Raw genomic sequence first — 72,089 nt, 5'->3', positions numbered from 1 at the left:
CTTTCTGGTATAAATGTAAGCCTATGGGCATAGTGGAGAAGAGGCCACTGATAGTTGAAAATCAGGCCTGTGAGAGACACAGAGTCTCGAATGTAATCATTTGTTTATACTTATGTATACAGAGGTTTATTCCTAGCTGTGTAAATGTGTGAAATGAGTATTTTATGAATGAATTACATATGAATTCGTAGGTTTTGTAAGAGGGTTGCAGACAGAGTTCTGTAGAACGCGCAGAGGGAGAGAATGATTTAGAGGAATCATCACGGGTTTTAGAATCCAATTGAAGGAACAAAGTGAAGCTCTGGAGAGAAGTAGTGAAGTGAGAATTCGCAGAGGAGTTAAACTCAGAGAAGTTGAGCAGCAGAGGCGGAAAGTGAAACCCTGAAGAAAAACCCAAACCACACAGAAAACACTGAAGAATTAGCGTAAATTCTAAGTAAAAAGGAAGAGCGAAGAAGGAATTATCGGTGCATATGAACCGTTAGATCTCAAAGATCAACGGTCATGATGTGTTAGAAGAGCATGGGAAGTAACTAGCTAAAAGGCGGATTTATAATCTCGAGTGGTATTTCAAGCAACAACATAGTGGTAAGTGGTATCGAGGGCTTGGCTCCGATTCCACTAATCAGAGGACATGTAGCAGTAGAGGAGTGAGCGGAAACTGCTTTATCGGTCAATTAACCCTTATGTGTGTTGTCAACCTGAAGCAAATGTAAACCATCGGATCTACTAGGAGTAGATCAACAGCAGAGGTTTAATATGCAAGTTGGTTGATCAGGGGTTGGGGTATGGAAGTGACATGCGATAATGTGAAGCGCCGATCGGTGCGGAACTGATGAAATTATGAGTGCGGGTTTATAAAGTTTGAAGTCCGACAGTTCGATCACATATCGGGAAAGCGGAAGGAGTGTGTAATATGACCCACGAGAAGCGATACTCGATTGTGATAAAGGTAACCTCGAGAAGTGTGCAGAGGCCGTATAAAGGCAGAAAAGGTAAGTTTATGAATGTTTTGCAGTATTTCCTTTGTAAAAGGGTTATAAAGGAAAATAGCACTGATGAGAAGGTTTATACGTGAAAACATATTTAACCAAAGTTAAGAGAGGAAAGGTTACATATGTGTGGTTAAAAGGTTAACGAAGGATGTATAAGGGTTAATGAGAGGGTTTTACTCCCGATAGGAATGATTTAAAAGAAAGGCTTCAATAAAGTCATATTTAAAGGTTAAGGGGTGATTAAAGTCCCGAGACATGAATTTTGTATGTTGGTTTGCCTATGTTGATTAATAGGGCCTTAACCATTGGAGGGTGAAGATGCCAATGTTTTACCCTGAACAAATTCATGTATACATATAAGTAACTATGATATTGATATAAATTATGAAATCTATATTTCTAGTTTAGAAAAAAGATTTATCATTTAAGAGTTTAACTAATTATCCCTCAATGAAAATCTTGAACAAAAAATAAATCAAATATTGTCTTAAATTAATTTATGGATGATCAAACCAGATGAGCACGTGCTAAACTTGATATTTTAGTTTGAACAACAACTGTAGACTATGACATCATTAGTAACAAATTAGGAACCATAGAAAGCCAGGGCTCTTTATATGTTTCTCCCAATACAAAATTATAATTCCATGTTATGTCCCTGTGTATAATCCATGCAAAAAGTGAGAAATTTTTGAGAATCTATAAAATCTATCTAGTCTTGACTCATCACACAAAATCCAATGCACGTCATGACTATATTTGACATATTTCATATCATTTTATCACTTCCAATCAATGCATGCAAGCAACACTTTTCAACACTTGACATTACAATGAAGCAGATACATCTCATAACTCAAGGAAGCTACATGTTTTCTAAGATGTTGCAATTGGGCGGGTATCCTAATAAACCAAATTTCACCCACATTACATTCACGTTGGTGGGGGGCATAAAAATGCCCCCACTTTACTAACCAACCAAGCAACGAAATTGTATATTTTGGCTTATGTTTTAATGGTAGACAGGTGGGGATGTTTTCATTTTATTAGCATACTCTTTAGTTAACTATTTTGATAATTTGATATGTTACCAAAGGAGGAGCTGTCAATTTGTTCTTTAAAATGCATATTTAATTGCCATTGGAGGACACAGATAATACTTAGTGAAAATCATCTCACCCATTTTATATCTTAGCCTTTAGAAGATAAAAGTGACTATGAAGTGTCTTCCCATGACATTTGTGCACAAACAGTATACAAAATATATCGAATTGTCACCTTAATGCACCCAGGTGTACCAACAATGATATCCACACCTCTACACAATGCATATTCCTATGGACCATAGGGAGCACCTCCATATACAGAGGATGAATGAAGGCCAACTTATCCACCATAAACCTCAAAGTCAGCATGGACCTGCATTACAAAACATTTCTTACATGGAATTCCTGAAGTCACAAGCATAAAGAAATTACAAATGAACTTTTTGAACAATTTCAATATCAAGTCAGACTGTAGATGATAGACAAAGCTCCAAAATTTTTAAAAGGCTACCTATTTTGCAAGCTCCCTTGTTGGAACTAACACAATCACATTGGGGGCCCTTCCATAGGTTGTATTCCTATCTTTGGCATTTGGACCATTTGTTAATGACTCCACAATAGGAAACACAAATGCCAATGTTTTACCTTGAAGAAATTCATGTATACATATCAGTAAATATGATATTGATTTAAATTATAAAATCTAGACTCCTAGTTTAGAGAAAAGATTTATCATTTAAGATTTTAGCTAATTATCCCTCACTGAAAAACTTGAACAAAAAAAAAAAATCAAATATTGTCTTAAGTTAATTGATTAAAGCTCAAACTAGATGAGCACACGATGAATGTTAGGGTCCCACCCTAACCCCCTTATTTATGTAATGGGATCACGTCATAGTCAAGAGTCAATAAAGCCCATATTAATAATTGTAAGTGGTTAATCCGCAATTAATGACGGAACCACAGTTAGTTGCAAATGGGCTGTAGTATTAGATAGATGGTGTTAATAAAACCCACGGTATTGGCCCGTGGTATTGCATGTATGAGTCATATATAAAGGATAGAGACTCCCTGCGAGGAGAATCGTGTCTTATTTTGTAGTCGAGCTCTGCTCTATTGGAGGTTGCCCCCTCGAAGAGGCAAGTGAACATTACTCTCTGAATAATAAAATCATTGCTATTCTGTGTTCTGGGTATCTTTTCTTCGCATATTCTGTATTTGGGTATCATTTTGCAGGTTAAGAGCATAACAAGTGGTATCAGAGCACTTTCCAGGGCCGGTGGGATCTCCATTTCTTAGCAAAAATTTTTTTTGGCTAGAGACGTGTTCCGACGTCTTTAAACCACGGGATCTGTCATTGAGCGCATAAACCTGCGGATTTGGGGAGGCATGCACACAGGAAATACAAGAGGTGGTCACGTCTGTTGGACTCCCTTGTAACCCCTGTGGGTACGCCTTCGAGTAGTAGCACATTAGACAGAACCACGCACGGATTGTCTTCCACGTACCCTCTGGGTATATCGGAAGCCCTCTAGGCTCCCTTGAAACCTCGCCATAGATAAACCGTCGGCCGTCTTGCGGCTACACTACACCGAGAACAGCACTCGGGGAGATTACTCGCCCATACGATAGGGTAGTCGGGTTGTACGGCTAAGGGTACGGTCGATCCTCGTTAGTTAGAGCCCTGAAACATTGGGCCGAGTACTACTGCGAGACCCTTATGTATATTGCGATCTGTAGCACCTGACACTCCTCAAGACCTTAGTTCCCTTTTCTATTGGGGGATCACACAGCATCTCTTCCAGATCTGCCTGTGCAAAGGGGTGCAGCAGCAGCAGACATCAGTCCCGCAGTCTCGAGTTCACAGATCAGCCATTCCGATCTATGAGATCCATCAAATCCGCAGAAGCAGTCTGTTCTGCCATCAGATCCGCCATTCAGATATCTCAGATCCCCCAGATCGGAGTCGTTGTGAAGGGTTCCTATACCGGGGTATAATTTTCGCAGGACTTTTGGCTGCATTGACATTTTAAGTCTGGGATCTTTGAGGATGCTTATTGGTGATCTAGCCCATCAGAATCAGGACGACGAGCTAAGCACGATGGTACCATTCACTTCTTAGTGAAAAAATTTTTTTAGGCGGTCCCAATTTTAAAAAAACCCGGTTGGTGTATGGTAGAAACTAGAGCTCAAGCGATGGCCAATGACAGGATGGACAAATTTGAAGAATCAATGCACAACCTCCACCTTCAGCTTACCGGGCTATGTAACATGGTCGAGAAAATAGTCCCGAAGGGCAAGGAGAAAGCCCACGAAAGGATTATAATGGCACTGAACACAATGAGGGTGAGTCTAGCCACTCTCCTCACGTCTGGCACACCCACCCACCACCCAGTCAGCGACCTCCCAAGTTGGATATGCATAAATTTGACGGCTCTCACCCGTCGGCATGGATAACACAAATGGAGCAGTATTTCAAACTGAATCGCATCTTCGATGATGAGACTCAACTTATGTTGGGGAGCATGTACTTGGACAATGAAAGGTGGCAATGGTGGGAATGGCATCAACGTTGCACTGGACCTTTTAAGACTTGGACCAAATTCACCAAAGCTCTTCAAGATCGCTTTGACCAGGATTCATCTTTTTTGGGTCGTCTTACTAAGCTCCGACAGACTGGTACAGTGGATGAATATATTACAACTTTTGAAGTCTTAGCCTTCCGCACTTGGGGTCTCTCAGATGTGTTCTACACGGAATGTTTTATCAGCAGTCTTAAAGAAGCTATCAAAGCCCAAGTCCTACTGCACCACCCTCCCACATGGATGGAGGCTTGCAAGGTCGCTCGTAACGTGGAACGTGCATTAGCAACCCAATACAGTCGCCCAAATTTCTCCACTAAAGGTCGCCCCCCACAGGCTCACAACACGACTCAAACACTTAAGGTCCAAAAGGTGTCACCTGCGGAAATGGCCGAAAGAAGAAAGCAAGGCCTATGTTACTACTGTGATGAAAAATACTCCCAAGGTCATAAATGCAAGGAGCCCAAATTTTTTCAAATTGATGCCACTGACTACAGCTCAACAGAGGAAGATCCACCACTGGAGGAACATGAGCCGCTGAAGAAGACAACCAAAAGGACAATTTCTCTGATGAACCAGTTATTTCGTTGCATGCTTTGGCAGGGATTTCTTCCCCTCAAACTCTCAAAATCAGAGGTTTTATTAAATATCGCCCAGTAGTAGTCTTGATTGATAGTGGAAGTACACATAATTTCATCCATCAAAAAGTCGCAGAAGCAGTGCATTGTTTTGTACGAGCAGTTTCTAACTTCCATGTTCAAATTGCGGATGGAGTCACAATGAAATGTGAAGGCCGCTGTGAAAATTTCAAACTTCAAATGGGGGATTATCAGTTGAAAAATCACATGTTTGCCATACACATGGGGGGTTGCGACATTGTCCTCGGCGCTGAATGGCTCCGCACTCTTGGGCCAATCACAATGGATTTCCAGGAGTTATATATGAGTTTTAAGCAGAACAACTACACACATACCCTCCGTGGACTCCAGGTGGGGAGCCCCCTCTATCATCAACTCGCATAGGATGGAAAAATTGTTAAAAAAGGGCAATCATGGAGTTGTAGCTCAATTTAATGCCATCCACGCAGTCGAAACCAAGCCTCTGCCAATTCATCCTGAGATGCAATAGATTTTAAATAACCATCTGCCGGTCTTTGACAAGCCTCATGAGCTTCCACCCTCGCGAGGGGAACATGATCATAGCATCACCTTGGTTCCAGGGGCCCAACCCCCAAATGTGCGCCCATACAGATATCCGTTCACCCAGAAGAATGAAATAGAAAAAAATCATCAAGGAACTTTTGGAAGCAGGTGTCATTCGTCCCAGCATTAGTCCTTATTCATCCCCAGTGGTCATGGTGCTCAAGAAAGATGGGGAGTGGCGGATGTGTCCCGACTTAAGGGCCCTCAATAAGTTGACAATCAAAGATAAATTTCCCATCCCGGTGGTTGATGATTTGCTGGATGAACTCAATGGGGTTGAATTCTTCACTAAGCTGGATCTTCGCTCTGGCTACCACCAAATTCGCATGAAGGAAGTCGACATCCCCAAGACTGCTTTCCGAACTCATGAAGGCCATTATGAATTCTTGGTCATGCCATTTGGTCTTTGTAATGCCCCCTCTACTTTTCAGAGCCTTATGAACCACATTCTCAAACCATATCTCAGGAAATTTGTCCTTGTCTTCTTCGATGACATCCTCATCTATAGTTGCACTTGGGCCGCACATCTTCAGCATGTAGATCTACTCTTGGAACTGCTCTGCAAGCATAAATTATTTGTCAAGATGTCCAAGTGTTCATTTGGCATGGCAGAAGTAGAGTATTTGGGCCACATTGTGGGGCGTGAAGGTGTCAAGGTGGACCCCAAAAAGATCCAGGCAATGCAGGAATGGCCTCAACCTAAGACCTTGAAGAGCTTGAGAGGATTTTTGGGTCTCACAGGCTATTATCGTAAATTTGTCCGCAACTATGGTCGCATAGCGAAGCCCCTAACCCAACTCCTAAAGAAAAATTCATTCTTCTGGAATGAGGAAGCACAACAGGCCTTTAAAGCTCTAAAAAATGCCATGTGTTCCACTCCAGTCTTAGCACTACCTGACTTCACCAAATCTTTTGTCATTGAATGTGATGCTTCGGGTATAGGTATTGGGGCGGTCTTAATGCAGGAAGGGCGACCGTTGGCTTTCACAAGCCAACAACTCAGTGGGAGGAATCTGGGCCAATCTACCTACGAGAAGGAAATGATGGCCATCTTACATGCAGTCGAGACCTGGTGACCTTACTTATTGGGGCGACGTTTCCAAATCCGCACAGATCATCACAGTCTTAAATATTTTTTGGAGCAATGCCTATCCTCCCCACAACAAAATAAATGGCTAGCCAAAATGCTGGGATATGATTATGAGAACATTTACAAGAAAGGGAAAGACAATAGTGTAGCAGATGCATTATCTCGCCAATTTGAGGAGGAAAGTACTTTGCTAGCAATTTCCCTCCCCATTCCAGAATGGATTGAAGAGGCTCGCAGGGAATGGTTTTCACACCCTGGGCTCTCCCAACTCATTTCTCAATTGCAGGTAGATCCAAATTCCACCAAGGGCTACTCGTGGCAGGATGATATTCTTCGCTACAAGGACAGAGTCGTAATATCACCAACATCCACCCTCAAAAGTCGCATTTTGGCAGAATTGCACTCATCTCCCATTGCAGGACATTCGAGCTTTCAGAACATGTATGCTCGCACCAGAAGATCATTTTTTTGGACAGGCATGAAAAAGGACATCCTTACTTTCGTAGCAGAATATGATGTCTGTCAACGCCACAAAGGGGAAATTGTCAACACACCAGGCACATTACAACCATCGCCCATTCCGACATCAATTTGGACGGAGGTTTCTATGGATTTCATTACAGGTCTTCCAAAGTCAGGGAACAAGTTAATCATCATGGTCGTTGTGGATCGACTGTCAAAGTATGCTCATTTCTACACCCTACCCCACCCATTTACACCAACTTTGGTTGCTCAATCTTTCATGGATCAGATCTTCAAATTGCATGGCATTCCCACTTCTATTGTGTCCGACCGCGACCCGATCTTCACCAGTAATTTTTGGCATGAACTCTTCAGAATACAAGGCACTCAACTAAAACTCAGTACTTCCTATGATCCACAAACAGATGGTCAAACCGAAGCCGTCAACAAATGTCTAGAAACCTACCTTAGGTGTTTCACTTCAGAAAAGCAACACCTTTGGGTACAGTGGCTACCTCTGGCTGAATGGTGGTATAACACCAACTATCATGCCACCACCAAAATGACTCCCTATGAAGCAGTATATGGTCAACTCCCGCCTTCACCTACTTCGTATCTCAAGGGATTCTCAAAAGTACAAGCAGTGGATCAACTCCTACAACACCGCACAACCATGCTCGCCCATATTCGAGAGAATCTTCATGAAGCTCAGAACCGCATGAAGCACCAGGTAGACCAGCATCACTCAGAGCGCCAATTTCAAGAAGGGGATTAGGTCTTTTTACGGATCCAACGATATAAGCAAACATCACTCAAAGACAAGGGGTGTCAGAAACTCTCTCCTAAATTCTACGGACCATATCAAGTACTTCAACGCATTGGAGAAGTGGCCTACAAGTTGGCCTTGCCACCTACTGCAAAAATCCATCCAATTTTCCATGTCTCATGCCTCAAGAAAGTGATTGGGAACAATTGCAGAATTCAGACCAGTCTACCTGAATTGGACGAAGAAGGGTCCATCTGGCTTCAACCCGAACAGGTCCTAGACACACGAGACAAGCAACTGCTTGGCCGCATGATTAAGGAAGTCCTCGTCAAATGGAAAGACACCTCTCCGGAAGATGCAACTTGGGAACCAGCCACTATTCTTCAGAAGTTTCCGTAGCTTCAGCCTTGAGGACAAGGCTAGTCTTAAGGGGGAGGGCATGTTAGGGTCCCACCCTAACCCCCTTATTTATGTAATGGGATCACGTCATAGTCAAGAGTCAATAAAGCCCATATTAATAATTGTAAGTGGTTAATCCGCAATTAATGACGGAACCACAGTTAGTTGCAAATGGATCGTAGTATTAGATGGATGGTATTAATAAAACCCACGATATTGGCCCGTGGTATTGCATGTATGAGTCATATATAAAGGATAGAGACTCCCTGCGAGGAGCATCGTGTCTTATTTTGTAGTCGAGCTCTACTCTATTGGAGGTTGCCCCCTCGAAGAGGCAAGTGAACATTACTCTCTGAATAATAAAATCATTGCTATTCTGTTTTCTGGGTATCTTTTCTTCGCATATTCTGTATTTGGGTATCATTTTGCAGGTTAAGAGCATAACAATGAACTTGATATTTTAGTCTGAACAACAACTCTAGACTATGAAATAAGTAGTAATAATTCAGGAACCACAAAAATCCAAGGTTCTTTATATGTTTCTCCCAATACAAAATTATCATTCCATATTCTGTCCTTGTGTGTAATCCATGCAAAAAGTGAGAAATTATAGAGAATCTATAAAATCTATCTAGTCCGTACTCCTCACACAAAATCCAATGCACGTCATGACTATATTTTGACATATTTCATATCATTTTATCACCTCCAGTCAATGCATGCAAACAACACTTTTTAACACTTGAAGAAATTTCAATGAAGCAGACACATCTCAGAACTCGAGGAAGCTACATGTGTTTGGTTCTGTTTTCTTCATTCCATAGAAGGACTTTATGGTTCATTCCAAGTCTTCGTTGATAGGATATGATCCAGATGATATCATGTTGGATTTCTAGAGATTCCATTTTCACAGGGAAATAAAGGAAAATCCTTGGTTATTGACACAAGTAGCCATCTCTGAAATTTCTCCAATAGTTTTTCTATTTCAAATATGGAAGGTATAATATGTAGTCCCAATGATGAAGTAGAATTCAAGATAGTTCTAAGAGGCTTAAATATTGCTTTACAAAGAGAAATATGAGAGTTGATTATCTGGAGAGATTCCAAACTAGTCATTGAAGCATTGTTGGATAATTAGAGCGAACCATATGGATGCATTCATTTTGTTCCTTGTTGCATTCCCTGTGTTCCCTGCCTTCCATGAATAAATGGACACGTTGGAGACATAAGCAATGTATCCCCATTTTTATGTAATAGTCAGGAATTTCATTGGGGAGATAGATAGATAGACAGACATGGGGGAGTGATTACATAATGGCTCACAATCTTCAAGTAGAAGCTCTTTCTTACAATCCTGAATCAATTTTCCTTAAATGGATAAGTGGGTGAATCTAACATATTATGCCTTGCACCCTAGGGAATATGATATCCAGCTTCAACTCTATCCGAGGTTGAGCAGTATATAGGACATGAGATCTCTGATATCTAGAATAAATCAGTTGTGTCTCCTATTCTTCTCTGATCCACTAGCTGCCATGTTTGTGGCTTGTACCGACCTTCCTCCAATATTGCGGGTATGAAAATATTTGAATTTTGATTGCCAGGATCTTGTTCATAACAGAGTTCTAGTTTCAACATCATGCTTACAAGTTCACTTGGTTACACATTCTCAAAAAGTCTGCGACCAAATCCAGGTATTGAACCCTATAAAAGATTATCTTAAAATCACCTCCAACTCTTTTCTAGTTGTAAAGCCCCTTTGTTGTCGATCCAAAGTAGACTGACTTTTGTTTTCCAGTCTTACTAGACCTCCAAGGAATTCCTCACAAAACCACTCATAGTTCACTATGATGAAATGAAGCTCTTGAAAATAGATAATTTCTCCAGCTTTATGGAAAGAGCACACAATGGCTCTTCACCTTTCTTCATCCTTTGTGGGATCATCATAGCGAGACTGTATTCCCAGTGTTGGAACCTTTGTTTCACACATTTGAGAAAACTCTTCTCATCTCATAACTAGCTTCTTGGAATGCTCAGATTTCCAATTGAACAACAACACTCTTAAGTCATCGCATACTCGGCAAATTTTGGGAACCCTTTATAAAAAATTGGTTGTTTGTTTCACGTGATGAGAAACCTTATTCAATGAACCATATGACCTTGCATCCATTGTATATACAGTTGGGGATAATTCAACAAAGCAAGTGAAATGATCCCTAAGCCTGTAAACGCATTGGACCACTGATAAGTACAATTCTGATCTTTCAGAAATTTGATCAATATGAGTTAAAACCGTGACATGAGTGAGAAAGGATTCTGCTCTTCTGGAATTGGAAACAAATAATTCTTAGCCAATATACTATATCTTCTTCAAGTTCTTGAAGCTTTTTGGGTTTTCTTTATCTGTTTTTCTGACTAGGCTGCAAATTATGAGAAAGAAATATGGGCTCCCGGGACCAGGGAACATGAGATCATGAAAAGCATGGAACTCATGCTGACCCGCAATGTACCAAATTGAGATTCTAGTATCATCATCTTCTAGGAACTTGATTTTTATATCGTGAGTTCTTGTGATGGGTTCAACTGGGTTCACAAGAATTTTTATTTGGTCTACTAATGGAATCTTGGCTCAAGCAAAACTCTTCAATATGGAATAGATTTGTTTTACCTGTAGCCAAAATTGCAAATATTGGTCATTTGAATTGGAAAAATCAATCTTGGTTGTCCAATTTATCATGGAATACTTAATAAAATTCATAACAAGGACAAGTCATCTAATTTCAGAAACTGTAAAATTTTCTTACTCTTATGAACTTTGAAAAGCTTAAACCTATTTTTAGGTCATATTTTATTTGATTCCAAATAATGAATAATCTTCCTCATGGTCATTCCATGATCAATCTATCTATATATGTTGTTTTTAAGTATTATATATAATATATTATCATTCTCCTCACTGAATATTTCAACAATATATAGAAGTAGATTGGATCGTTGCCTTTACCTTTGTGTATAATGAGAAATTGATTAAGGGTGAATAGGGAAATTCATAAATCTTGCCTGCAAATTCTTATCCACAGAGGAAAACTCTAGCAGTTTTGGGCATTGTCATGGGAATGTCTTCCAGAAATTCAATTTGTGGCTTGACGTTGGCATTTTGTCCATGCCATTGGTGAACACAATCAGTTTTACCAGAGGCTTGCAGCAGAGTTCCATTCAGATCAATCTCTTCAAGCCAAAGATTCACATGCAATGTATCCATAATTGCTTCAAGTACTGCATCTCCTACAACTCCTTTACATCCCTTCAAAGACATGGACTTCAAAGTTGCATTTATTTGAAGAGCTACAATAATTTTGATGAAATCAACTACGCCCATGCTACGGTGATCATTTATAGCGAATTTTAGCAAACTCTGGTTAATGGAGATCACCTGCACCAATGCACTTACACCAAAACTACCCATTTTAGTTTGAGGTCCCCCAATGGACACAAATTTCATAGAAGTATTTGCTTGAGGCTGGCCTAGTTAAAACCTACTAAGAGGACAAAGCAAATGATCAATTCCTTCTCCTCCCATTGGATTTCTTTCAAGTTGCAAGGATTGCAAGGTATGGATCGAAAATAGAGCAACTGCAATGTAGGAAACACCCTTATCACTCATGCCAGTGTTTATTTCTATTAGAAATAATGCTCAATAATATTTAGTATATTGTTAACTTTACGATATTTTTTATATTCTTAATTTTATTTTTAAAATTTTACACATTCAATTTTTATAACAAATTTTGTTATATTTTAATTATGTTATATCAAATTTTTTAATTATATTTATTTATTTTTATTCGTTTTCTAACCTACTTAACAAAAATCATACATTTCATATAAATTATTCTTATTCTTATTATTATTATAACAAAAATAATAATCACTTTTTTTTAATAAAAGATTCATTTTCTACTAAACATTGATATTTTACTTTTATTAGTTTAGTTATATGAATTAATTGATTGATACATTTTAATAGGCTTAGGAATCTAATGCAAGAAAGAATGACAATTATTTTACTTTTATTAGTTTAGTTATATGAATTAATTGATTGATACATTTTAATAGGCTTAGGAATCTAATGCAAGAAAGAATGACAATTATTTTACTTTTATTAGTTTAGTTATATGAATTAATTGATTGATACATTTTAATAGGCTTACGAATCTAATGCAAGAAAGAATGACAATTGCGTTAATAAGGTTAGCAAGAATTTAAATATTAAAATTAAAGGTCACTTTTTATAATTAAAAAAGAAATCTTTTAATTTAATACAAATAATTACAGATCTTTATTTATAAAATACAAATATTTTAATAAATTTAATCACAAACCTTCATTAAAATATGACCATGAAGACATTTATAAGAAAAAATCTCTAAAATCTAAGATAATCGTTTCAATATAAATACAATTATTAACCTAACTAGAATTATTAAAAACAAAAATGAACTTGGAATATTAAACGCTATGTAAAAGGAGTAGAAAAATTCCACAATATCACTAATTATATTTCTTTATTAGAATTATAGTTTTACAATGATTACAAATTGTATTTTTTTAATTTTGATATTTTATTTATATTTTTTTTAATAATTACAAATTTTATTTTTTTAATTTGATATTTTAATTCTTAATTATTTTATGTATTAGTTTTAAATTTTAATTATTTTAGGTAAAATATAATTGTACCATAAACCGAAAATTTCATATTTATATCAAAATTTTCATGTAATTTATTATTTTTATAATATTCACCAATATTATTTCTTAACTATTTTATGTAAATTATGATATTATATAATATCATTATTGTGCATCTAAATATAGAAATATATATCATTTATTTAACATTTAATTTTAAGTTTAAATTTTAATTACTTTATGCGAATTATAATAGTCTGACACTTTCGTAGTTATATCCACATGGTTATGTATTTTATTCATTTTATAATATTTACGAGTATTATTTCATAGCTATAATATACTATGTGAATTACAATACTATATAATATCGTTATAGTGTTTATCTATATATATATAATGTTTAATGAATATATAAATAAATTGATTTAAATATTTTTTATTTTTTATATTTTTTTTTTATAAGTATGTAATTAAATTATTATCAATATTAATATTATTAAATATTAAGTACAATTTTTTTTTTAGTTTTTGTTTAATTTTATAAATATTTATAATAATTATATAAATTAAGCTGTTATCAATATTAATATTATTGAATATTAGGTTTAAATTTATTTTTATTTTTTTTTTATTTTTAATTTTATAAATATTTATTTTTAGGAATTTTTTTTTTTTAATATCAAATAAATACGATTACGTCAATCCTTGGCTTCATAATAAAGATGGTGGGACGCAACTAAAAATTAGAATGGTAGCTGTCCAAAGTAAACCCTTTATCACATTAGGACGAAAACAGCCGAATTACTAATTCCCTTGAAAAAAATCTAAATAAAATAGAAGACAAAAAAATTTCCGGCGAAAAAAACGTGTCGAACTTATATTTATAGGAATTGTTTACTTCAAAATTTTTGTAAACAATGGGTTATAACTAGCAATTGTCCCAAAAGGTACAAAGAGAGGCGAATTGTTGAATTTTTTTAGAAGAGATATTGGTTCAATCAGCCTGGTCGCCTACACTGCAACAACTCTTCCCGGTAAACCCTGATAGCGATTCTGCTTTTGTGAAAAATTAAAATTTGCACCAGTAAACGTCACACATATACCTATACAGCTGGATTGTTGATTGATATCTTTGGACGTTGAATAATTTAAGGTAAATCTATTCGCTATTATGCGTTTGTGAAAAAATGAAAATTTGCACGAGTAAGCATCACAAATATATACAGTTGGATTGTTGATTCATACCTTTGGACATGCTCGATTAATGAATAATTTAGGGTATAATCTATTACGTAAACAAAGGATCAAAGGGGGAAGGGGTGGGGTTTGTGTACTGGATCAAGCCTCTGAGATTCATGGGAGAAACGAAGGAAGAATCCCCACCCAAAACCTCCTCTGCAATCATCCACTGTACCCTCTCAGTTGGATGAAATTTGTCCCAGTAAACATATTCCTTGGGATCCTTGCAGATTGAGCACCCTGGATCCAACCCACAGCCTACATGGCCATTGTATGGACCATCTCCACAGAAAACCTGTTGACCCACCCTGTACCTCCTAGTCTTCGTCATCCAAAATGAGGTCTAGTTTGCAGCACCCTAGGCCGATGGCCTAGGTTGCCCTGGTTCGAGTCCTCCTGCCGACAGAACCCTCATCGCTCTCTTTTTCACATCCCCCCTCAGGTGAGAAAGGATTCATAACCCTATATAATCTTATTAATGAATATTATTATATATAATATTATATTAATATTAAGGTTTAATCCTATTCATATTACCAAAAATAATTTAAGAGAGTCAGAAACTAAGCAACAATATGGGGATTAAAAAAAAAAATTAATTAATTAATCTATAAATAAATAAAAATAATTTTTTAGGGAGAAAGCGCAGGAATCTAGCATCTGTTGATACTCCAGCCATCATCTCTATTTAAATTAACAAGTCATTTTTTCAATTTCTAAGGCCTCTCTAAATTTACAATAACGAAAATGGTCAATCCTCGCAATGACCTTAGCCTCTTCAATGGAGATGTGATGATTGGTTTTTTCTACATGCTCTACCAAAGCGGAGGAGCGAGACCTTCCATGCCTAATGTCGGCAGCATGTTCACAAATCCTTTGGTTAATGGATCAACCGGTCTCACCAATATAAGGAGCTCGACAAGAACAGGGAATGATATAAACACCCTTCTAATCCTTGGGGTTAATCGGGTCCTTAAAAAAATGAGGAGAACTTCATATAGTGTTAAGAGGTCTAAAAGAAGAATGAATCTTATGCTTCCTCAAGATCCTAGCAATTTTATCCGTGGTCCCTTGAATAAAGGGAAGATGAACACCGGAAGACCAATCCTTGGGGTCAATCTTACTCTTAGGACCCTTTTCAGTATTTTGAAAAGCCTTAAGACCTTGAGACCTACTATAACCATTCTTATTAAAAACTTCCAGGAGGTCAGTTTTCTCATCTTCAAGGTGATTTTTGTCATAAACTTGCAACGCCCGCCGAAGTAGCTAAGGTGTTGAGAACGCCTATCTTTTGAGCGGGAAAATGATGGGAGCTAGCGTGGACTTAAATTGAATTTAATTATTTTAGAGAGATGTTACAATGTTTAACATTTTGACTTAGTCAAATTAAAATTAAAATATAAAATATAAAATTTTCCAACCCATGGTTTTTCCTTATTATATTTTTAATCTATGGTTTTTTCCCATGGTATTTTTCTCTAATGTGAGTTATTTAAAGGTTAATATTTAAACTAATATAAATTCATTTTAACTCTACATCTACCAAATGCCAAAAAAAATCAAATCTCTTTTCACTGTTAAAAAATCAATACCTCAAAAAAAAAATCCCTCTTAACACATAATAAACTTACAACTAAAAATAAATCTAAACTAATTTTTAAATTTGAAATTTAAAATTTATATTTCAATTAAATTATAAAAATAAATTAATAATACATTGCATTTAAAAAATAAAAATAAAAATAAAAATTCTCAAAAATCTTTGCTTTTCTGAGCTTTTTTCTTTCGATCTTTGATTTTTATGATCGTGCTTTCTTGATTTTTTTTGCATAGAATCTTTTTTGAGCTTTTGTGCTTTCTTGATTTTCCATTGTTTTGTTTTTTGGTTCAGATCAACTGTTGAAAGTGTTTCATCTGATCTAACGGATCAGAGTAAAAGTGTTGACGAAAAATTGATGCATAGGAAAGGCCTATCGACCTAATTAAACATATTATTATCAATAAAATATTTAAATATAATTTTTATTTAATTTGTTTTAGTTAATAAAGTATTTAAATATACTTTTTATTTAATTTGTTTTTAGCTAATTAGTTATATATAGTTTGGCAATGATAAAACTACATTATAGCCATGTCTAACAATCATATCTAAGAACAAAAATTGAACTAGTAATTTAAAATATCTAACGATCATATCTAAGTACAAAAATTGAACTAGTAATTTAAAATCTAAGAATACCTTAACATAGTATCCATTATTAAATAATTAAAATGTAAATAAATTATTATTAGAAAAAAGTACCACGTTAAGAGAAAATATATTTTTCATTTAGAAGTTATTTATCTGAGTATATTTGATTACAGTCAAGTTTGTGTTATCTTGACTAAATGTTTTAATTAATTTTTATTACTTTTAAAACAGTAAAATACCTTATGTTTATTTACAAAACATAGCGAAGCACCTTATCAATTACTTACCGATTGATAACTTAAATGATAGCTAAGTTGCCTTTTGGCCGAGGTCGACCTGCGTTTTGTGATTCCTTCGCAAATGGTAGAAGCGGACCATGTCAGGTTACTGCACGTCTTAGTGACAGGGTGTCTCCATAGGCCAAAGTCAAACAACGACGCATGCCTTCTCATTTCGTTCATAGTTTGGGCTTTACTCGACGTGCGTAACGAGCAAAATATCTTCCCGCCGGCTCTTGTCGGAAGTTCCAAACAAAAAATATTATGACCGGCCGTCTTTGTACCTTACATTTTGCTGTGGGGAGGATCTGATGTCTGCGATAGGTTATCCCCTGTATTTTACCGCTTACGTTTGCGCCAACATCTACTGTTTCTTGACTCCTTCCTTCTTATAACAAATCTCTCCTGCTTTTCTGTTAATTGTCTTCATAAACAGTATATAAACAAGCTAACTGTGGGCCGATCTAAAGCATTTTCTTTAGCCAGCTACCGAAGTGTTTTCTCTGCAATTTCGGAAACAGTATCGAGGCTACATCTGTCGAGTATTAACGGCTACCTTGTTATTGTTGCCATAAAATTGAGGCAGCCATCGTGTCTTCTGGTTGTAGTAGCTTTCTTGAGCGTTGCAATCTGCTACTTACAGATGGTTGCGGAAGCAGGTGCGAACATTAGTGAAACCATTCAAGGATTTCTGGTCCCGCAGAACGAGGCGAGAAAACAAGTGGGAGTCCCTCCACTCAAATGGGATGTGAAGCTTGCAACGTATGCTCGTGTTTACGCAAGGGAAAGAAGAGGTGATTGCCTCCTTCAGCATTCCGAGGGTCCATTCGGGGAGAACATCTTCTGGGGGAGTGGCAGAGGTTGGAACGCTACAGATGCAGTCGGCGCATGGGTGGATGAAAAGAAGTGGTATAACTATGCAAATAATAGTTGCAGCTCTGGTCAAGACTGCACGCACTACACTCAGATTGTTTGGAGAACAACAACCAACGTTGGATGCGCCGTCATAAAATGTAACAGCGGTGACACGTTCATCACATGCAATTACTACCCTCCTGGAAACTATGTTGGAGCCAGACCATACTGAAACATTGGCGCCCTGTATTTAACATTTATTCGCCGGTTTGGATTTCCTGGTTCCTCCATATTCTTAGTATGATACTGGATACGGATTTCATTCTTTCATACCACCATTTGCATTTCCTTCTCAGGACCATTTGTATTGATTATCATATTCTTCTTCTTCTTCCAATACATATGTATACTTCATTATTTAAATGTGATCATACACAAGCTTGTCGGATGGTTATATTGATTGAACAAGTTGCTGGAGTCTCATATTTTTCAGAGTGCCATAATTTTCCAGTGCAAAGGTCGTTGTCAATACAATCCGCAGAAAACGACCATAAGCGAGCCACTATTTTTATTACTTTTCCTTAAATTTAATGAAGTTACAACGAATAAAGCGATGCAAGTTATAAGCAACCATCAAGATAAAGCAATGTCAGTTATAAGCGGCTTCGAAATAAAGCAAGCTAAGCGATGCTTGTCGAAGAATGGCGCAAGGAGCATAACAAAATTAAATGACTTAATCCGAACCTGACCTAAAAAAACTGTGGTCGTGGCGGACTTAGATAAAAATTGGCTATGACACCAGGTATTAACCAATCGATGGATGCGAAATAAAATTATAAATTTAAGTTTGATTTAATTTCAATGAGTTTTGGTGGTTATATATATATATATATATATATATATATGTATGGGGGTGGGGTTTTAAGATAATTTGAGTAATCATTTTTCTATCTTATATTAAATGTAACACAAACTCACAATAATTATTCATTCAACATTAATGCTATTATAAACGAAAAATATAACAAAATTTTAATCTAAGGATCCATAAATTGCAATGAAAATACTATGAATGTCATATAAATTATATCAATATAAACAGAATTAAATCTTTATTCTAAGGAGACGCCATGCCATACGTCCATAATATGCATAATTCCTAGGGTTGAAATCTGATCTCACGGGGCCAATTTAAAATGGAATGGAATCTTTTATAACGGGTGTTCCTCAGTAAATTGTTTAGCCTTGTTAAAATAATCCATGGGTTTCCCTTTATTGCTGTTCACGTCTCCAAGATGCTTGAGGGATCCGCCAATCGACATGACACACGTATAAGTATTTTCAACGAAATATTAATTCTTTTAAGTTTTCTATAATCCCACATACGAATTCTCAATAGTTTCTAACATCTTCGTATTCCATTTTCAACGTACCGTAAAAGAGTTCGATAATTATGGTGAAAGACGAATTTATTTAGGAGTAAGGCGTATTTTTTTTATTTATTAAGTAGATAGTTGAAGAAATATTTCTATGGTATATAAAAATAGGTATTTGAGATTTATGTTCACTTTTTTTCTTTCTCTCTCTTTCTTCTTCTTTTTTTTTTTTTTTGTAATATAACTAGCACACTTATATTAGTAAAGGTAGTTGATATACTAGTATAACTATGATTATTAGTTGCAAAAGAAACACCTTAAGCCTAAATTTGAGAATAATTGTGACATATAGAAGATCATTCAATACAAAAATTAGTAAACAAATGTCATTCAAAGTTAGAAGGTAAAGAGATATCACTTACATTATGTGAAATTTAATTTACATATTATGTAACTTTCCAACATTGATTGCCTCAATTTTCAAAGATACTCTTCCAAGTTCCAATAACAAATATTTGATCAAAAAAATGCTCCTTTTCAATATTGAACTTCAAAGATACTTTTCCAAGTTCCAATAGCAAATATTTGATCAAAAAGATGCTCTTTTTCAATATTGAACTGCCTCACTTGATCAAAAGCTTATACTCTTTTACTACTTCTCTTAAGGTGACTGGATTTGTCTTTGCTTGTCCTTTCTTAACATCTTTTGGGCATTTAGACTGACACAAGAGGTATATTCAATTTTTTTCTTTCTAAAATAACGAATTCCAAAAAAAATATCCACTATATTATAACAATTATTCACTTAGCCAATGATCACCAAAGACATTTCCATTACAACAATCCATAGAAGGCATTGTGATAGATGGGGTTTTATGAATCAACTAAGGTAAGATCATCTCTTATCTAAATGTTATTTCCTTTTAAGAGTTACAAATCTAAAACTACAATTGTTAAATCAATAAATTTGGATAAGTTTTGTCAAAATCCTTTCTTATCTCCTTCCTTGAAAGGAGAAGGTATAATAAGGGAAAAAAATAACCTATTTTCTTATATAGACATTCTAAACTCATTTAGCCAAATTTATGATATTTGAAGAACAATATCTTTTTTGATATACATACAAGGACATTCTAAACCCATTTAGTCAAACTTATGATATTTGCATCATAGTAACCTCGCTAAATATTAAGTAATAACATGTTGCAATATATAAAATTGATCCATTCTTTATTGAAAGAAATCAAACGTAAATGAATATATAAATAAGACCTAATCTCACCTATAAAGTTGAATATGTAAATTTGAGACTTACTTTTCTATTAAACTTACTATCAACTTATATAATATGAATATTTCTCCATTAAAAAAAAAAAAAAAACAAAAACAAAAACATTTACTTGTATAAATAAAGTCTATTTTTTTAATCATTAAAATTAATTAATTATATATATATTAAAAATTGAAATTAAAAAAAAAATATTTATTTAAATAATAATTTCATCATATATATTTAATAATTCAAATAACATTTTACAATAAATATATAAAATTTATTTATAATATTTAATAATTCAAATAACATTTTACAATAAATATATAAAATTTATTTATAATATTTAAAACTACAGCGCTACCTCATATCATAAACAACACTACCTCATATAATATTAGGTCATTAAATTCCATCCCATTGATATAAACTCTTTAAATTCATTCAAAAAAATAACATTTCCATTCTATGTATCCATATAAGTTTTTTAAAATTCATTAAAAGATATATGTCCATTCACATCAAAGGAATTTAATTATAAAACAAAACTTTAACATCATACCCACTTTTAGAACATACAAAAAGTAGTTCCATTAACATAGACAGAAATTAAACATAAAACAAAGTATGCCATTTTTGTGTAGAAGCATGAAAAATAGTTCCATTATCATAGAACGAAATTAAACATTAAAAAAAAGCATCCACAACGAGTATGCCAATTTTGTGTAGAACCATAAAGTAATTTATCTCTTCAGGGCAATATAATTTTTTGTTTAGAAGCATAAAAAAATAGTTCTATTAACATAGAACGAAATTAAACATCAAACAAAGCATGGGCAACCAGTATGTCACACAAATGGGCAACCAGTATGTCATTTTTGTGTGGAAGCATAAAAAGTAGTTTACCTGTCCACAGCAATATGTATCGTTAAATTTAACTTGGAATTTTCAAGATTTTCAAATTTGAATTTTTTTTCAACCACTTGGATCAGAAGAGAAATAGAAAAAAACTATAACAAGAACTAAGTCTACAGAGACAGAAAGAAAGGCTATTTTAACTTAGAGTGCAAACGTTACGTTGTTTATTTGTATTCTGTTATTATCATTGCGTATTTATTTTTATTTTGTTATTATATTCTTTAATTAAGCGTTATAAGAGGGAGTGAAATTGAGCCGAGGATGTACTCTTGAAAGAAGAATGTGCTTCCATTATGTTTCTCGAGATGTTGGCCTAGTTTCTAAGGGTTAAGAGTTAGGTCTCAAGCACTAATCACGATTTCCCTGTCGCACATAACCATGTAGACCCGGAATTAATGAATAGTTAGACTAAAAGTATAAATATGAGTAGATTTGCAATTTGTTGCAAAATTATAACTCCATAAGGTCCTTGCTGGAGTAAAAACAATATGTAAATGATGCGGTCCTTAAATTTAAATATTATTCTAGTGTATGCGGCCATGACAGGCCATGGAATTTGCCATACAGAAAAAATGGAAACAAAATCGCACATCAAAGCTGGTTGAAGCCATTTTTCTTCAATGTGAAAAAAAATTAACCCTAACTGTCAACAGAGTCAATTACAGAACAAGAGAGTAATTTTGAGCGAGTAACGACCTGCTGTACCAATGCAGAAGTTGTAGTCTCGACTCGGGAAACGTGGTAGCACAACGGAAAATTGAAGAGTAAAAACCTGGAAGCCGAATGTATAATTTGAAGGTGAATCAAGCTTGAATTTTCTCTTCCCCTTTTTTTGCTCGAATTTTTCCATCATAACGAGGCATCTAAAATTATGAGACGTGAGTTGCTTACAAGATCAACAGAAAGAAATTTCCATGGGCTGTTTGCAAGATCAATAGAAGGACATGTCCAAATAAATGTGTATTCTCCATATTTTCTAGCAGACGATCCCTGAAGCATTTTGGGTACACAAATTGTTATGAAATGGAAATATATATTGCTTCAGTTGGCAATATATATGAATTGAAAAAAATACGAGATTCACGGTTGGATCTCACAAACGTCTCCGCAATATATGATGTAGAATAACATTGTTTGTTGATTGTGATCCAACAAGAATTTGAGCCATAATACAATATCATACTACTGAAAATGCCGAGGATGCGATGTAGTGCAGAGGATACCTTACTATGCATACACATTGTGTAATGAAATAATTTGGAGCAACAATTTAGAAATGTGAGATCACTGTAATAATACCTTCGAGCAAGATCATAACCATACCAAAAATTGAGCGTGATCATTTCCCATACAAAAATACGATCTTATACAATTATAGTGAGAGACCCCATGCGAATGTCTTACCGTTACATAGAGACGAATGCAAGATCATTTTAAACCGTTATTTTCTGTTCTTCATCAACTTATTTTCCGTTTTTCATCAACGTTGAAAATTATTTTAACTATATAACACACAAACCCATGATGCACGACAAGACATGGTGGTAGCTGGGGAATTCTTTTAAAAGGGAAACGCGTTACAATGTAATTATTATTATTAATTATTATTAATATTACTATTAATTAATATTTATCATGATGATTAATGTCTTTTAAGACAAATGTGGTCTATCAGATTTCAAGAAAAAAAAAATAATCTAAATATGATTCTTTAAAATCTTGTTTCTATGATAAAAAAATAAGGAAAAGAAGTGCTCCAAAATTGTTATAGTTGGGCTGACCTAATAAGGCAAGAAGATTGGAAGTGTGACTAATAATATGGCATTGAGAGTGAATGTGAAAAAGAGTGAGATAGTCTAAACAAAATGTTTGTCACAATTCATTCATTATTAATAATAAATTTAGTCAAGATTAATTAACTAATAATTATTATAATTATTTATTAATAATATTTTATTAATATAAATTTTGTTAATATTTAATATTAGTGTACATATTTAATATTAATATTAATATTTAATATTATATTGTTAATATAAAATTTAAATATTAATATTAATATTGTTGAACATGGTTGACTATGGATGGCGACGATTATCATATTTGACAATCTTTGTCATAATGCGATGTTGGACAACGATTGAGATAATGATTGGTTTTCATATTGAAACAGTGTTTGTCACAATGTGACGCTGGACCATGGTTGACCATGGTTGAATAATATTAATCCCAAGGCACTAATATTATAAACCCAAGGTAGATAAACCCTAAGATAAATATTATAAGCACTAAAATAAACATCGTTGACCATGGTTGATTTTCATATTCAGATAATCCTTGACGTTAGACCATGGTTGATTTTCACAATGTGACGTTACACCATTGTTGACCATGCTTGATTTTGAAATCGAGAGAATTTTTGTCACAATGCGACATTGGATCATGGTTGATTCTCATGTTGAGACAATAATATTAAACCCTAGGAATATGAACCCTTAGATTAAAAAACCCAAAGGATTAATATTATAAACCCAAGGGAATAATAAACTCAAGGGATAAAAATTATGAAACCGAGGTATATAAATCGTAAGTTAAATATTATAAATCCTAAAATAAACATGGTTGACCATGGTTGATTTCCATTTTGAGACAATCGTTGTCACAATGCGCTGTTGGATGATGGTTGACCATGGTTGATTTCCATTTTGAGACAATCGTTGTCACAATGCGCTGTTGGATGATGGTTGACCATGCTTGACCATGATTTATTTTCATATCGAGACAATATTTGTCACAGTGTAACGTTAGAACATGGTTTACCATAGTTGATTTTCATATTGAGACAATCATTACCACACTGTGACATTTGATCATGGTTGACCATGGCTGGCTATGATTGAACATGGTTTACTATGATTGATATTACAAATCCAAGGAAATAACAAACCCAAGGGACTGATATTATGAACCCAATGGAATAATAAATACAAGGGATTAATACTAAAACCCCAAGGGATTATAAACCCAAGAGAATAATATTAAACCCAAGAGACTAATACTATAAACCCAAGATATATAAATTCTAAGATAGAGCATATATATTTGAATTGGGCATATTTAGATTTGGGTTAAAAATTTCTTATTAAATATAATAATGTTTTAATAAATAATTTTTTTAAACTGATTAAATTTGGTCGTTAAATAAATTAAATCATGAGTAAATATTAATAGATATAAAATACATCTAATATAAATAACATAAGTGTAATAGTACATCTATACTATTAAAACTTTAAAGTAGTCATAGAAACTAACTACTATAAATCAATTATTTTAAAAAATTCACTCTAAACTTTTAAAAATACAACAAATAAACCATAAAGCCCACTCGAGAGAAAGCATTGAAACCACCCACTCACAATTAATAAACAGCGCTGTAAGTTGCACTTTAATCACTTGAATCAAACCAATAAATTAGCCGAATGTTGTTAATGTCTTTGACGTTTTCCCAAATCTAAAATACTGCTAAAGTTACATATCGAAACGATTTTGATGGATTTGGATCTGGACACTTTTCTATTTCCATACCAAAACCAATTTGTTAAAAAAATTGTTAAATTTTTTTGCGATTCGTAATTTTCAATGCAAGGCGTCCATTTCCTTTATTTTTATTTTTTATTATTAAATATGTGTTATTTTTTATATTAAATATAAAAACTATTTTAATAAATATTAAATTAAAAAAATAATATTGGATAGCATTCTATATTTGCATTTTTTGCCACTTAAACTTTCATCGAAATAAAAAGTTTAAAAATATATTCTCAATTTTATGTGAAAGTTTGTTTATACTATTTTATAAGTTAATGTACTATTTTTTCAAATATACCGAAATAAAAAGTTTGAAAAAATATTCTCAATTTTATGCGGAGGAGTTTGTTTATATTATTTTATAAATTAAAGTATTTTTTTTTCAAATATTATTTTTATAAAATATTGTTAACCAATTAGTATAATAAATGATATTAAATTGTGCATTTGTAATAAAAATGAATTCAATTCGTGGTTGGGAAAATATAATATATGGATTTTAGGTTAGCTAGACAATCTGGTTCAAATGACTCCTGATTTATTTTTTTTAATTAATTATTAAAAAATTATTTGTATCACTAGGAAACGAACTTTATTAACTATTAGTTATTAATTAGGTAACTAACAACTCTAAAAATCTAGGACCTATCATTCGGGTCACTGTGAGGAAAACTTTTGTTTAATAATATTCATATCTAATTTTATTTAGAATATATGATGTGATGACCCCGGGAAAAATGTAAATATTTAAATTTTACTGTGGTAAAAAGACAGAATTAAGATAACAATGGAAGACTGTTTGTTTTTAAAAAGAAAAACCTTAATAGTATTTCTTTCTATTTTATATGTGCATTAAAAAATATTCCAATAAAGAAATACTTATGATAGTGTTGGCAACTCCCGAGAGGGAATTGGAAAAGAAAGTCAGTTATCAAAACTGCATATAACCACCTTCCCTAACTGGAAAAGGGTCTCCAGGGAAAAGGGAAGGGGGTTGGCAAAAATCTGTGCTGTAGAGACAGGCAGAGAGAGAAAGAGGAAAAAAACACGAAAAGACTAAGTCTGGTAAGGATCAGATAGTCGAGCACGAAGTGCAACCTTGCTGAGGATAGTGATCCGGCAAGAGAAAGCTTGGGGGGAGACTCTGGTCCTGAAGGACAAGTCTCATGGATGGGCGGTTAAACAGTTATGCACAGAATCTGCAGGTGATCTACTAAGGGATTAAAGAGCTGGCAGTGACCAGGTAAGTAAACTAAACCCTTAAGCATCTGAAAGTTATCTGTGTGTTATATAAGTTATTGTTTCCTTGAAAGATACAAATGTTACTTCCGATTGCTGCACTAGAAGGTCTGCAAACGATAGTGGCTTGGGTACGATAAACTGTATTTCTTGTACCCTGAACAGGGAAAAGAGATAAGAAACAGTGCGGGACAAAAACCTGGACGGTTGAGATTTACTGTCTCGTTGTCAACGCACACAGGAACAAAGATGAGACTAAAACACCGACTGTGAACAGGATGGTTGAAACTGTTTTCCTGGGTAGTTTAAAAGAGAGTCTTGTCAGCATTACGAAAAGCTATCGATAGTAGCACAGTGGAGTGGAATGATAATAACAATAACCCAAAACTTAATACACGAAAAAAATAGTATCTTCCCGAGATTTGTACCGAACTCAGGAAATAAGGTAAGTCAAGAAAGTAAGGAATAAAACATAACCCTTAGAGCCGGGTAAGCTCCTGCGGTATAGAACAAGCTCCGCAATCATATTGTGAATGATGAGTACCTAAATATGTGGTGAATACCTGAAATACGACCGCACACCCGGAAACCGAAATCTCATGGAGCAGGAATCGAAACTTTATTTAGGCCATCATTTAAGCAAATCTAAAAAAAAGGCCGAGCAGCAGCTAGACTGTTAACACAAAGAATTATTTAAAAAAAACAGTGATATATATAACGAGCTAGGGAACCGAGAAACCATCCAGACTCGTTGGTATGAACAAAAATGATCAATCATTCACTTATACACAGCAGGCATAAGGTCAAAACGACCGAGATCACTACTTTACCGTGAAGCATCCGTAAATACTCATAAAACATGTAATGAGAGCCTTGCTGAACGAGCATATACAAACATACGTAAATCTCTACCAAACACCAGAAGAATAATCAATACATTTCCCGAACAGTGATCTTTATTGCAAATCTGTGCAGTATTCGGGTGACAGAACCCATACAATTCTTTTTAAACAAAGAAAAAACTCGCAAACTGACATGAGAATAAATACAGAGATTTAAAGCCAAAATAGATATGGCCGCAAGGCTGTAACAATCCGGTTTCCGGAAGCAAGTGGGTCTGGAACCCAACGTCTGTAACCAATAGAGTCGCATTCGGAATTAACTCAAGATTCATATGCAATATACAGTTCAAAACTACAACAATTTAAAGATTGAACTACAGCTCTTATAATCTAATAAGCTTTCCAACCCAGAACCGTTGGAAGCGTTAGGGTTTCTCTGGAACCCATATCACGAAACCAAGAAGATTTGGAATAGGTCAATGAAGAACCTCCCGTCGCCATCTACGTCCAACCATGGAAGAGTAAGGTTGGGGCTACGGCCAGGCACAGGGGAGACCCTCTGCCGACAGATAGAAGAACAAAAACGAAGGGAAATCATTAACCCAGATTTAAATACATGCAACAAAAAGAAAGCTGAGAAGGGTCGCACCTGTTGAATCGTCGGCATACCATAGCCTTGAAAGAGGACCTCCTTGCCTGAATCGAACTCAGAAGCGGACAGCTGCGTTCATGCATTAAACGGCAGAGGATAATCGTTAGCCCTGTTTTCCTAAGGGAGAAATCATGAGAACCGAGAACGATAAACTCAAAAGAACAAAAACTCATATGTTAACGACTGCAACACTTACCCCAGAATTCGTCACGGATGTATATAATACACAGAACGGACGCTCGGCGATGAGGATGCGCGCTGGGCAGAGGGGGGGGTGTTCGCTCAGTGCAAGGTCTCCAATCAATCCACTGGCTGTGGCGTGGTGGAGTGGATAACAGCAGGGTCGCCGAGCTATGCCGAAAAACTCGAAGAATCGAGAAGAGAAAAGTCTATATAGCATCGATCTCCGGAAGTGATGTCGAGGGGGCATCACCACCCTCGGATCCACTCTGGATCATCCTCACCGTTGAATGAGGCGGCAAAATCAGGCGGTAATTCTCTAACACCAGACCACACCCCTTCACGTGAACAGGCCGGCGGAATTAAATGCCGCGTCCATATGTCCACTGCGGATGGTGCCAGCGGTGCTGTCAGTCAGAGCTGTCTCGGGTTGCTAAATTCTGCAGCACTTAGGTTTATACGGTGGGTTTCACATATGGATTGGAGCGGTACATTAGGTCGAACAAATATAACATACATAAATATTATCAGCCCATGAATATATTACATGACCCTTATCGGTCCATGCTAACCAAGAACCATAACAGTAATGGTGTTGTAACCTTATCGTAATTTTTTTTTTATATATTTATATTATATGGGTTCGGGTATGTGACAAATTGGTATCAGAGCAGAGGTTTCCATACTGTGACCTCTGGGACAAGTCTTAACATGTTAAATTGTGGAAGAAAACACAACGTTTTTTTTTCTTTCCCTTTTGGGTACTAAGATGTACAAATAACTAATAGTGTCGAATATTTACTGACTTTATTTTAGGCAAAAAAGAAGAAGAACAACAACAACGAGACGCTAGATAAGTGGCAGTAATTATGCAGAGAGCTAGCAGTGCTCCGCACAGAACGATAGCAGGCCAGGAACCTGCAACAAATCCTAGGGATAACCCAGAGCTGTGGGTACAGCTTGGCGAAGAGACACGGAGCACAAATTTAGCCATATTAGAAACAGTCCAGGAACTGAAAAATGAGATGGCTCGGTTGCGAGAGGATAATGCGCGATTGACAATGGAGCAAGAAAGAATTTTAAAGAGTTTGTCTGAAAGGCAGAACCCGCCATTAGCCAATCCCAGTGCAGAACAACAGAGAATGACGGAGGAGCAACATTATCAAGCAGAACCTGAAAAATCGGAAGAAGGAGAGGATCAATCTGATAATGCATCCGAACAGCAGACCTCAAAACGTCAAAGGGTGGAGTTACAGGGAGAATTTCGGAAGATTAAACCCCCACACTTTGATGGGGAACAAGAGGAAGCGGCTGAAGCATGGCTAATTAACATGAACAAATATTTCCAGCTGTATGAATACGACCATAACCTGAAGGCACGATTGGCCATCTTTCAGTTACAAGGGAAAGCAACCCTGTGGTGGGAAGAGGTCAAAATCGTCAAGGGGGTAAGCGAACGAACCATCACGTGGGAAAAGTTTCAGAAATACTTCAAAGAAAGATATCTGACCGAGCGCTTTTATGATGAAAAGGCAAAGGAATTCCACGATTTGCGGTTGGGACAGCAGACTATGGACGAGTTTATTAATCGTTTTACCTCCCTGCTTCGTTATGTGCCCTACCTTAAGGAAGAAAAAGCCAAGGTGCAAAGATTTGTTAGTAGTTTACCCATGTATATACGAGAAAGGATTGAGTTTGACAATCCTAGGACGATGGATGAAGCAATTCGCAAGGCCAAAATCTGTTATCAGCAGAACAAACAGAAAGGGGACGCTTCAAATAGGAAATGGAATGAAAAAAGGGGTAGTAAAACTGTTGGAAACAGTAAAGGAAGTCGCAGCGGTGGATTTAAGGGTGGAAGTAAAGGGCAGAACAGCCGGACTGTACAAAGAGGATCGTTCAGGTCCAAGACAATCGGTGAATCCAGAATGAGTGAACAGTCTGCCAAGCTGGAGGGCGAAGGAATAACCAGACCTCCAATACAGTGCTGGGGTTGTGGAGGACCGCACTACGTCAAAAACTGCCCGCAACGGAAGGGAACCGATCAAATATTCCAGATTCACGAGGCATCAACTATTGGTGATGTGGGACGCAGCGTGCCTAGGATTAACGCAGCACTGGACGACCGTCAGGCGGAGTACCAGCCCACCATGTTGGAATTTGAAGGTAAAATTTCAGACCTTTCTATAGCTGTTCTAATTGATCCAGGAGCTACTTTAAGTTATATTAGCCCAAAGATAGTAGAACAATGTAAGTTACAACCTGAAAAATTCAAGAATTCATGGCTGGTACAGCTAGCTACAGGGGCTAAAAGACGAGTGTTGGCAAAGATTAATAGCTGCCCTCTAACATTAGCAGGACAGCCAGTGGTAGCAGATCTAAATGTGCTTCCACTTGGCTCATACGATGTTCTGATTGGGATGGACTGGCTGGAGAAGCACTGGGCATTAGTAAACTGCAAGACGAAAACCATTTGCTACAAAGATGACCTTGGAAAGGAACAAGTGATGCAAGGGATAAAACGACCAGTGCAGGTCCGGCCAATCACTGCATCACAGCTAGCTAGGTGTATCAGAAGAGGATGCCAGATTTATGCCATTCAGGTAGGATATGCAGATTCCAAGGATAAAACGGTCACGCTGGACAACCTTCCGGTAATAAAAGAATTCGCAGATGTATTTCCAGAAGAGATACCTGGGCTACCCCCAAAAAGGGATATAGACTTCACCATTGAATTGGTTCCAGGGGCAGCACCAATATCCCGAGCACCTTACAGAATGAGTGTACCCAAGTTGACTGAATTAAAAATGCAACTACAGGAATTGCTAGACAAAAATTATATCCGACCCAGCGTATCTCCATGGGGAGCCCCGGTGTTATCTGTCAGGAAGAAAGACGGAACCCTTCGAATGTGTATAGATTATCGACAGCTGAACAAGCTCACGATAAAAAATAAATATCCCCTACCTCAGATTGATGAACTTTTTGATCAAGTCAAGGGTGCCACAGTATTTTCTAAGATCGATTTGCGATCATGTTACCATCATATTAGAATTAAGGAGGAGGACATCGCAAAAACAACTTTCAGAACATGATATGGGCACTACGAGTTTGTAGTGCTACCTTTCGGGCTGACTAATGCACCCGCCACTTTTATGTGTTTAATGAATAGTGTATTCCATAAATTTCTGGATAAATTTGTACTGATATTTATCGATGATATTCTGATTTACTCCCGTACTAAGGAGGAGCACGAGGAACATCTCAGGTTGGTACTGCAAACTCTTCGAGAGCACCAACTGTATGCTAAATTCAGCAAGTGTGATTTCTTCAAAGAGGTGATACAGTATTTAGGTCATGTAATCACAAAGGAGGGGATTGCAGTAGACCCTGAAAAAATAAGGACCATAATGGAATGGCCCGTACCTAAAGATGTGGCAGATATCAGGTCTTTCATGGGATTGGCCGGTTATTATAGAAGATTTGTGGAGGGCTTCTCAAGAGTAGCATATCCTATTACTTCCTTGCAAAAGAAAGGAAGGGCTTTCAAATGGACTTTAGAATGTCAGCAAAGCTTTGAGCAACTTAAGCGTTTTCTCACCTCTGCTCCCATTTTGAGTATAGCAGATCCTAATAAGGATTACGTGGTATGTACCGATGCAAGCCGAGAAGGCGTGGGTGGTGTGTTAATGCAAGAGGGGAAAGTGATCGCCTATGAATCAAGAAAGCTAAAGGAGCACGAGCAGAAATATTCTGCCTACGACTTAGAATTAGCAGCCGTCATACATGCACTAAAAATGTGGCAGCATTATCTTCTGGGAAGAAAATTTCTGTTGTTAACAGATCATCACAGTTTGACAAATTACTTCAGTCAGCCCACCCTGAATACAAGGCAAGCCCGTTGGGCAGATTTCTTAAGTGGATTTGATTTTGATATTAAGCATTTGAAAGGAAGGGAAAACCTCGTGGCTGACACACTGAGTCGGAAGCTGCAATGTTTATATGAAATTTCGTCCAGGAAATGGAAGAATCCCTTGCAAGAAATAATAAAAACAGTCGCAGATCAAGATGCCGAATACCAGCAAATAAAATAGCAGTTACAACTTTCCAGCAAAGAAAATCAGCAGGGGTATGAGATAGATGAGGATGGAATGCTGCTCTATAAAAAGAGGTTGTATGTACCTAATAAAAATAGTCTTAAAAATCTGGTTTTGGACGAGTTTCATATCAGCCACTACGCAGGTCATCCCGGATACCAGAAGATGCTCACTACACTTCGGAAAGAATACTATTGGCCTGGAATGAAAAAGAATGTAGCTGAATAATTAGCGCGGTGTTCGGAATGTCAGCAGATCAAAGCAGAACATCTACATCCGGCGGGGTTATTGCAACCTTTGCCCATTCCAGAATGGAAATGGGAAACCATATCCATGGATTTCACAACTGGGCTGCCTAGGACAAAGAAGCACAATGATTCTATTATGGTCGTAGTAGACAAATTAAGTAAGGCAGTGCACTTTATACCAGTGCAATCTACCTATAGAGCTGTGCAAATTGCACACATTTTTATGCAGAATGTGTTCAAACTGCATGGGCTCCCGAAGACAATAATATCCGATCGAGATGTAAAATTCACGTCAACCTTCTGGAAAGCATTGTTTACCGAACTGGGTACACAGCTGAATTTCAGTACAGCTTATCATCCCCAGACCGATGGACAGACTGAACGAGTGAATCAAGTAGTAGAAGACATGTTAAGAGCATGCGTGATGCAGAAACCGACTCAATGGGAAGAATATTTACATTTGGTTGAATTCGCTTATAACAACGGATATCACACATCATTGCAAATGACTCCCTTTGAGGTCTTGTACGGACGGAAATGCCGTACACCCTCAAGTTGGAGTGGCCCTGAGGACAAATTGAGATTGGGGCCAGAAATGCTCAAAGAAATGGAGGACATGGTAAAAAGGGTGCGGACTAATTTAAAGGCTGCCCAAGACCGACAAAAGAGCTTTGCAGATCGGAAAAGAAGGTTCAAAGAGTACCAGGTCGGCGACCATGTTTACGTAAGAATTCAAGCCAGGAAAAGTACCCTGCAATGGAGCGGTTGCGCCAAACTTGCACCTCGCTATTTTGGACCTTTCCAGGTCTTGGCAAGAGTTGGGTTGGTAGCCTACCAGCTTGCCCTGCCAAGCCACATTAGAATCCATAATGTCTTCCATGTTTCCATGCTTAAAAAATACATTTACGACCCTAAGCATGTGATCAAATGGCAAGATATACGGGTAAGAACTGATTTCAGTTTAACTAATTGAAAATGTATTTTGGAGATAAATGACTGGTACTGTTGATGGTTGCAGGTCGAACCGGAAGGAGAGGTCCTGGTCGAGCCGCTGAGCATTCTCGACCGGAGAGAAGTACAGCTGCGGAAGCGAGTTATTACCTAAGTTAAAGTGTAGTGGCAGCACTATAGGCCTGACGAGGCCACTTGGGAAGATGAGGAGCTTCTTAAGCAAGCTTATCCGGGGCTGTTTGAGAACATCAGACATCGGGACGATGTCCAATCTCAGGCGGGGGAGATGTGATGACCCCGGGAAAAATGTAAATATTGAAATCTTACTGTGGTAAAAAGACAGAATTAAGATAACAATGGAAGACTGTTTGTTTTTAAAAAGAAAAAACTTAATAGTATTTATTTCTATTTTATATGTGCATTAAAAAATATTCCAATAAATAAATACTTATGATAGTGTTGGCAACTCCCGAGAGGGAATTGGAAAAGAAAGTCAGTTATCAAAACTGCATATAACCACCTTCCCTAACTGGAAAAGGGTCTCCAGGGAAAAGGGAAGGGGGTTGGCAAAAATATCTGCTGTAGAGACAGGCAGAGAGAGAAAGAGGAAAAAAAACACGAAAATACTAAGTCTGGTAAGGATCAGATAGTCGAGCACGAAGTGCAACCTTGCTGAGGATAGTGATCCGGCAAGAGAAAGCTTGGGGGGAGACTCTGGTCCTGAAGGACAAGTCTCATGGATGGGCGGTTAAACAGTTATGCACAGAATCTGTAGGTGATCTACTAAGGGATTAAAGAGCTGGCAGTGACCAGGTAAGTAAACTAAACCCTTAAGCATCTGAAAGTTATCTGTGTGTTATATAAGTTATTGTTTCCTTGAAAGATACAAATGTTACTTCCTATTGCTGCACTAGAAGGTCTGCAAACGATAGTGGCTTGGGTACGATAAACTGTATTTCTTGTACCCTGAACAGGGAAAAGAGATAAGAAACAGTGCGGGACAGAAACCTGGACGGTTGAGATTTACTGTCTCGTTGTCAACGCACACAGGAACAAAGATAAGACTAAAACACCGACTGTGAACAGGATGGTTGAAACTGTTTTCCTGGGTAGTTTAAAAGAGAGTCTTGTCAGCATTAAGAAAAGCTATCGATAGTAGCACAGTGGAGTGGAATGATAATAACAATAACCCAAAACTTAATACACGAAAAAAATAGTATCTTCCCGAGATTTGTACCGAACTCAGGAAATAAGGTAAGTCAAGAAAGTAAGGAATAAAACATAACCCTTAGAGCCGGGTAAGCTCCTGCGGTATAGAACAAGCTCCACAATCATATTGTGAATGATGAGTACCTAAATATGTGGTGAATACCTGAAATACGACCGCACACCTGGAAACCGAAATCTCATGGAGCAGGAATCGAAACTTTATTTAGGTCATCATTTAAGCAAATCTAAAAAAAAGGCCGAGTAGCAGCTAGACTGTTAACACAAAGAATTATTTAAAAAAAACAGTGATATATATAACGAGCTAGGGAACCGAGAAACCATCCAGACTCGTTGGTATGAACAAAAATGATCAATTATTCACTTATACACAGCAGGCATAAGGTCAAAACGACCGAGATCACTACTTTACCGTGAAGCATCCGTAAATACTCATAAAACATGTAATGAGAGCCTTGTTGAACGAGCATATACAAACATACGTAAATCTCTACCAAACACCAGAAGAATAATCAATACATTTCCCGAACAGTGATCTTTATTGCAAATCTATGCAGTATTCGGGTGACAGAACCCATACAATTCTTTTTAAACAAAAAAAAAACTCGCAAACTGACATGAGAATAAATACAGAGATTAAAGCCAAAATAGATACGGCCGCAAGGCTGTAACAATCCGGTTTCCAAAAGCAAGTGGGTCTGGAACCCAACATCTGTAACCAATAGAGTCGCATTCGGAATTTAACTCAAGATTCATATGCAATATACAGTTCAAAACTACAACAATTTAAAGATTGAACTACAGCTCTTATAATCTAATAAGCTTTCCAACCCAGAACCATTGGAAGCGTTAGGGTTTCTCTGGAACCCATATCACGAAACCAAGAAGATTTGGAACAGGTCAATGAAGAACCTCCCGTCGCCATCTGCGTCCAACCATGGAAGAGTAAGGTTGGGGCTACGGCCAGGCACAGGGGAGACCCTCTGCCGACAGATAGAAGAACAAAAACGAAGGGAAATCATTAACCCAGATTTAAATACATGCAACAAAAAGAAAGCTAAGAAGGGTCGCACCTGTTGAATCGTCGGCATACCATAGCCTTGAAAGAGGACCTCCTTGCCTGAATCGAACTCAGAAGCGGACAACTGCGTTCATGCATTAAACGGCAGAGGATAATCGTTAGCCCTATTTTCCTAAGGGAGAAATCATGAGAACCGAGAACGATAAACTCAAAAGAACAAAAACTCATATGTTAACGACTGCAACACTTACCCCAGAATTCGTCACGGATGTATATAATACACAGAACGGACGCTCGGCGATGAGGATGCGCGCTGGGCGGAGGGGGGGTGTTCGCTCGGCGCAAGGTCTCCAATCAATCCACTGGCTGTGGCGTGGTGGAGCGGAGAACAGCAGGGTCGCCGAGCTATGCCGAAAAACTCGAAGAATCGAGAAGAGAAAAGTCTATATAGCATCGATCTCCGGAAGTGATGTCGAGGGGGCATCACCACCCTCGGATCCACTCTGGATCATCCTCACCGTTGAATGAGGCGGCAAAATCAGGCGGTAATTCTCTAACACCAGACCACACCCCTTCACCTGAACAAGCCGGCGGAATCAAATGTCGCGTCCATATGTCCACTGCGGATAGTGCCAGCGGTGCTGTCAGTCAGAGCTGTCTCGGGTTGCTAAATTCTGCAGCACTTAGGTTTATACGGTGGGTTTCACATATGGAGTGGAGCGGTACATTAGGTCGAACAAATATAACATACATAAATATTATCAGCCCATGAATATATTACATGACCCTTATCGGTCCATGCTAACCAAAAACCATAACAGTAATGGTGTTGTAACCTTATCGTAAATTTTTTTTTATATATTTATATTATATGGGTTTGGGTATGTGACAGTATATTCCCAAGATTTTTCCCTTATTGACTTTGTGATAGTCCAATTATTTCGTATTTGAATTCGAATTCGAATTGGGCAACTATTAAAATATACACCAGTTCCTCAGTCATGCATAATTCATTACGAGTTTTTAATTCATTAATTAAACAAAACACAGGAAAACAATAGAACAATTTAGCCAATGGTCAGTTTATGCTCATCCACACTTGATGATGAATTTTATTGAGCACTAGAAACTGTGGATCGATGATGAATTTTATTGAGTAGTAGAAAATTATGCGAATCATTTATGTGTTCCTCAAATATCGGAACAACTTACATCCCAAAATCATGAATCAATACGATCTCAACAACGGTATGTGCAATTACATTCGAAGAATGAAAATGGAATAATTATGAATAGAGGTGGGATTCTGAAAGAATGAAATCATTGTATGGGGAAACTGGTAAATCTCATACGGAGAATGAGTGCTAATTGTTGGACGTTTTAGTAGGGTCTGGCACCAATATAGTTGCCAGCAGGATAGTAATTGCATGTGATAAAGGTGTCACCGCTCTTGCATTTGATGGCCGCACATCCAACTTTTGTGGTTGTTCTCCAAACGATCTGAGTGTAGTGGGTGCAGTCTTGCCCCGAGCTGCAACTGTTTTTTGCATAGTTATACCACTTCCTCTCATCCACCCATGCACCAACAGCATCTGTAGCGTTCCAGCGGCTGCCGCTTCCCCAGAATATGTTCTCTCCGAAAGGCCCTTCTGAATGCTGGAGGAGGCAGTCACCCCTTCTTTCCCTTGCATATGTACGCGCATATTTTGTAAGCGTGGCATCCCATTTTAGTGGAGTTACTCCCACTTGCCTTCTCGCCTGGTTCTGGTTCTGTGGAACTAGAAATCCTTGAATCGTTTCAATAATGTCCGTACCTGCTGCAACCATTTGTAAGCTGCTCGTTACACCGATTAAGGCAACGACTACAACCAATAGATACAATCGGCTGCCCATTTTAATAACAATGAAGAAAAAGACTGATTAGTAGCAAAGTAACGGATAGGTCTGGACGGATGCAGCGGGCAATATCTTGACTACAACTGCAGAGGAAATTCTTCGCTGAAGAATATGTTAAAATCTGCCTGCACTTAACTGTTTATAAAATCAGGCAGACTTGTAATAAGAGCGAAGAAGTTGTGAATTTCAGCTGGGGCCGCAAATGTAAGCGTAAAGTAAGATATATGGGATAATCTAATGCCGACATCATATCCTCCCAACAAGAGAAAATAAAAATGGAAAGATATAAAGAAAGAAAGAAATGTGCATGGTTGTAGCATATCCTTTTCAACTTTCAGTCTTGGTAGCTACATAAATCCGCGCTATTTCAGGCGTTTGAAGGTTTAGTCCCCTGTGAGTGCAACGAACTCATCTATCTCACGCTTCCAAGGGAAGTAACGTGCACAGAGGTTTGACTTCGTTGAAGGAGATAGCGGTGACAACAGGTAGAGCGACGGCGGTTTGTAGTTTGACAAAGAATCACAAATTCCATCTGGATATTCATTGCTTATTTTACAGTCCTAGGCAGCGGAATACCCGGGCGGACGTCTGGGGTTCATACAAATCTAGCACGCGTGCGAAGGACGCGGAAAACGGTAGTGGAATGTGTTTTGTGCTTCTTCCGGGTATTTCCAGCCAGAGTAACATCGTACAAATCATCAAAATATTTCATGCATGGATAGACATGAGTGGCATCTCAAACCACCTCCCCGTATGCTACGTTAAACCATTCAAACCCTCTCAGTTCGATTATGGGTTGCCTGCTCAAGTGCTTATAGACCCACCAACCCATTTTTTAAGTTACCATTCCTAGATTCCCGTAAGGCGATTGGGGAACTTGCCCGAAAACATAACTGGGTAATTAGAAGTGATTTCAACATGTTTACATGCCTTCAAGAAAAGAATGGAGGGTTAAGAAGACTTTGATTCTCATAGTAAAGCATTCAATGATTTCGTAAATGAGCTCAAGTACAATTAGTTGGTAGTCAAATTGGAAATCTGTATTACATATGGATTAGCCAGTTTGAATAACGAACAGGTTCCAATCAAATTGCGATTTGATTTAATTCTTTCTTATTAAAAGGGACTTTTTCCGAGATTGATTATTTTAAGGATATTTACTTTACATGTGCCAAAATAATTTGTCCATTAAACTAGCCTCAAATTGCTCTCTTATCGTTCAAATTTGAGAATTTTTCTTCCGATCATTTTATTTATTTATTAAATATGTAGACTTAGTGGACATGTGTATGTTCTAGTTAAGGTCCCATCTTATATGGATTTCAATAAAAATTGAAAGAAATTTGAGAAAATAATTTAAAAGTAATGGAGAATTCTTTGGTAATATTTTCTCTGAATAATAAATTTTAAGAAAATATGAAAGTTTTTTTTTTGGCATTATTCTAAATTGATGCATAATAAGACTGGAAACTCAAGAAGAATACTCAAGGAAGGCATTGGTATAGACGAATGAGAAGAAATATTGTGCAAACAAAAATCTCGAGAGAATATGATGGCTGAAAGAACCGTTTAGGAATTGGAATTTCTTTCACAAGTCCATTTTAACATGAAGAACCAAAAAGCATACCAACATGGTGAAAACCCAAAAAATATGATGAAGAAGTGCTAGAACAAAAAGAGAATTTTAATCCAATCTTTATTGAACCAATAGTGGATAGATAGGCCATGGTTGATTCCATATTGTCTATAATCCACATGGTCTCCCCTAAGTGGAATCAAAGTCTTATCCACTCTAGCTCTTATGAAAAATTAATAGCTATGATGCACTCAATGGATAGTAACTAGCTCAATTAAATGGAAGAAATTTGGGCCCACTTTATTGAAACCTCTTTATAGGAAAACATGCTAAAGATATAAAATAGCGTTACATTTTTTTTTTGCGATATAGGGGCATGAATTCCAACATAGATTTGATAAGGGCAATTTTACCAAGGTTGGTAATAGCCATGATGCACTACATGCACTATCTCAATTAAATGGAACAATTCTTAACCCAATAGAATGATGGTTCAATAGAATTTATTTTGGGAAATTAGATTAGGTGAACAAATATTGTTCAAGCAAAATGCTTAGCACTAAGAACATTAACTAGAGTATATTCTACACATTCAACCAGTCAATATAAAAAAAAATTGCATGAATTGGGATGGCATAAGGTTAATCATTATTAGAAAATATCTAATATTCAAGATCATACATGAGTCTTTGCATCAACTCATCCTACATAGATCTCCCATTAAGAAACTACCATAATATACTTATATCTCAATGAAAGAGATATCACTGCCTTGGATGGTAAGTATATTCTTTAATGGAGATCCCAAGGGTGTGGAAATCTTAATGTGAAATAATCTTACAAAATAGAACCCAACCACAACAATATAACATAGCTATAACACGCGAAACATTGTGGGATACGTAATTATGGCCAAATATCTCAACTTTTGTTTAGCTCCTTGCTTGATATAAAACTCTCAGATAAGACTATATCATAGCTAGAGCACTTGTAGGCCCCCTAAATTTGTTATATGTGTGGAAGTTGAGAGGAGACAAATGACAACATTTTCATGGAAGATAATAAACTATTAGACAAAGTAGTGACGATATCTAAGAACAATAGAGGTAAATATTAAGCATCATTTAGCAAGCCAATTATTAGCTTCCTTCCTTTTCATATCTCTATCATGAGATCCTTAATATTCTTGAATTTGAGGAGGAATGATTTAGTTATTAGAGTAATTCTTAAAAAAATAGTTGTGAGGGTTTTTGGAGGTTGAGAGAGAGACAACAAGTGGGATGGGAAATAATAAGTAGGAAGAAAATCAAGTATGAAGGGAGACAACACATAAGAAGAAAGGTAGGATGGAAGAAGAAGATGGAAGTATACATGGTTGACTAGGTTTGCACCTATGGGTAATAGAGAGTGATAAGGATGTAAGATAATGTCATGAAAGTAAAACTAAAAACTATAACAATAGTTAAATGATACCACCAATGTTTTAGAAACTCAAGGAAAGGAGAAATTGATACAATTTAAAAATATGTTAGAATGAACATGGGATATATCACCTCACGCCACTGTAGCTATTAAATATAGAGATATGAAATAGTGAGGAAAAATGCATAAAGATGACAACATTATTTCACAAAATCAATACAAATTTTGTCAATTGAAATTTTGGAGGAAAAATGATTATATTTTATAAAAATTAAATAAAATGATATAAAATATGAAATACAATTCAACATAATATCTCATTTGAAAACAATTAATAAAAAAAAAAAAAAAAAAAAAGAAAAAATAACAAAGCCTATAAAAGTAGGGTGATATAAAAGAAAAATTATTGTTAAATAAGCCAATAATATTAATTAATAAAATATTTAATTAAAAAACCATAAATAAATAAAAATAACTTAACCAATTAAATGAGGTGTGATATAAAAAAGCCATGGTGCTCGAGTAAATTGATGATATCAACTAAGCAAGGAATAAGCCACATGTATATACATCACCATTGTTTCATATAATAGGTATTATGATTGCTTCATGCACTAAATTTTATGATTGGACATTTATATTTCATATTAAATTGTTAGAAAATGTTTTTTTTAATAAGAGTAATATTGCTAAAATTTAAATTTGAATAGATAATGTTTTTTTATTTGTATGAATAATATTATTAAAAATCTTACCAACCTATAAGTGTTTTATAAATAAATGAATGGTGCTTATTTCTTTTAGAAATAATGCTCAATAGTATTTAGTATATTGTTAAATTTTACGATATTTGTTATATTTTTTATTTTATTTTTTAAATTGTGCACGTTGAATTTTTATAACAAATTTTATTTTATTGCAATTATTTTATTTCTAAAATTTAAATTATATTTATTTATTTTTATTAGTTTCTAAATGTGATGACCCCGGGAATATGTAAATATTTAAATTTCACTACGGTAAAAGACTGGATTAAGAATGACATTGGAAGACTATTTTATTGTCTGTTTTTAAAAAAAAAAAAAGATCCTAAGAGTATTTCTTTTATTTTACATGTGCATTAAAATATTTTAATAAAGAATACTCATGATAAGTGTTGGCAACTCTTGGGAGGAAAGTCGGTTATTGGAACTGACTTTAACCACCTTCCCTAACTGGAAAAGCTTCCAGGGAAAAAGGGAGAGGATGGCAAAAATCTGCGCTGTAGAGACAGGCAGAGGGAAAAAAAAAAGAGTGAATGAAAGACTACGTCTGGTAAGGACCAGATAGTCGAGCACAAAGTGCAACCTTGCTGAGGATAGTGATCCAGCAAGAGGAATGCAAGGGGGGAGGCTCTGGTCTCGAAGGACGAGTCTCACGGATGGGCGGCTAAATAGTTATGCACAGGCTTGCGTGCAGGTGATCTACTAAGGGACTTAAGGGCTGGCCGAGGCCAGGTAAGTAAGACTGAAACCCTCAAATCTCTGCAAGTATCTGCAAGTCATTTAAGTTAAACCCTATAAATATCTGTAATGCATAGGAGATAATTGTTGCTTAAAAATATCATTGCTACTTCCTAATTGCACACTAGCTGGATAGCAGATGTTAGTCTTTAAGTATAGGAGCCTGCGCCTTGTTCCAGACAGAGACCCGAACGGTTAAGCTTCGGTCTCACTGCCAAATGACAGGAGCAAGGGTAAGAATAAAACCCTGGTTGTAGCAGACCGATCGCAACACTACTATTCCGAGTAGTTGGGAAAAGCAGAGAGAGAATCTTGCCGAATTACAAGTTACAGGTATGAAAAACAAGGAAGTGAGACAATAATCTCCATAACTCAATTCTATTACTAGGAAAGATCAGTGGTCTTTCGAGTGTGGCATTAAACTCATGATATAGAATAATTATAGAAAGGGTAAGGGGAGACAAGCCCTCCGAGTCGGGCAACCCCTGCAATACAAGACAACCCTGCAATGAGATTTTAATAAAGAAGTAACTAACATATAGTGAATACTGGGAGTGCCTCGGTACACCTCTGCAAACTGCGACCCCACAGAACGTGTATCAAAGAATAATGTGTTAACAATACCAAGATTAATGTGATAATAATACGAATGCTGATGTGTTAACAGTATCAATGTATAATGCATTAACAAACAGAACCCCGAACATAAAACCCAGCAGCATTAGGCTGTCATCCGCGGGGTTAAAGTAACAGCAAATGGTAAAGTAACTGAACTATAAACCAGAGAAATACATTTGGCTCTTGGTAAGAGCGGAATTTCAGACCATTCCCGTCCACAGAGTAAGCATAGGGCCGGACAACCGAGGCCGCATACTCTGCCAGTGGGACAGCCATAGAATATCCATGCAAGAACCGTAACGGGAGTTGCGACTTCATGCATTAGAATGTACATAAAACTTCTACCATGTATCAAAAGCATAACCATAGTATAAATATTAACCAGAACATTATATGGAAAGTTTACACAGCCTTTGGCCAACATAACCATATCATTCTTGACGCAAAAGAACTCTCCTATCCGACATGAAACACTGGTGGAGATTTAAAGTCAATTGATAAAAAAACCATACGGTCGTAACAGTTCACAATAAAGAAAACCAACAGGGTTTGTAGCCCCAATATCTGTAACATATCATTAGAAAAGGAATTAAAAAAAAAAGGGCCTGAAGCCCCAACATCTGTAAACCACACGGCCGTGGCCGGAGTACCATTCGATATACAACATTAACATAACAGTTCAAATTACAAATGGTTAAAATGCGAATACAGTTTCCACTTTCTGGAGGAATCTCTAGCCTTAACCACGGAAAGCGCCAGGGTTTCGACGGAACCCATGGCCAGCACAAGGGTAGGCTCAGAATAGTACAGTGGGGAGCCTCCCGTTGCCACCTGCGACCAACCACGGTGAGGTAAGGTTGGGCTACGGCTCGGCGCAGGGGAGACCCTCTGCGGGTAGACCAAATAAAGAGTAAGAAATGTAACCCAAATCGCATACCGTGCAACCGGGAGAAACGCACCTGGTATAGAGCCGGGAGCACCATAGCCTTCGAAGGAGGGCCTCCTCATCTGAACGAACTCCGAACCGGTTCTACTGCATGCACACACCATGGCAAGGAACAATTAGCACCGCCACATGAAGGAAGATAATCATCTACCCGAAAGCAAAAGAACAACAGAAAAAAAAGAGTCGGTAGGTTACAATCCGTGACATACCTCCAGAGTTCAGTAGTATATGTTTATATATAATGAACAGACGGATGATCGGCGCAAGATTACTCGCTCGGCGGAGGAACGAGCGCTCAGCGCATGAGGAATTTACCAGAAGAGCTCAGACTGGAACGAGGTGGCGCGGAGCAGAGCAAAGGGGCGCCGAGCTTCACAATAACCCGATTAATCGAGAAGGGCAAGTCATATACCATCCAAACCTCGGCTATGACATCTGGAGGCGTCTCCGCCCTCGGATCCATCCCGGGCCATCCACACCCTTGATCATGGCGGTAAAGAGTTAGGCGGGGACTTAACGCCAGCCCACTCCCTTCACGTGATCGAGCCGGCGTGTTTAATGCCGTGCCCACCTGTCACTACAATGGAATGCCAGCGGATGCCTCGGGTTGTCAACTCTGATAACACCCAAGGTTCATATGGCGGCCCAATTTTAATAAAGCAATCAACCAAATCGCTCAAGGGTCCTTGCCACCCTAGGTTTATGAAAACCATAATCGTTGATAAATTAATTTCCCAATTTGTGTAAACAATATATGTTCATATACATTACAACATATAAATCCATATGTGGGTAAGTCAACGAACAGTGAGGCGTTCGTACCAGAAACCATAATGAGCAATAGAATATTAAATACGATTAATAATAATTTTTTTTTTTTTTTTTTTTCGGGTACGTGACACTAAAATATTTAACAAAATAATGCATTTCATATCAAATTATTATTATTATTATTATTATAACACAAATAATAATCATTTTTTGAATAAAAGATTCATCTTCTACTAAATATTTATATTCTACTTTTATTAGTTTAGTTATATGAATTAAATAATTGATACACTTTAATAGGTTTAGGACTCTAATACAAGAAATAATGAAAATTGTGTTAATAAAATCGGCAAGAATTTAAATCTTAATATTAAAAGTCACTTTTCATCATATAAAAAAAAAAAAAATTAATAATACAAATAATTACAGATCCCCATTTCTAAAATACAAGTGATTTAATAAAATTAATCACAAACATTCATTAAACTATGATCATAAAGACGCTTTTTTTAATTAAATATCAGACATACACACATGATATTTATAGTAAAAGTTCTCTAAAATCTAAGATACTCATTTCAATATAAATATACTTATTGACCTAACTAGAATTATTAAAAACTAAAATAAACTTGCAACATTAAATTCTATGCAAAAGAGGATAGAAAAATTCCACAATATTACTAATTATATTGCTTTATTAGAATTATAATTTTACAATAATTACAAATTATATTTTTTAAATTTTAATATTTAATTTATATTTTTTTAATAATTATAAATTTTAATTATTTTATGTAAACTATAACGGGACCATAAACTAAAAATTCATATTTATATCAAAATTTTCATGCATTTTATTCATTTTATAATATTCACCAATATTATTTCAACTATGTAAATTACAATATTATATAATATTGTTATTGTGCATCTAAATATACAAATATATATAACTAACTATGCAAATTACAATATTATATAATATCATTATTGTGCATCTAAATATAGAAATATATATATAATTTATTGGTTAAAGTTTTAATTTATACCAATTATAATAGTCCTCGTAATTTCATAATTATATCCATATTGTTATGTATTTTATTAATTTATATATTTCCCATATTATTTCATAGCTATCCTATCTAAATTACAATGTTATATAATATTATTGTGTTTATATATATATATATATATTATTTTTTACTTTTATTATATTTTTTATTAATATATAATTAAATTAATATTAATATTAATATTAATATTATGTTAACTTTTAATTTTATAAATATTTATTTTTAGAAGATGTTTATTTAACTTTTTAAATGTAAAATAAATATGAATATGTCAATCCTGGTTTCATAATGAAGATGGTGGACGCACCTAAAAATTAGAGTTGTAGCGGTCCAAAAAAAATCCTATATCACATTCCTACGAAAACAGCCGAATTACTAATTCCTTTGGAAAAAAATAATAAAAAAAGCTAAATAAAAATAAATAAAATATAAGACAAAAAAAATTCCGGTGAAAAAAGCATGTCTAACTTATATTCATATGAATTTTTTACTTAAGACTTTTTTTAAACAATGGGTTATAATTAAACATATTATTATTATTAAAATATTTAAATATAATAAAATATTTAAATATAGTTTTTAAATAATAATAAATATAATAAAATATTTAAATATAGTTTTTATTTGATTTTGTTTTAGTAAAAAAGTTATATATATAGAATTTGGAAATGATGAAATTACATTATAGTCTTAGGTTATAATTAAACATATTATTATTAATAAAATATATAAATATAATTTTTAATTTTGTTTTAATAAAAATGTTATATATATAGGAGCGCTCGCTGTTGAAATGGAGCAGGTAGGACAATACGGCTAGCAGCTGTGTTTCTGTAGCATAATGATGCAGCTAGTTGTACAATACAAGTACACGTCCCTCTACACAAGGTAGGCTCACCTTATACCCTCCATACTATCACCGTAACTAGGGTTTTACCGTTTTACTGTGCCCGTTTTTTACCTGCTCCGCGGTTGACGCATAGACCTCTGGCTACCATCGCCCATTTCTCCTAGCTGCTCTCTCCCTTGACAGTTACCACAGGCAGCTGGCATTTCGAGTTAACTGACAGAGATGGAACTCGATTTGGTGGATTACTCGGAAGAAACGCTAGTGGAGGTTTTTATTTGGACGACCCCGCATTCGTATAGCAGCGAACTGAACGAGACCATCTCCGGACTCCCCTCTCTCTCTGGCCCATCTGACCACCCGGTGATGCTACCGGACAACCCTCCAACCTGGCCGTCCCTTTCCACTCCTCTGCCATCTCCATCATCTCTAGGGTTTGCAACGGGTTGTCTTAACCCTAACCCTCCGATTCCTAGCCCTGGTTATACCTCCTATCCCCCACAGTCTGGTTATCCCCCTGCTTCACCCATTCCATCTTCCTCAACAGTCCCCCTGATTACGCCGCGCAGATCTTTTCCCCCATCTGACAGTTTTACTAATATCCCCCTTTTATTGGATGCCGTCCCTGTCGACCCATCCCTTCCCCTCGTGAACCCTCTTGAACTTGAGCACAGCTCTGACCGTCAGGAAGACCTTGCCGCTGAAGCGAAGCCTCGCAAGAAAACCAGATGCTTTAGGACTAAAGATGTTGATACCTTTCTCAGGTTCAAAGAGGACATCCAATTAGGTGATACAATGGATTTTGCAGATAGGGTTTTAGTCGGAAGAATTCGGGGATAGAACTACACGGCGACTCGCTTAAAAATATGGGTCACAGAGGTTAGGGGACATCATTTAGCCAACCTGCCCATAGTACAAAGCTTCGTGAAGGGGTGGTTTTCCTTACATTTCTCCAGGCCAGATCACACGAATTGGGTCCTATCATCATACTCGCACTTCGAGCATGCCCTTATCCTCCTGAAGCGATGGTCACCGTTCTTTGACCCAGATTCAGAGCAGATAGGCGTTGGCCCGATCTGGATCAGACTGCCAGTGCTCCCGTTACACTTCTCGTCAGAAGAAATTTTCCGCTGCATTAGGAACTCACTTGGCACATACATGGAATTTGATAAATCCTATTTATCCACTGGCATGATGGCTTTCAATAGGATTCTGGTGGATATGGACACCAGGGGAAGTTTACAGGAATATATTATCATACAATGGAGAACATACACTCGAAAGCAGCCACTGGACTATGAAGGTATACTCTACAAAATTCGTAGGTGACACAAGGTCGGACACGTATACAAGGATTTCCCCCTGATCAACAAGAGGGGCCATCAATCGGCGGAAAAAGACTAGGATGCTTGCACTCTTCAGGGTCATCCTTAACCAGCTATGGAAGTGGAAGAAAAACCACAACAAATCCCGGTAGATGCAGACAAGGCACACGAGAAAGAAACAAGGAAAAAGCATGGGAAAGCTCCACTCTGGCCTCCCTCCCCACCTCTAACAAGAGATCAGGCGGCTATAGGGGACGCTTATTCCACGGGGAGCGCAACTCAGCTGCTGATCACTTATCCAAGGAAGCAGCGCTCAGGGATGACGATACTTGGTTGATATGGGAGGAAAATGATGGTGCTCTACCAGCACTACCACAAACCTTTCATAGACCCAGAATCTATTTGAAGCATCATTACAAGGGATAGGATTTTTGAAATTACCTTTTTGCTTATATTGTAAATATTTATATAGAATTTTTTTTATAGCACTATATCCTCTCTGCCAAGAGGCTAGTAGCTCTCTATTTTTGTTCGTTCTCAATTAGTTGGCTCCATACATGGAGAAATGCACAAAAATTTTCATATTTTTTGAACAAGCAATACCTCACTTAAATAATACTCAACATATACAAAATGTAATTTTCTCCTTTAATAAAAACTACGAATATTTTTCACAGAAATATATATATATATTTGGTAATAATGAAACTATATTATAATCATGTGTAAAAATTATATCTAAGAACAAAAATTGAACTAGTAATTTAAGATCTAAAAATGCCTTAACATAATATCCACTATTAAATAATTAATTAAAATGTAAATAAATTAATATTAAAAAAAATTACCACGTTAAAAGAAAATAATTTTTCATTTAAGAGTTATTTATATGAGAATATTTTATTACAGACGTTTATGTTATTCTGAGTAAATGTTTTAATAAATTTTTATTACTTTTAAAGCACTAAAATACCTTATGTTCATTTATAAAACCTAGCGAAGCACGTTATCAATTACTTACCGAATGATAACTTAATGATAGCTAAGTTGCCTGTTGGCCGAGGTCGACCTGCGTTTTGTGATTCCTTCGCAAATGGTAGACGCGGCCCATGTCAGGGCACTGCGCGTCTGACAGGGTGTGTCCATTGGCCAAAGTCAAACAACGACGCATGCGTTCTCATCTCGTTCATAGTTTGGGCTTTACTAGACGTGCATAATGAGCAAAATATGTTCCCGCCGGCTCTTGTCGGAATTTCCAAACAAAAAATATTATGACCGGCTGTCTTTATACCTTATATTTTGCTGTTGGGAGGATCTGATGTCTGCGATAGGTTATCCCCGGTTACGTTTGCGCCAACATCTACTATTTCTTGACTCCTTCCTTCTTATAACGAATCTCTCCTGCTTTTCTGTTAATTGTGTTCATAAACAGTATATAAACAAGCTAACTGTGGGCCGATCTAAAGCATTTTCTTTAGCCACCTAGCGAACTGTTTTCTCGGCAATTTGGGAAACAGTATCGAGGCTACATCTGTCGAGTATTAGCGGCTACCTTGTTATTCTTGCCATAAAAATGAGGCAGCCATCGTGTCTTCTGGTTGTAGTAGCTTTATTGAGCGTTGCAATCTGCTACTTACAGATGGTTGCGGAAGCAGGTGCGAACATTAGTGAAACCATTCAAGGATTTCTGGTCCCGCAGAACGAGGCGAGAAACCAAGTGGGAGTCCCTCCACTCAAATGGGATGTGAAGCTTGCAACGTATGCTCGTGTTTACGCCAGGGAAAGAAGAGGTGATTGCCTCCTTCAGCATTCCGAGGGTCCATTCGGGGAGAACATCTTCTGGGGGAGTGGCAGAGGTTGGAACGCTACAGAGGCAGTCGGCGCATGGGTGGATGAAAAAAAGTGGTATAACTATGCAAATAATAGTTGCAGCTCTGGTCAAGACTGCACGCACTACACTCAGATTGTTTGGAGAACAACAACCAACGTTGGATGCGCCGTCATAAAATGTAACAGCGGTGACACGTTCATCACATGCAATTACTACCCTCCTGGAAACTATGTTGGAGCGAGACCATACTGAAACATTGGCGCCTTCTATTTAACATTTATTCGCCGGTTTGGATTTCCTGGTTCCTCCATATTCTTAGTATAATACTGGATACGGATTTCATTCTTTCATACCACCATTTGCATTTCTTTCTCAGGACCATTTGTATTGATTATCATATTCTTCTTCTTCTTCCAATACATATGTATATTTCATTATTTAAATGTGATCATACACAAGCTTGTCGGATGGTTATATTGATTGAACAAGTTGCTGGAGTCTCATATTTTTCAGAGTGCCATAATTTTCCCGTGCAAAGGTCGTTGTCAATACAATCCACAGAAAATGACCATAAGCGAGCCTCCTCTATTTTTATTAGTTTTCCTTAAATTTGATGAAGTTACAACGAATAAAGCGATGGCAGTTATAAGCAACCATCCAGATAAAGCAATGTCAGTTATAAGCGGCCTTTAAAATAAAGCAAGCTAAGCGGTGCTTGTCGAAGAATGGCGCAAGGAGCATAAAAAAATTGAATGACTTAATCCGAACCTGACCTAAATAAACTGTGGTCGTGGAGGATTGAGATAAAAATTGGCTATGACACCAGGTATTTAACCCATCGATGGGTGCGAAATAAATTATAAATTTAAGTTTGATTTAGTTTCAATGAGTTTTGGTGGTTATATATATGTGTGCTTTTGAGATAATTTTAGTATTGAGACTCTATCATTTTTCTATCTTATACTAAATTTAACACAAACTCACAATAATTATTCATTCAACATTAATGCTATTATAATCGAAAAAATAACAAAATTTTAATCTAACGAATCATAAATTCAATGGAAATACTATGAATGTCATATAAATTATATCAATATAAACAGAATTAAATCTTTATTCTAAGGAGACGCCATGCCATACGTCCATAATATGCACAATTCCTAGGGTTGAAATCTGATCTTACGGGGCCAATTTAAAATGGTATGGAATTTTTTTAACGGGTGTTCCTTTGTTAATTGTTTAGCCGTGTTAAAATAATGCACGGGTTTGCCTTTATTGCTGTTCACGTCTATGTGGCAAGATGCTTGAGGGATCCGCCAATTGGCATGACACAGGTATAAGTATTTTCAATGAAATATTAGTTCTCAAGGGTCTCTAACATCTTCGTATTCAATTTTCAACGTACCGTAAAAGAAGTTCAATAATTATGGTGAAAGACGAATTTATTTAGGAATAACGCTTATTTATTTATTTATTAAGTAGATAGTTGAAGGAATATTTCTAGTAATCTATAAAAATAGGTATTTGAAATCTATTTTTCACTTAATTTTTTTTTTAATATAACTAGCATAATCATATTAGTAAATGTAGTTGATATACGAGTGTAACTATAATTATTATGACTAGTAGTTGCAAAGGAAAAATCCTAAAGTATAAATTTGAGAATAATTGTGACATATAGAAGATCATTCAATACAAAAATTAGTAAACAAATTGTCATTCAAAGATAAAAGATAAAGAGATATCACTTACATTATGTGAAATTTAATTTACAGATTATGTAACTTTCCACACTGATTGCCTCAATTTTCAAAGATACTCTTCCAAGTTCCAATAGCAAATATTTGATCAAAAAATGCTCTTTTTCAATATGGAACTGTCTCACTTGATCAAAAGCTTACACTCTTTTACTACTTGCTCTTAAGGTGATTGGATTTGTGTTTTTTTGTCCTTTCTCAACTTCTTTTGGACATTTGGAGTGACACAAAAGGTTTATTCATTTTTTTTTCTAAAATGACAAATTCCAAAAAATTATCCACTATATTATAACAATTATGCACACTTACCCAACAATCACCAAAGACATTTCCATTACAACAATCCATAGAAGGCATTGTGATAGATGGGGTTTTATCAATCAACCAAAGAAAGATCATCTCTTCTCTAAATGATATTTATTTTACGAGTTAGAAATCTAAAACTACAATTGTTAAATCAATAAATCTGCAAAGGTTTTGTTAAAATCCTTTCTTATCTCCTTCCTTGAAAGAATAAGGTATAACAAGGAAAAAAAAAACCTATTTTCTTATATAAACATTCTAAAGCCATTTAGCCAAACTTATGATATTTGAAGGACAATATCTTTTTTCATAGACATACAAGGACATTCTAAATCCATTTAGTCAAAGTTATGATATTTACATAACAGTAACCTAGCTAAATATTAAGTAATAACATGTTGAAATATATAAAATTGATTCGTTCTTTATTGAAAGAAATCAAAAGTAAATGAATATATAACGTGGACCTAGTCTCACTTATAAAGTTGAATGTGTAAATTCGAAACTTACATTTCTATTAAGCTTACTATCTACTTATATAATATGAATATTTCTCTATTTAAAATAAACAAAAAACAACTACTTATATAAATAAAATATATCTTTTTAATCATTAAAATTATATCTTATATATATATTAAAAATTGAAATTTAAAAAAAAAATCAAATAATAATTTTAACAATTTCATCACATATATTTAATAATTCAAATATATAATAAACATATAAAATTTATTTATAATATTTAAGACTACAACTCTACCTCATATCATAATATCATAAGCAACACTACCTCATATAATATTAGGCCATTAAATTCCATCCCTATCAATATAAAATTTTTAAAATTCATTAAAAAAATATATTTCCATTCACATAAAACCAATTTAATTATAAAAAAAAACTTCAACATCATACCCATCAATATCCTACCCATCAATAGTCTTTTAGAACATGCAAAAAGTAGTTCCATTAACATAGACTGAAATTAAACATAAAACAAAGTATGCCATTTTTGTGCAGAAGGATAAAAATAGTTCCATTATCATCGAACGAAATTAAACATAAAAAAAAATGCATTGACAACGAGTATGCCAATTTTGTGTAGAAGCATAAAGTAATTTACCTCTTCAGGCCAATATATTTTTTTGTGTAGAAGCATAAAAAATAGTTCTATTAACATAGAACGAAATTAAACATCAAACAAGGCATCGACAACCAGTATGCCCATTTTGTGTAGAAGCATAAAAAGTAATTTACCTCTCGAGGGTGGGCAATATGTATCGTTAAATTTAACTTGGAATTTTCAAGATTTTCAAATTTGATTTTTTTTCAAAAACTTGGGTTAGAGGAGAAATAGAAATAGAAAGAAACTATAACAGGAATTAAGTCTATAGAGAAAGAAAGAAAGGCTATTTAACTTAGAGTGCAAACGTTGTGGTGGTCTAGGTGAGAGTGTAATGGATAATCATTCAAATCCAGAAACAATTTCTGCAAGCTCAGGTGGAGCTTCTTCTTGGATTTCTTTTAGAGTGTCAGTCATCTTCCTCCAAACTTGGTTATTCTACTAAATTAGAAGAATTGCTTAATTGTACCCGCAATATGACAAACCTTTCAATTGCCACGGAATCAAAAGGAATTCAAACTTTGGGTTATTTCCTTATTGTTTCCGCTTTTTCCACAAACATTATTGCGCTAACTCTTCATTATTGATCTTACCTTTCAATCTGACGGTTGTTGGTTCACCCAATCAACAAAACTAATCGGGCGATCCTCCACCATTAATTGAAACACACTTTATCGAACGATCAACAACGATATTGGACGGAGATCTTGCGTGATGTTTACCCATTCGATAAAGTGCTTTTCTCTTTCCACTCGAGTGCTACGTGTCGGTCGATTAATGGAATTGCTTAGAATTTCAAAAGACAGTTTACCACTTTTTCTTCACCCGATAAACAGCTTCATTGATAAAACCACTTTTCTTCCTTGACTAACACACGAGCTTATTGCACACAATGACCGTTAGATCTATTGGATCTATAGATCGGATGATTCTAGACTCCTTTGGGTTAACACAATTTTGTTAGGTTTTCTTTTCTCTGTTCTGCCAAACTTAACACCTCCCCTACATTTAACTTGTCTCCAACCATATTCTACGATGTTTTCAGAACATAACCAAATTATTTCAAAATGCAGAAAACGCAAGATCGAGCAATATAATACAGATTTTGCATACTCTAATTCAAAAGCAAAACTCGAAATCGATAGAACTCAGAGATATTTAGAAGGAATAAAATTCCTCTGGGATTGACCAATTATACACAAATACACAAAGATACAGTTTCTGTAACTTAATCTTATACGGCCTAATCAAACCAAATCAGTCAAAATCCCTTTACAATCATTCAGAACTTACATAAATACCATTTCATTCTAACAATCAGATCCTTAATCAATGGATCAAAACTGCCTAATATTAGACAATATCTAATATGGTTGATATTCTCCTCAAGAATCTCAATTGAATCTAAATAGCTTGAACTAATTATAAAATCACTCAATCCCTAAATTCTAGCTCAAATCCTATCTAGAAAACTTTGTAAATTGACACCTAAAGGATCTGACTCCTTTGCTTATAAACTTTTTTTGTATTTTTGGAATAAATTCGAAGCCTTTTGTCTTCAAGCCTCATGCTCCTGCATCAGACTCTTGAGGAAAAAACTCTTCATGGGCTCTTGTCCATGAGCTCTTCTAGAGAACTGCCCAACTTCTGTAGCATGGCATCTATCATCCAAGTAGTTTCAACAATTGTTTTATCCTTCCATTCGAAAAAATACTGAAAATACTCTTATCCTCTTGTCTTTTTTAACAATTTCTTGCCCAAAATCCTCTCTGGCTGCAATTCCTTTGCTATAGGTAACTGTTTTACCCAATCAATCTCTTGTTCTTCTTGATCCTCTGCTCTATCATCTGCATTTCCACTTTCATACTTATACAAATCAGCAACATTGAAAATTGGAGATATTCCAATATCAGGGGTTAATTCAATTTCAGATGCATTTGCAAAAAATTTCCTCAATACTCTGCATGGTCCAATTTTCTTAAACTTTAGCTTGTTATACTCCCTTTTTGGAAATCTTTCCTTCCTCAAGTGTGCTAAAACCAAATCTCCAACTTCAAAATTAGCTTCTGTCTTCTTCAAATCTGCTATGCTCTTGTATTTTATGTTGCTGTCCTGTAATTGATGTTTTACTTGTTCATGTATTGCTTGAATTTTTGTAGCAAAATCTTCTCCTTTAGCACTTCTCATTTTAGCTTTTCCCAAGTCTCGCAATTCATACACTCCTCTTGGGTGCATTCCATAAACTATACAGAATGGACTCTGCTTTGTACTCCTATTAGGAGAATCATTATATGCATATTCTGCCTGCGCCAATACTTGATCCCACTATTTTGGATGTTCACTTGCAAGACTTCTCGGAAGATTACCCAAGCTTATGTTTACAACTTCAGTCTGTCCATTAGTCTAAGGATGAAAAGCAGAACTAAAACTTAGTTTAGTTCCAAGCTTCTTTCACAATGTTCTCCAAAAATTTCCAACAAATTTGATGTCTCTATCTGAAACAATACTCTTAGCTAACCCATGTAATCTTACAATCTCCTTAAAAAACAGATTAGCAATGTGAGTAACATCACTCGTTTTATAACATGGAATAAAATGTGCCATTTTTGAAAATTTTTCAACCACAACATAAATTGAATCATTTCCTCTTTGAGTTTTTGGTAGACCCAAAACAAAATCCATACTTACCATATCCCAAGGTCTATCTGGAATAGGTAGTGGAACATACAAACTTGTGTTTTGACTTCTTCCCTTTGCATACTGACAGACTTTACATTTTTTCACATACTTCTCCACTTCAGACCTCATTTTCGACCAAAAATAAAACCTGTTCAACTGTTCATAAGTCTTGTCTGCGCCAAAATTTCCTCCAAGTCATCCACTATGTTTCTCCTTGATGAAATTCTCCCTCATAGAAAAACTTGGTATGCACAGTTGATTTCTTTTAAACAACAATACTTCTTATAAGAAATAATCTAGCCACTTACTTCTTTCTAACAAAATACGATTTTTACAACCTTCAAATACCTCTTTAAAAATCTAAGTCTTTCTCATACAATTCCTTAAGAAAATAAAAAGCCAACACTTGAATTTGACTTTCTTGCACTAGAATGTTTCTCATGCTTAAGGCATCTGCTACTTTGTTTGATTGGCTAGTTATATGCTTCAATATAAAATTAAAACTTTGAACATACTCTACCCATTTTGCATCTTTCTAACTAAGCTTCGGCTGTTGCATAGTGTACTGTAATGCATGGTTGTCTGAATAAAGTATAAACTCTTTAGACATCAGATAATGTCTCCAATTCTTCAATGACTACACAATTGCATAAAACTCCTTATCAAAATAAGAATATTTCCTCTTTGATTCATTTAGTTTCTCACTAAAATAAGCTACTGGTTTGTCTTCCTCACTTAAAACAGCTCCAATGGCTTCTCCACTGGCATCACACTTCACTTGGAAAGGTTTGTTAAAATCAGGCAAAATCAAAGTAGGTTTTGTAGTGATCTTCCCTTTCAAAAACTGGAAGTTCCTCTCTCCTTCAACAGTCCATTTAAATGGTTGTTTATCTTTCTTTATAGTGTCGATAATAGAAGTATTGATCTTACTGAAATTCCTTATGTATTTTCTTTAAAAACTAGCAACACTTTGAAAATTTCTTACCTCAAAAACACTTTTTCGTGAAGGCCACTCTATGACTGCCTTTATCTTCTCTGGACATCTTCAATCCATCAACAGAAACAACAAAGCCCAAATATACCAATTCTTCCTTCATGAATGAACATTTCTTTAAATTTGTGAGTAACTTTTCTTGTTGTAGCCTGTGTAAGACATAATTTAGATGCTTCATATGCTCCTTCTTAGATCTGTTGTAAACTAATATATCGTCCAGATATACTATTACAAATTTACTAATAAATTCCTTCAGAACATCATTCATAAGTCTCGTAAATGTACTAGGAGCATTTGATAACCCAAAAGGCATTACCATCAATTCATACAATCATTGATTTCTCTTAAAAGCAGTTTTCCATTCATCTCCTTCTCTAATCCTTATTTGATGATACCCACTCTTTAAATCCAACTTTGTAAAATATCTTGCTCCACTCAAACAATCCATCAAATCTTCAATTCTAGGTAAAGGAAATCTGTACCTAATTTTTATTTTATTGGTTGCTCTTGAATCATTGCACATTCTCCAGCCACCATCCTTCTTTGGACTCAACATTATTGGTATTGCACAAGGACTCAAACTCTCTCTAATCAGTCCTGTATCTAACAGTTCCTGAACCTGTTTTCTGACTTCTTCATTTTTTGTGGGAGTCATGTTGTAAGCTTCTTTATTTGGTAGATTTGCTCCTGGAATCAAATCTATATGATGGCTAATATTTCTAATGGGTGGTAACTCATTAGGAAAATCATCTACAACGATATCACAATAATTTTCCAGTATTATTAGCCTCACTCTCTTAAAAACAATTATAAATCCAAATTAAATTATTAATTAAATTAAATCATGAGAGTTAGTTTCTCAAACTAAGGAGTTTAGTTAAGAGGAGAGATTCTCTCCAACTAGTTCTCCTAAATTAGTGTGTAAGTTGAGAAAATGTCTCAACCAAGTGAGTCTAAGATAGATGCACTATCTTAAGATCACTTGCTCAAGTATTTAAATGTATTATTAAATTATTCGAATAAAAGAAAGAGAGATTTACATGAGCATGAGAGACCACATGATGGCTCTCTACCTTTTCCACCAGTTTGTCTGGTTTCTATATTTCTGAGTATTTGATTTTATGTGTGTGAGTATTTGATTTTAGTGTGTTATGGCTGTGTGAAACTCCAACATGTGGTATCAGAGTGGTTGTTTTATTTGAGCATCTAGGAAGCCGCCTCTTGAAATTGAAGAAAACCGGTGAAATTCCTCGTCACAATTTCCTAAGCGTAATCATCTCAAGTTTGGTGGGGCCGAAATTATTTGTATTCAGAGCACTGAGTACATTTCTTTTAGTGAGCCAGTAGAAATTACTTTTTATATTGAGAGCCTTTGCTTGTTATAGGTCGAGTGACAATTGAAGGGGCACGTACAACGAGTCAGAAGGAAATTTACAGTGTTGTGCCTTAAGTGAAGTGTGATTTGGATATAAATCAAGTCCATCGAAATTTATTGTTTGAGTTGCCCTTGCAATTTGTTGGGTCAACGGGGGCTCAGAAATCAAATGTCTCTGTACAAATCCACACGTGAGGTAAGAATCTTGGGTACCTAATCCAAGAAGTATGGTCCACATAAGACCGTTGTTGGGTGCTCCGGAGAACATGATACACAGATGGCCGATTAGAGCCCGAGCCATTGTTCTGTCTGATAAACAATGAAAACAACCTGATTTCCTGATCAACACTTTAACAAATTTGACCGCGCCTCAAATTTTAACTAGTTGCATGACGCATATGGAGTTGAGCAATTAACATACATAGGCATTTTAATTGATGTAGAGCAACTATGGTACATTGGTAATGCACTGATCGAGTAGCTGAAGCAGAACATGTAGCTGTACATGGCATGTGACAGGATATTTTTGTTGGAATATCATCGTAAGAGAGACAAGATCAGTTTAGGAAGCCGCATTTGTTCAATCTTAGGGCGGCCAATTGCTATACGTGGTTCATCGTCGAGTGCACATTCAGATGTCATTCAAGAACATTGAAACTAGCTGTCAGTGAAGTCCAGACGCAAATTGTAATCGCCAGCGGTGTCACATTTTTTTTGTAATCACTTTGCTAAGGTGATTGATGATCATGTAGACCGAGATACTCTTTCCTGTACCTGGGGTACCTTGAATGACCAAGACTGCTCAGTGTCTATTTAATCCTAAGGCAATGGCTATTTTTTGAGAATCGTCAAAGAAATTTTTTGTAGAATTTCACCCAAAGCCTCTTCTGCATCATTTTGCAAAATATTTTGTGCAGGCCTATAGATATCTTGACCTGCTTCAAAAAGAGTAGTGACAACAGCCGCTGTAGGACTCTTCTTTTTCAAACCTTCTTTTTGAAGAAGTATTAGAGCCTCACAATTACGCTCATAAGTAATTGCATCTGCCAAGCCATGAATTCGATCAATTCTCAACGACTGCCAATAGATCTTAGATGAAGAGAATTTTGCGTATAGAGTTGAGAGAGACACAATATTCATAGAGAGCATGAAGAGAAGGAATATGTTTGTGTTTTATTGCTGCAGATGAGAGATATGAGTGTTTTAAAAAAAAAAGTGTAGATATGTTGAGATTGACAATCTATTGTCTAAAGTTAGAGTTTCCAAAAGATTCAAGGAGTGTAGAATTTTCATTTTTTGCGCAATTTATTTCATGATGAAGGAAGGTGAAAATTTATGTACTTCAATATTTAATAAAGACATAATTTTTGTGGTGCTTGTCTCCTAGATCTGCTCGAAATTGAATAAGGGGATCTTAGGAACGCTGTGTGTATGACTTGTGTCGATTTTGTAAAACGCACTTTTTCTTATGCTTCAACAAAACAACTACATGCACATAAGAAAAGTTTACATCTACAAGTCATCAATCAAGCTCCTGAAATTAAAGCTCCCATAACCAATTAAGTTCATAAGCACAAAGCGTCACATCATCGACTTGATAAAAGCTGCTACAACATTTCACATTATTTAACCAAAGAAATCAAGTTAAGGACGCTACAAAATCAAGCATCTCCAGTCAAGACATTTCTGCATCAACATCCAATCAAGTTGTCATCTACATCAACAATTTTTTTTTTGTAGCAATTCAACAACAATTTTTTTGAAATTGCACATGGGCCATTTCTTTAAAAAGCTCAATACAAAACTGTAACTTGCAAATCATAATTTGTAAGTTGAATTGTAATCAAAGTCAAATTCACTTGAATTGTAAGGGTGAATTTTCGGTTGTAACCAACACCCTCATGTGATTTGTTACAGTGCATACATTAAGTCAAGTCAGTTGTCACTTGAACATTTATCATTTGGGTGCATTTTCGACAGTGTTCGACACCCTTCCTTTTTTTAAAATCAGCAGATTTAGTGAGTAAATTTAAGAAATCACAAAGTGTCATTCAAACAATCAAAGAAAGCGAGTGTGTCATTCAAACAACCAAGAAAGCAAGCGTGTCAAGTAACCAAATCAAGTGCAACAGTTCAACGCACCACAAGTGAGCCTGTGTAAAGTTCATTACAGCATTCATAAAGTTCCTTTCAAGCAAATTCGTTGTCATCAAGTGAGCATCAAGTCAATAATTCAAGCAAGTGTTTAAAGCATTAGCAATAAAAAAACAGTACAAGTGAGCCTATCATTTCAGTCATCAACTCAAGTGTGCAATTTTCAAGCATGACTTCTACAAGCGAGCTTGACTTCAAAGTAAGCAAGCCAACATGGCAACACATATTCAACTATCCCAAATTCTTCACAATTTAACATTATCATCAGCCGACGATATGGTACAAATCAACAAAGCAGCTCTTGCTGGCATTCCAGTGCATATTCGACATGCACATGAAACAATTGAGTTCCTTAAACTAGAGTCACAACTACAAAGAGATGAGTTGCAACAGAAGAGTGCTTCTTCCAAGTCATTCAACCCTACAGATGAAGATAAAGATGTTGATTCCAAATCACTCATGCAAACAACTTCAAGTGTCGAAGTTTTTCATGATCAAATTCAACTTTCTTCCAAACCCATCATCAAGCCATGGGAAGAAATTCAAAGTAATCAAAATCGATGCGGCTTAGGATATGTCGAAGATGACGACAACTTACATATCCCTGATTATTCACAGCCCATTCGGTTCATCACTGCCAGATTACTTGAACATATCACCTCAGCAAGTTCTCCGCAAGTTGCAGACAGACATCAGTGCACACAAACTGAAAGTGCAAACAAAGAGAAATGCATGCAAACTATAGTTGTAGACAAACTGAAATGTTCTCATTGTCAAAGAACTAGTCATCTAGAAGATCAGTGTTTTGATCTCCATTTTTGTCACCATTGTGGCAAGAAGAATCATTCATCAACAAAATGCAGCAAACAATGATAGTTAGCCAGATTGAAGATAAATTATTCATGGATTGATCCCTGGGAATGGTCATCCACAGCTAGAAGATTGTACAAGTTTTACAATCGAATTCACTCACACATATTGTAGCCAACAGCCAAATGAAGATGGTACTCTCGTGTAGTTTAATGGGGGAGTACAACAGTGAAACTCTCCTACACCTAGAGGGGGCAAGTTTAGAATTCAGATATAATTTGAAGAAGATTGTCTCTTCTTTCAGCTGACAAAGGGGGGAAAATGTGAATGAAATTGACAAGTGGTTGTCAAACTGAAAGTCTTGACAACCTCAGCGAAGCAGCCAGTGGGCATCTTCATCAGCCAGTGGGTATTTTTCATCAGTAATGAGCATCAGCAAATTCGCCAGTGGGCGACCAACAACAAAGCAGCAGTGAGCAGCTTTCATCATAACAAAAGCAACATTGAGTTGTTTTTCGACATCTTCAGTCAACATCTTCAACCAGTGGGCCATCTTCATCAGCAAATACGCCAGTGGGCATTCATCAAATTGTGTCAGTGGACACCGGATGCTGTTTTCAACCAAGGAACAGTTGGATCCTTTTACAGCTTGGCACATGATGAAGTTGTCAAGCATCATTTAGAGATGAATCATTCATGCAACTAACTCATTGTCTCTTCATATTGTAGTTTCTTCAACATCTAGATTTGGCAGTTTTTTGAGGCAAATGATTTTTTAGGGGCAACTTGAGAACTTGGAAGATGGTTCCTTGTTCTTTTTGGATTTATAATTGAGGGGGTGAATGTTAGCCTCACTCTCTTAAAAACAATTATAAATGCAAATTAAATTATTAATTAAATTAAATCATGAGAGTTAGTTTCTCAAACTAAGAAGTTTAGTTAGGAGGAGATATTCTCTCGAACTAGTTCTCCTAAATTAGTGTGTAAGTTGAGAAAATTTCTCAACCAAGTGAGTCTAAGATAGACGCACTATCTTAAAACCACTTGCTCATGTATTTAAATGTATTATTAATTATTCGAATAAAAAAAAGAGATATTTACATGAGCATGAGAGACCACATGATGGCTCTCTGCCTTTTCCGCCAGTTTGTCTAGTTTCTATATTTCTGAGTATTTGATTTTATGTGTGTGAGTATTTTATTTTAGTGTGTTATGGCTGTGTGAAATTCCAACAAGCATTTCTTGAATTTCAATTGGCAAATAAGAAATGTTAGTGGAAGCAATTATTACCTTGACTTTGCAAAAAATTTACCTCATCCTCTTCAATCTGTTGCAAGTACACTTTTCCACTTAACAATAGAGTCTTTGAATCATATTTTCTTGATGTATTCTCTTATTCCATAGGCAAAAATGTATGATTGACTCCATCTTTACCAAATTTGTATGTGTTCTTCTTCCCATCATGCATAGGTCCTCTGTCATACTGCCAAGGTCTACCGAACAATATGTGACACACATCCATAGGCATCACATAACACAGAATTTTGTCTCTCTACTTTCCCAGCTGAAACTCCACCTCACACTGTTCATTTACTAACAACTGATGTCCTTTTTGAAGCCATGGCACCTTGTAAGGTTTTGGATGTTTCCTTGTCTTCAATTTCAACTTCTCCACTACTTCTGTAGAGACCAAATTATCAGTGCCTCCACTATCAATTATCATTTGACAGCATTTTCCTTGAACTTTGCATACTGTCCTGATCAAAGTATTTCTCTGTGCTGGTTCAACAACTTCCTTTTTTAGCTTTAACAAAACTTTTTTAACTACCAAAGGTTCCCCTTTCTCAGGTACATTTTCTTCTTCTGGCAATTTTGTTGTTTCCTCTTCAGTCTAAGCAACAATTGTATTTCTCTAATTTGTTCCTACGTTTTCTCGGCACTGATAGGCTCTGTGTCCAACTTGTTACATTTGTAACATCTAACTTCTCTTCCTCTACCTCTGCCTCCTCTTCCTCAGGTAAAACTCCCTCTGCCACTTGCATCACCTCCTGTGGGTGCGTACTGACTTGATCTGCTGCTAGCTCCATCTCTAGGTGTTGTAGATCTTCCTCTACCACCTTGACTTCCCCTTCCCCTTCCTTGGAAATTACTTCCCCTTCCTTTCTTAACTTCTTTTGGACATTTGGACTGACACAAAAGGTTTATTCAATTTTTTTTCTAAAATGACAAATTCCAAAAAATTATCCACTATATTATAACAGTTATGCACACTTACCCAACAATCACCAAAGACATTTCCGTTACAACAATCCATAGAAGGCATTGTGATAGATGGGGTTTTATGAATCAACCAAAGAAAGATCATCTCTTCTCTAAATGCTATTTTTTTTATGAGTTAGAAATCTAAAACTACAATTGTTAAGTCAATAAATCTACAAAGGTTTTGTCAATATCTTTTCTTATCTCCTTCCTTGAAAGGATAAGGTATAACAAGGAAAAGAAAAAAAAACCTATTTTCTCATATAGACATTCTAAACGCATTTAGCCAAACTTATGATATTTGAAGGACAAAATCTTTTTTCATATACATACAAGGACATTATAAACCCATTTAGTCAAACTTATGATATTTACATGATATTAACCTAGCTAAATATTAAGTAATAACATGTTGAAATATATAAAATTGATTCATTCTTTATTGAAAGAAATCAAAAGTAAATGAATATATATGTAAGACCTAGTCTCACTTATAGAGTTGAATGTGTAAATTCGAAACTTACCTTTCTATTAAGCTTAATATCTACTTATATAATATGAATATTTCTCTAGTTAAAATAAAGAAAAAACAATTACTTATATGAATAAAATACAATTTTTTAATCATTAAAATTATATATATATATATATATATATGAAATTGAAATTAAAAAAAAATATTCAAATAATAATTTTAACAATTTCTTCACATATATTAATAATTCAAATAATTTTTTATAATAAATATATAAAATTTATTTATAATATTTAAGACTACAACTCTACCTCATATCATAAGCAACACTACCTCATATAATATTAGGCCATTAAATTCCATCCTTATCAATATAATTTTTTTAAAATTCATTCAAAAAAATATACATTTTCATTCTATGTGTCCATATAATTTTTTTAAAATTCATTAAGAAAATATATTTCCATTCACATAAAACGAATTTAATTATAAAACAAAACTTCAACATCATACCCATCAATAGTCTTTTAGAACATGCAAAAAGTAGTTCCATTAACATAGACCAAAATTAAACATAAAACGAAGTATGCCATTTTTGTGTAGAAGCATAAAAATAGTTCCATTAAATATATATATATATATATAGTTAGTTCCATTATCATAGAACGAAATTAAAAAAAAAAAAAACAAAACATTGACAATGAGTATGCCAATTTTGTGTAGAAGCATAAAGTAATTTACCTCTTCAGGGTAATATATTTTTTGTGTAGAAGCATAAAAAAAATAGTTCTATTAACATAAAACAAAATTAAACATCAAATAAGGCATCGACAACCAGTATGACAATTTTGTGTAGAAGCATAAAATGTAATTTACCTCTCGAGGGCGGGCAATATGTATCGTTAAATTTAACTAGGAATTTTCAAGATTTTCAAATTTGATTTTTTTTCAAAAACTTGGGTTAGAGGAGAAATAGAAATAGAAAGAAACTATAGCAGGAACTAAGTCTATAGAGAAAGAAAGAAAGGCTATTTTAACTTAGAGTGCAAACATTGTGGTGGTCTAGGTGCAGGTGTAATGGATAATCATTCAAATCCAGAAACGATTTCTGCAAGCTCAGGTGGAACTTCTTCTTGGATTTATTTTGGAGTGTTAGTATCTACCTCCAAACTTGGCTATTCTACTAAATTAGCAGAATTGTTTAATTTTAACCGCAATATGACAAACCTTTCAATTGCCACGGAATCAAAAGGAATTCAAACTTTGGGTTATTTCCTTATCGCGTCTGCTTTTTCCACAAACATTATTGTGCTAACTCTTCACCGTTTATCTTACCTTTCAATCCGATGGTTGTTGGTTCACTTGATCAACAAAACTAATCGGGCGATCCTCCACCATTAATCAAAACACACTTGACCGAACGATCAACATCAATATCGAATGAAGATCATGTTTATCCACCCAATAAAGTGATTTTCTCTTTCCACTCGAGTGCTACGTGTCAGTCGATTAATGGAATCGCTTAGAATTTCAAAAGATAGTTTACCACTTTTTCTTCACCCGATAAACAACTTCATTGATAAAACCACTTTTTTTCCTTAACTAACACATGAGCTTATTGCACGCAATGACCGTTAGATCTATTGGATTTGTAGATCAGACGGTTCTAGACTCCTTTGGGTTAACACAATTTTGTCACCTTTTCTTTTCTCTCTTCCGCCAAACTTAAGACCCCCCCTACATTTAACTTGTCTCCAACCATATTCTAAGACGTTTTTAGAACATAACCAAATTATTTCAAAACGCCGAAAACGCAAGATCGAGCGATATAATACAGATTTTGCATACTCTAATTCAAAAGCCAAACTCGAAATCAACAGAACTTAGAGATATTTAGAAGGAATAAAATGCCTCTAGGATTGACCAATTATACACAAATACACAAAGATACAATTTCTGTAACTTAATCTTATACGGCCTAACCAATCCAAATCAGTCAAAATCCCTTTACAATCATTCAAAACTTACATAAATACCATTTCATTCTAACAATCAGATCCTTAATCAATGGATCGAATCTGCCTAATATTAGACAATATCTAATCTGGTTGATATTCTCCTCGAGAATCTCAACTGAATCTAAATAGCTTGAACTAATTATAAAATCACTCAATCCCTAAATTCTAGCTCAAATCCTATCTATAAAACTTTGTAAATTGACACCCAAAGGATCCGACTCCTTTGCTTCTAATTTTCTTTTTTATTTTTGGAATAAATTCGAAGCCTTTTGTCTTCAAGTCTCATGCTCCTGCATTAGACTCTTGAGGAAAAACTCTTCATGGGCTCCTGTCCATGAGCTCTTCTATAGAACTACCCAATTTCTATAGCATGGCATCTGTCATCCAAGTAGCTTCAACAATTGGTTGATCCTTCCATTTGACCAAATGTTGAAAATACTCCTGTCTTCTTGTCTTCTTCAGCAATTTCTTGCCCAAAATTCTCTTTGGATGCAATTCCTTTGCTATAGGTAACTGTTTTACCCAATCAATCTCTTGTTCTTCTTGATCCTCTGCTATGTCATCTGCATTTGCACTTTCATACTTATACAAATCAACAACATTGAAAATTGGAGGTATTCCAATATCAGGGGGTAATTCAATTTCATATGCATTTGCAAAAAAATTCCTCAAGAATCTGCATGGTCCAATTTTCTTGAACTTTAGCTTGTTATACTCCCTTTTTGGAAATCTTTCCTTCCTTAAGTGTGCTAAAACCAAATCTCCAACTTCAAAATTAACTTCTCTCTTCTTCAAATCTGCTCTACTCTTGTATTTTATGTTGCTGTCTTGTAATTGATGTTTTACCTGTTCATGTATTGCTTGAATTTATGTAGCAAAATATTCTCCTTTAGCACTTCTCATTTCAGCTTTTCCCAAGTCTCTCAATTCATACACTCCTCTTGGGTGCATTCCATAAACTATATGGAATGGACTCTGCCCCATACTCCTATTAGGAGAATCATTATATGCATATTCTACCTGTGCCAATACTTGATCCCACTGTTTTCGATGGTCACTTGCGAGACTTCTCAGAAGATTACCCAAGCTTATGTTTACAACCTCAGTCTGTCCATCAGTCTGAGGATGATAAGCAAAACTGAAACTCAGTTTACTTCCAAGCTTCTTCCATAATGTCCTCCAAAAATGTCCAACAAATTTGGTGTCTCTTTATGAAACAATATTCTTAGGTAACCCATGTAATCTTACAATCTCCTTAAAAAATAGATTAGCAATGTGAGTCGCATCACTAGTTTTATAACATGGAATAAAATGTGCCATTTTTGAAAAAATTTCAACCACAACGTAAATTGAATCATTTCCTCTTTGAGTTTTTGGTAAACCCAAAACAAAATCCATACTTGCCATATCCCAAGGTCTATCTGGAATAGGTAATGGAACATACAAACCTATGTTTTGACTTCTTCCCTTTGCTACTGACAGACTTTACATTTTTTCACATACTTATCCACTTTAGACCTCATTTTTGGTGAGAAATAAAACCTGTTCAATTGTTCATAAGTCTTGTTTGCACCAAAATGTCCTCCAAGTCCTCCACTATGTTTCTCCTTGATGAAATTCTCCCTCATAGAACAACTTGGTATGCACAATTGATTTCTTTTAAACAACAATCCTTCTTATAAGAAATAATCTAGCCACTTACTTCTGTCTAACAAAATAGGATTTTTACAACCTTCAAATGACTCTTTAAAATCTAAGTCTTTCTCATACAATTCCTTAAGAAAATAAAAACCCAACACTTGAATTTGACTTTCTTGCACTAGAATGTTTCTCATGCTTAAGGCATCTGCTACTTTGTTTGATTGGTGAGTTATATGCTTCAATACAAAATTAAAAATTTGAAGATACTCTACCAATTTTGCATGTTTCTAACTAAGCTTCAGTTGTTGCATAATGTACTGTAATGCATGGTTGTCTGAATAAAGTATAAACTCTTTAGACATCAGATAATGTCTCCACTTCTTTAATGACTGCACAACTGCATAAAAATCCTTATCATAAGAAGAATATTTATTCTTTGATTCATTTAGTTTCTCACTCAAATAAGCTACTGGTCTGTCTTCCTCACTTAAAATAGCTCCAATGGCTTCTCCACTGGCATCACACTTCACTTGGAAAGGTTTGTTAAAATCAGGAAAAATCAAAGTGGTTTTTAGTGATCTTCCTTTTCAACAACTGAAAGTTCCTCTCTCCTTCAACAGTCCATTTAAATGGTTGTTTATCTTTCTTTATAGTGTCGATAATAGAAGTATTGATCTTACTAAAATTCCTTATGAATTTTTTATAAAAACTAGCAACACCATGAAAACATCTTACCTCAAAATCACTTTTTGGTGAAGGCCACTCTATGATTGCCTTTATCTTCTCTGGATCCATCTTCAATCCATCAATAGAAACAACAAAGCCCAAATATACCAATTCTTCCTTCATGAATGAACATTTCTTTAAATTTATCAGTAACTTTTCTTGTTTTAGCCTCTATAAGACATAATTCAGATGTATCATATGCTCGTCCTTAGATCTGTTGTAAACTAATATATCGTCCAGATATACTATTAAAAATTTACTAATAAATTCCTTCAGAACATCATTCATAAGTCTCATAAATGTACTAGGAGCATTTTATAACCCAAAAGGCATTACCATCCATTCATACAATCATTCATTTGTCTTACACGCGGTTTTCCATTCATCTCCTTCTCTAATCCTTATTTGATGATACCCACTCTTCAAATCCAGCTTTGTAAAATATCTTGCTCCACTCAAACAATCCATCAAATCTTCAATTCTAGGTAAAGGAAATATGTACCTGATTGTTATTTTATTGATTTCTCTTGAATCATTGCACATTCTCTAGCCACCATCTTTCTTTGGACTCAACATTGTTGGTATTGCACAAGGACTCAAACTCTCTCTAATCAGTCCTATATCTAACAGTTCCCCAACCTGTTTTCTGACTTGTTCATTTTCTGTGGGAGTCATCTTCTAAGCTTCTTTATTTGGTAGATTTGCTCCTAAAATCAAATCTATATGATGGCTAATATTTCTAATGGGTGGTAACTCATTAGGAAAATCATCTACTATGATATCACAATAATTTTCCAGTATTGTTAGCCTCACTCTCTTAAAAACAATTATAAATCCAAATTAAATTATTAATTAAATTAAATCATGAGAGTTAGTTTCTCAAATTAAGGAGTTTAGTTAGGAGGAGAGGTTTTCTCCAACTAGTTCTCCTAAATTAGTGTGTAAGTTGAGAAAATGTCTCAACCAAGTGAGTCTAAGATAGACGCACTATCTTAAGACCACTTGCTCAAGTATTTAAATGTATTATTAAATTATTCGAATAAAAAAGAGAGATATTTACATGAGCATGAGAGACCACATGATGTCTCTCTACCTTTTCTGCCAGTTTGTTTGGTTTCTATATTTCTGAGTATTTGATTTTATGTGTGTGAGTATTTTATTTTAGTGTGTTATGGCTGTGTGAAATTCCAACATGTGGTATCAGAGTAGTTGTTTTATTTGAGCATCTAGGGAGCCGCCTTCTTAAAATTGAAGAAAACCAGTGAAATTCCTCGCCACAAATTCCTAAGCGTAATCATCTCAAGTTTGGCGGGGCCGAAATTATTTGTATTCAGAGGACTGAGTACATTTCTTTTGGTGAGCCAATAGAAATTACTTTTTATATAGAGAGCCTTTGCTTGTTACAGGCTGAGTGAAAATTGAAGGGGCACGTACAACGAGTTAGAAGGAAATTTACAGTGTTATGCCTTACGTGAAGTGTGATTTGGAGATAAATCAAGTCTAGCGAAATTTATTGTTTGAGTCGCCCTTGCAATTTGTTGGGTCAACGGGGGCTCAAAAATCAAATGTCTCTGTACAAATCCACACGTGAGGTGTGAATCGTGGGTACCTAATCCAGGAAGTATGGTCCACATAAGACATTTGTTGGGTGCTCGAGAGAACATGATACACAGATGGTTGATTAGAGCCTGAGCCATTGTTCTGTCTGAAAAACAATGAAAACAACCTGATTTCCTGATCAACGCTTTGACAAATTTGACTGTGCCTCAAATTTTAACTAGTTTCATGATGCGTATGGAGCTGAGCAATTAAAATACATAGGCATTCGAATTGATGCAGAGCAAATGTGGTACATTGGTAATGCGCTGATCGAGTAACTGAAGCAAAACATGTAGTTGTACATGGCATATGAAAGGATATTTTTGCTGGAATATCATCGTAAGAGAGACAAGATCAGTTTAGGAAGTCACATTTGTTCAATCTTAGGGAAACCAACTACTATACGTGGGTCATCATCTAGTGCACATTTAGATGTCCTTCAAGAACGTTGAAACTAGAAGTCAGTGAAGTCCGGACGCAAATTGTAATTGCCAGCAGTGTCACATTTTTTTTGTGATCACTTTGATAAGGTTATTGATGATCGTGGAGACCGAGATACACTTTCCTGTACCTGGGGGACCTTGAATTACTAAGACTGCTCAGTGTCTATTTAATCCTAAGCAAATGGCTCTTTTCTGAGAATCATCAAAGAAATCATTTTGTAGAATTTCACCCAAAGCCTCTTCTGCATCATTTTGCAAAATATTTTCTATAGGCTAATAGATATCTTGACCTGCTTCAAAAAGAGTAATGACAACAGCCACTGTAGGATTCTTCTTTTTCAAACCTTCGAGCCTCACAATTACGCTCATAAGTAATTGCATCTACCAAGCCATGAATTCGATCAATTCTCAAAGGCTGGAAAGAGAGCTTAGATGAAGAGAATTTTGCATATAGATTTGAGAGAGACACAATATTCATATAGAGTGTGAAGAGAAGGAGTATGTTTGTGTTTTATTGCTTCAGATGAGAGACATGAGTGTTTAAAAAAAAAAGTGTAGATATGTTGAGATTGACAATCTATTGTCTAAAGTTAGCGTTTCCAGAAGATTCAAGGAGCGTAGCATTTTCATTGTTTGCGCAATTTATTTCATGATGAAGGAAGGTGAAAATTTATGTACTTCAATATTTAATAAAGACATAATTTTTTTGGTGCTTGTGTCTTAGATCCACCCAAAATTGAATAAGGGTATCTTAGGAACACCGTGTGTATGCATGTGCATGACTTGTGTCGATTTTGCAAAACGCTCTTTTTCTTATGCTTCAAAAAAACAACTACATGCACATAAGAAAAGTCTACACCTACAAGTCATCAATCAAGCTCCTAAAATTAAAGCTCCCATAATCAATTAAGCTCATAACCACAAAGTGTCACATCATCGACTTGATAAAAGTTGCTACAACATTTCACATTATGTAACCAAAGAAATCAAGTTAAGGACACTACAAAATCAAGCATCTTGTTATGAAACCAGCTCACAAAAAGATAAAAAAGAGAGATCAACGCCTTCGAATTAAGCCTCTTCGAGGGGGCAACCTCCTTTATATTACACAAATGAACAATCCTTGGATGATACAAATGAAAAGACCTCCTTTCTATAGATAGGAGTCTAAGGGGTCATAACATAATCAGAGCCGACATAACAATAATAATGTAAGGGCACAATAATAACAATAGTGGGCTTCTATGTGGCACAATAGTAACAATATGGGCACTACATGGGTACATCAATATAATAAGTGGATTTTACTAATAACAATAAGGGGTTACACTAGTAGTATAGGGGCCTAACATGCCCCTCTCCTTCAAAAAGTGTTGTCCTCAACGCTTGAGTAGTTCTTAATGCTTCTGTATAATATTCTTGTCCTCCCATGTGGAATCTTCAGCGGGTAAGTTCTTCCACTTGATGAGATACTCTGAAATTGATCGATTTCGTAGCTGTCGGATTCTTGTTTCTTTGACTGCTCCAGGTTCCAATATGATTTTTCCTTCCTCTTCAATTTCTAGCAATATTGTTTGAATTGGGATCTTTTGCAACTTTTGAATAAGTGGCCATGCTTCTTTGTCCTTCTTCCATTCATCCCTTGCTTCGTTTATCCAATCTGGTTGGATAATAGAAATAGCACAAAACAATGTTTCCACATCCTCATCCTTGAAGAGTCTTCCCATTCGGTAAGGTCGCAATTTTTTAAGTGCATGTAGTATTGCCAACATTTCCTTCACATAAATATCTTGCTTGAGATGTAGTAGTAAAAATACCCAATCACCTACATCAAAACATTTTTCACTATGATGTTGATCTACCTGTTGTTTCGTTTGATTTTGCGCCGGAGTGGCATTATCCTTTAAAAGTTGGAGAACTTGTTGTTGATGCTCGATGTGATCTTTCTCTGCTTGAACCTTTTTCTTCTTGATATGTCCTTCTATCTCTAGAGTTTGAGGAGTGGTAATTTCTTCCAATCCTTTACAAGATATGGTCGGATACATTTCTTGATGCTCGATGTGTTCTTTCACTTTTTGAACATTTTTCTTCTTGATATGTCCTTCTACCCTTATAGTTTGAGAAGTGGTAATTTCGACCAATGAATTACAAGATATGGTTGGATTCATTTCTTCTTTCTCGATGTGATATTTCACTTCTTGCACCTTTTTCTTCTTGATATGTCGTTATATCTTGAGAGTTTGAGGAGTGGTAATTCTTGCCAATGCTTTACAAGATATGGTCTAATTCATTTCTTCTTTCTCTGGGGTGGGGTCCTGGCGTATATCCTCTTCTTTTGATGTTTCTTGATCATTTTCTTCCTCCTCTTCATATTCTATGTAAAATAATTTCTTCTCATCACACTTATGACCTTTAGTGCATTTGCTATCACAATTGTAACAAAGCCTTTTTCCTCTTTTTTTCTTCCAATTTTTATGGTGTAACCCTTGTAGGTTGTGG

The 72,089-nt window shown here is 35.6% G+C and overlaps 2 protein-coding genes across 2 annotated transcripts; one reads left to right on the top strand and one right to left on the bottom strand.

Moving 5' to 3' along the window:
• Positions 1–36,795: 36,795 nt before the first annotated feature.
• On the bottom strand, positions 36,796–37,308 carry LOC149240988 (pathogenesis-related protein PR-1-like). The gene has a single exon (XM_089370399.1). The coding sequence runs from the start codon at positions 37,306–37,308 to the stop codon at positions 36,796–36,798; it is 513 nt and encodes a 170-aa protein (XP_089226525.1).
• An 11,662-nt stretch (positions 37,309–48,970) lies between these two features.
• LOC149240987 (pathogenesis-related protein PR-1-like) lies at positions 48,971–49,480 on the top strand. Its single transcript, XM_089370398.1, has one exon. It carries the CDS (start codon positions 48,971–48,973, stop codon positions 49,478–49,480), a length of 510 nt encoding a protein of 169 aa, XP_089226524.1.
• Positions 49,481–72,089: the final 22,609 nt, after the last annotated feature.

This window comes from Pinus tabuliformis, chromosome 8 (genome assembly GCF_031772625.1).
Source record: "Pinus tabuliformis cultivar Carrire ecotype Pingquan chromosome 8, CPIR1, whole genome shotgun sequence".
Classification (NCBI taxonomy): Eukaryota; Viridiplantae; Streptophyta; class Pinopsida; order Pinales; family Pinaceae; genus Pinus; species Pinus tabuliformis.
The sequence above is the reverse complement of the archived record's forward strand: the minus strand, read 5'-3'. Positions and strand labels throughout refer to the sequence as shown.

Coding starts and splice junctions, on each gene's coding strand:
- LOC149240987 (XM_089370398.1), top strand. CDS start 48,971: ATGAGGCAGCCATCGTGTCTTCTGGTTGTAGTAGCTTTATTGAGCGTT.
- LOC149240988 (XM_089370399.1), bottom strand. CDS start 37,308: ATGGGCAGCCGATTGTATCTATTGGTTGTAGTCGTTGCCTTAATCGGT.